General features: G+C 43.1%; 7 protein-coding genes across 11 annotated transcripts in view; 5 read left to right on the forward strand and 2 right to left on the reverse strand.

Moving 5' to 3' along the window:
* Window positions 1-1,831, reverse strand: part of cysltr1 (cysteinyl leukotriene receptor 1) — a 3,442-nt gene extending 1,611 nt beyond the window's left edge. Inside the window, exons 1-2 of the mRNA XM_037076114.1 lie at window positions 1,725-1,831; window positions 1-662 (exon numbers count right to left, since the gene is read on the reverse strand). The exon at window positions 1-662 is cut by the window's left edge and continues 1,611 nt beyond it. Coding sequence (XP_036932009.1) covers window positions 1-632 — 632 coding nt within the window. The 5' untranslated portion in view covers window positions 633-662; window positions 1,725-1,831. The remainder of the gene's footprint in view (window positions 663-1,724) is intronic.
* Window positions 1,832-6,301: 4,470 nt separating this feature from the next.
* Window positions 6,302-8,684, forward strand: LOC119007551. The gene is made up of 2 exons (XM_037077310.1): window positions 6,302-6,535; window positions 7,115-8,684. Exons 1-2 carry the CDS (start codon window positions 6,333-6,335, stop codon window positions 7,899-7,901), a joined length of 990 nt encoding a protein of 329 aa, XP_036933205.1. The 5' UTR covers window positions 6,302-6,332; the 3' UTR covers window positions 7,902-8,684.
* A 6,710-nt stretch (window positions 8,685-15,394) lies between these two features.
* lpar4 (lysophosphatidic acid receptor 4) lies at window positions 15,395-25,339 on the forward strand. Its single transcript, XM_037076763.1, has 3 exons — window positions 15,395-15,719; window positions 22,964-23,746; window positions 24,240-25,339. The coding sequence occupies exons 2-3, from the start codon at window positions 23,171-23,173 to the stop codon at window positions 24,726-24,728; spliced, it is 1,065 nt and encodes a 354-aa protein (XP_036932658.1). The 5' UTR covers window positions 15,395-15,719; window positions 22,964-23,170; the 3' UTR covers window positions 24,729-25,339.
* Window positions 25,340-28,410: 3,071 nt separating this feature from the next.
* Window positions 28,411-34,757, forward strand: p2ry10 (P2Y receptor family member 10). Its single transcript, XM_037076761.1, has 4 exons — window positions 28,411-28,711; window positions 31,230-31,435; window positions 31,516-31,696; window positions 32,426-34,757. Exons 2-4 carry the CDS (start codon window positions 31,257-31,259, stop codon window positions 33,257-33,259), a joined length of 1,194 nt encoding a protein of 397 aa, XP_036932656.1. The 5' UTR covers window positions 28,411-28,711; window positions 31,230-31,256; the 3' UTR covers window positions 33,260-34,757.
* A 903-nt stretch (window positions 34,758-35,660) lies between these two features.
* gpr174 (G protein-coupled receptor 174) lies at window positions 35,661-42,816 on the forward strand. The gene is made up of 3 exons (XM_037076764.1): window positions 35,661-36,051; window positions 39,639-40,073; window positions 41,725-42,816. The coding sequence occupies exons 2-3, from the start codon at window positions 39,870-39,872 to the stop codon at window positions 42,526-42,528; spliced, it is 1,008 nt and encodes a 335-aa protein (XP_036932659.1). The 5' UTR covers window positions 35,661-36,051; window positions 39,639-39,869; the 3' UTR covers window positions 42,529-42,816.
* Window positions 42,817-43,748: 932 nt separating this feature from the next.
* Window positions 43,749-50,661, reverse strand: LOC119007240 (integral membrane protein 2A-like). The gene is made up of 6 exons (XM_037076765.1): window positions 50,298-50,661; window positions 49,771-49,908; window positions 47,914-48,099; window positions 47,721-47,831; window positions 46,149-46,293; window positions 43,749-45,254 (listed from the first exon to the last, which is right to left on the reverse strand). Exons 1-6 carry the CDS (start codon window positions 50,367-50,369, stop codon window positions 45,160-45,162), a joined length of 747 nt encoding a protein of 248 aa, XP_036932660.1. The 5' UTR covers window positions 50,370-50,661; the 3' UTR covers window positions 43,749-45,159.
* Window positions 50,662-66,369: 15,708 nt separating this feature from the next.
* tbx22 (T-box transcription factor 22) overlaps window positions 66,370-70,266 on the forward strand; it is a 10,002-nt gene continuing 6,105 nt past the window's right edge. For 2 of the 5 annotated variants that reach the window (XM_037077255.1, XM_037077256.1), the window contains exons 1-4: window positions 66,695-67,493; window positions 68,199-68,454; window positions 69,654-69,755; window positions 69,848-70,022. In XM_037077255.1, the coding sequence (XP_036933150.1) occupies window positions 67,361-67,493; window positions 68,199-68,454; window positions 69,654-69,755; window positions 69,848-70,022 (666 nt within the window). In that variant the 5' untranslated portion in view covers window positions 66,695-67,360. Of the gene's footprint in view, window positions 66,435-66,694; window positions 67,494-68,198; window positions 68,455-69,653; window positions 69,756-69,847; window positions 70,023-70,266 lie in introns of those variants that run through there. The other 3 variants (XR_005071144.1, XM_037077253.1, XM_037077254.1) reach the window with 2 other exon arrangements.

A 70,266-nucleotide genomic window follows, 5' to 3' on the forward strand; every position in this document is an offset into this window, starting at 1 on the left:
ATACCGGCGTAGCAGATCAGAATGACCAGAAAAGGCAGGATGAAGAAGAGCACCAGAGACACCATGTTTAGCGTGAGGAGTTTCTGAATACGTTTATCACTTGGAGGCTCAAAGCACTTGGTTTTATTTGTGTTGGAGTCAAAATGCTGGCCAGTCATCAGGAAGGGTGAGGAGGAGAGACAGATGAACACCCAGATACCCACACACACCAGGCGAGCGCGTTTCTCCGTCACCAGCCGCATGTTCTGCACAGGGAAGACAATGGCCAAGAAGCGCGTGACGGACATGGCAGCCATGAAGTAAATACTGCAGTAGAGGTTTACATAGAGGGCATAGGAGCTGATGCGGCACAGGAAATCCCCCTGGCGCCACTCGCCCTTTCTGACATAGTAGAGGACTCGCAGTGGCAGTGTCATGACACACAGCAGATCGGACACGGCCAGGTTCAGCATGTAGACATGGAAGGGCGAGCTCTCGCGGTAAGTTTTGATCAACACCATCAGGGCTAAGCCATTCCCAAACAGGCCCAAAACAGTGATGAGGGAGTAGGATGTGGAGTAGACCTGGTTTCGGAAGTCATCGATGGACGGACAGAGAGTAGAGTTGCTCATTACAGCATCCGTCTCGTTCATTTCCTCTATTTGTAGGCACACCTGTAGATGCTGAGAGAGAAAAGACACAAGGACGTGAGCCGGCAGGTCGACCGAAACTCATCTCTTCGAGAAAAACCCCAATGACTGAGATAGTCTTTATTTTCTGCTGCTGCTGCTGCAGAATCAAGAGGAGACTGGCTAAGACAAAGAAGAAGATAAGCTTTTTAGACTTGTATCACGCATGTTTGGTTCTTTTTTGGTAGCGAAAGAACGAGAACAAGGATGTCAATGAGTCATTTCTGCTTCTGCTGTAATTGACTCTGCAAATCCCCTTGTCCTCAAGGAGACCAAAGCATCCTGATGCTGAACTGTTTATTTCATATTTGCACATCAGGCTGTATTTAAAGGGACACCTTGTTGTTTTGGACAGGAAGTTCAAACTCATAATTTTAATATTTACAATATTAATGAGATAATAATAGTCACTCAACTCAGACATATTTATTTTTCAATAACTGAATAAACAAGCTGTTCACAGTGGAAAATAAGATCTCCAGAACAATGTTCAACAACAAAGCTAGAAAGGTGGCAGGGTCCGCCACATAGAAACAAACTGTGTTGTCCTTTAAGATCAGTGTCAAAAAATGCCAAAAAAAGATCTATCTTTTCTGGTGAAAGTGTCCAGCACAGTGCACTCTAAGTTACTTGCATACTTTCTACATTAACAGCTTAAATTGAAAATCCAACCACAATTTATAAAAGCTTTTTCTCCTTCTGATTAATAATATAAAAGACATCTGGTTCAATTCACTTTACAGTAAACTTGTTTATCTGTAGCTCTAATGCGCTCTTTATATATACTGTAGTTTTTGTGCTGAGTAACATAACGGAACTGTTTAAAATAATTTGTTCATTGATTCATTTATTTATTCAAGCAGGATTCTCAAAAGAACGTCTGATGCACAAACTGAGAGCATATACAGTAAAATTCTCTAAGCACCAACATGATGCAATTTGATTTGATCTTAATCTGTCAGTTACTTCCCCTCAAACAAAAATGAAAACATCCCTCGTCTTCATTTAGTAAGCAGCAGCATAGTAAATATTAAGACTTCAAAAAGTTCTCCTTACCACTGAATTCCTGTTTTGGTGCCAGAGGTTTGCAGCCACTAATCCTGTTGATCTTTCTCCACTGAGCTCATGTGCACAACAGTAGCGCAGCTCCAGTGTGAGTTTCCTCCGCCTCTCTGTCTCATCTGCCAGATGTCGCAGCAATGGTGGGAGGACGCTGCAGCAGGTGGCTGCCTCCTCACAACCTCAGCAGGACCGATATCTCTCTGCAAGACATGTTGACATCAGTAACACATTCATGGTAAATGAGGGTAACAAAAAAACAAAAACAAAAAACAAAACAGCTGAATCGTCATAAAAAGCTGTACTCTTGTTATACAGTTGCTGGATTTCATTCATCGTAAAGGTGCAATGTTATATATAATGTGATATATATGAAGCACCTCCACACATGTCAACGCCCTGAAAACACATTCTTCCTCTGCAACTTTTACCCACAGGCAAACATAAGTTGCGAGACAAGCTCCTTCACCTCACTAAGTATCACATTACTGTATGTTTGCACAATGAGCATTGCGAGTCAACACATCGCTGTTGATTCTTTTTTTTTTAATTTGCTTTTTTTGCATGAGTCATCAAACACCTTGTTAAGCCTTGTTAATCTAGCTGTTGAATTTTGTCCCGGTTTTCTGCACAAACAAGTCAAGAAGGAGATCAGATGATGAGAGGCGGTAAGCCACACAGTTTATGGACACGGCCAAACATGGTCTGTCTCGACCTATGATGGAAGACTTTTGTTATTCCACAGCATTTCCTTTGGACGATGCTAATGAGCGTGAGTAAATGGAGTGCGGATACTGAAGTGGAAATGGCCAAACCAATTCTCACAGTTGAAAGGCCCGTGTGGTGGAAGAGCAGAGTAATACAGATGTAACACATTTAGTGGTTAGGCATCAACAAAGACAAACATGCCTCCCCACTTGCGCATCGAAACCACTGACTCTACATGGGCCAAGAATATTCATCTATCCACTTGATAGCGCCTTAAGTGCATTGAGAAAGCAGCTATAAATGCTTTGACCCTTCTGAGAGATAACAAAAGTGCATTTGTAGTTTCTGAGTAATCCCATTATTACTTCTTCAAAGTACCAGCTAAGTCCCTTAATTGTTTATTGATTGCTTCGTGATTGAGCGATACAAACAAGCCAAGGGAACTGCATTTATAAACAGGTTGATCACAAGCAGGTGGCAAAATATAACATAGGTGTGCAGACTGCATATTGAACCAGTCTACCAGTCTGCATCTGAAGGTGGAAGACAATATAATGAGATGAGGTCAGTGTCATCAGCTGGTGTGGCTGCTGTGTGGATCATAATTGTGGTGATCTGCAAAATCCAATAATGTGGGTGGGAAGTCGATGCACTGAGTGCATCCTCCCGTGGTTGAGCCAGTTTTTATTTCTAAGTGGATGAAACAGTAATTCACTAAAATCACTTCATGTTGATTCTTGTCAACAATTTCAAAATATATCATATTTTTTGTGTTCCCAAAGTTACATATCTGTATCAAGTACTGGCTCTGTTCCCCTGACAGAGGGGTTTGTTGGTTGGCTGGTTTGTTCGGTGTTGGTTGGTTCCAGTGTGTGTTTATCATCCGTGTATGTAAACTTGATGTAGACCTGGCAACAGCAGTCAACAATGGATGGGCAGAAATGAGAGATGCTCTCTACGCGTTCCATCACATTGACTTGCTCCACTTGTGGTTTCACCTGCAGCTGCCGTGAGAGAAAAAACAAGACAAAAAACAAGCGAGCAGGCAGGTCGACCAAAGCGAATCTCTTCGAGAAAAAACACAGAGCCCTGCAGTGACTGACGACTGTGGCAGATTGTTTCTGAGATAGTGTTTATTTTCTGCTGCTGTGCAAAACAATCTTTGTTCTTAAAGTTGGAAAAGCAAAATAAGAATAGTGATATGCAAGAAGTTACACAAGAAATACGGTTTATTATTCACCCATGTCGTGCATTCGAAAGGTTTGGCATAGCTTGTCCATCAAAGGGGTTAAAACTGCATTTATATTAGTTTTAAGGCACCGGTGTCAGCAAAAATTCACTGTAAATACCACACTGACATAACCCTTAAATTGATAATGTGACCAGCGGGTAAATATTAACAGGAGATGCTTGAGATCTCCCACTGGACGTTATTTCACTCCAACTTGATGTGGAGGTTTAGATTGGATTTAGATTAGAAAGCACTTAAGACGTTTAGGAGGCGTGTCCTTCCTGCTCTGTCATTTTTCCTATAAACAGTTATAAACTTCTGTTTACTGGACACAGACACCATGCATATTTGACCTGGGCCCAACAGCTCCCCTGCCTTTGCTCCAGCGCCTCTCCTTTCATGGAAACGAGAGCAGCTGTTTCCCTTTGAGCTCACAAACATCAGTTATATCGTTGTGATTCGTTTCATCATATCTGTGGCTTTTACACTGCTGGGAAGCTGCTAGGATCTCCAGTGCATCAGTGAATTTATTTTACACTTGTCATGATTTGATAGACAGATTTATGGAGCTGAATTTATAAAATTCAGGATTATGTTTAATTATAGGCTGGGATTGGCTCCAGCAGCAACACCCCACAACCCCATGGAAAGGGATAAGCGGTTCAGGCAATGACATGACATGACATGTTTAATTATGATTAATGATTCAAAGAGCGTTAACACCTGAAAGGTCTGCTTACACTGAGATCCATTGTAGGTCAAATGGTCCTTTTTGTGGCTCCGACAGAGCTGCTCGTATACCCTGCAGACGAGGCTGTTTATGTAGGTCGCTTTATCTCTGAAATGTATTGTTCATCTCAGCAGTTTAGATGTGTTTTGCAAAGAAGCGCTCAGAGAGACAGAGGAGTCGCAGTCAACATAAGAGGTCCTCTGTGGTTTCCAAGTTGCTGACAGTGTACACGTATGAGTTAAGACTGCAGATATTGTTTTATACGTTCTGGATGCTGCAGCTCAGTGAAAACATCCGAGTCTGACTACTGAGGAACCACATACTGCTTATGTACAAAGTTAATGTTTTATATTTATTATGGCATTTTATCGGTGCAGCATTCTATAAAAATAAAATGATCATTTACTGCTGCACAAGGCCCCAGGTTATGATGCTTCATATTTACATCCAACAATCACATGGCTTAAGGCCTTGTTAAGATAAGGTAAAACAACTCTTCAACAGAAGACACACACACACACACACACACACACACACAGCTGCATCTAATTTGACAATATGAAAAAGGGAGGGAGGTGGAGTTATTTAGAAAAGCACTCGTTCCCTTTTCACTAGAGGTTACGAAAGGGCCAAGGTAGCTTGTTTTTGAGGTAGTTGTCACTGATCCTGGTCGAGATGTGAGTCATCAGAACGTCCTTCCGTCTTTCAACGGCTGCTTGAAATCATCCGTGTCCATTAGTAATTTGAGACATCATGGGCGTAAATGAACAGGCAGATTCACATTCACACCAGGAAATGTATTTCTTCATCTGTAAATATTAGCCTTGATCATATATGATCTGTTTTTGTTAAACATAAACATGTACAAAATGTACTCCTTTCATTGTGTTCAAAGTTTATAAATGTGTGCATTCATCTATTGTATGTTTATCAGGGAAAATCACATTTCCTCCAAAATATCTGAGAAAACAAATGTTTAATATATGAAAATCATTTCTAAGAGGGAGTGGGTTTTTTTAGCCATGGGCGAAAAAAAACCAACTACATTTAACCAAATCTTACATTTTTGATATTGAACATAGGCACATACATTAGAAAAACTAACTTTTTTTTTCTACTAAGAAACTAAGAATATGTCAACATTTCCTGTCAAATGTAACACTTTGTCAATAACATGTTTGATATTTGCTACAAGACAATGGTGGCATTTATTGGTTATTTTAACTTGGATGCAATTCATGGGAAAAAAATACAACAACAAACACATCAGAGTTTATCATGAATGCACTGTGTCACCCCATGCACACACACACATACACACACACACACCTGCCTGTTCACACCTCAGCTCACTCACAAATGTGCACACGCGTGATACACACTTACTCAGATACCTGGCCTGTTAAACGCCATCATGTGTGTTGTGTTTACCAAATTAAACTGAAGCCACATGATTCCAGTCAACCATCAGAGAGGCACAGCAGCTAATGAATTAAGCAATGCAGAGTGAGTCGCTGGATTAGTCAGTATAGACAGTCAAGGCAGATGGCAGTGATAACAAAGGCAGTTATCGTGGCAATCACGCCCTGGTTGTTGAGGAAACGTTATGTTTCACCCCGCCCACCCTACAACAACATTCTGAACCCTGCCAACACATGTGGGTAGTTAACTCTACGCTGAAACCATAAAGTAAATCCCTCAGTAACCGAATCTATACTGACGTGATATTAGTCAGTGATCTTCACCGTTTCTTTCTTGATCTTTGTCAGAATGTATGCACGGCATCCTGGCACCTCACCCCCTGGCACCAGCTCTCCCATACAGAACTCCTTTTTTGGCTCGGTGTTGCATGGAAAATCACATGGACAGGTTTACACTGATGTCAGCAATGCAGGGAAACCCCTCGGGCTAAAATCCTCCACCAGCGTGACTCAGTATGGCTCTCCTCCAGACCAGACATGATGACATTTACAGGCTGAAACCCAGCCGAGCCGAAGCAGTTGATAAAGTGAGGAGAGAGGGGACACACACTCACTCAGCCTCTGTCAGGAGAGGGGCTGATGTGGGAACGAAACAAAAAGCTTTCGGCCCACATCCAAACAGGACAATGACTTTCAATCTCACCCTGCCTACACACAGGTGAGTCCCACACAGGCTACATTCAGTTATTTGTTTAAAGTTAGGTACTAACAGTTAGGTTTAATTTTCTGAATCAGCTGTTGAATTTTGAGACATTAGGAGGAATGACACGGTGGTCAACATGAGGAGATGCTTGAATTTAGAAGTTACTTTAAAAGATAGAGTCAAATTCAACAAAAATAACTTGAGGTTAGTTGGTAAATGTTGATGTTTCCTGATCTAAAATACATTTCCCTGACTTTTTTGATTGTTACCATCCAGAAACTGAATTGACTTTACATTCTTTAAAGACCAGAGTGTCATATTGTGGCATATCCTGATCACGAGGCTTCTTTGTCTTTAAATGAAATACATTCCATGGAAATGCGTTTCAAATTGAACTTGGATGAGGCTCAGCTTCATGTTAAGTAACCGCTGTAAAACTGAAGAATGTATTGGTAGCTTGTTTGCATGCCCGGGCATCTGCCTACTTTCACAACACTGACACAGTCATAATATGGGAGAAAGGCTTCAAGAGAAGTACTTGGAAGAGGTGTGACATCACACTGAGCTAACCGTCATGTGTGCAACTCTCTGCAGATCAAACCAAGTGCTAAAGTCAGTGTGGGAGGTCAGCTCATGGCTCTGGCCTGGTTCGGTCACAGCAGGAGGCCTCTCTGCCTGTAGAGGATGGCTGCGTCGCTTCCTGCTGCTGAAGCTGGTGACGGTGCTCCTGCTCCCCCACAGTGCAGGCCTCCCCCTGCTGGTGGGCTGCATGTTCAGCCTGCGGGCCCTGCTGCTGCTCCGCTCCCCCCGGGTCTCCACCAAGCCCTCCACTGTGCTCCTGGGCCAGCTGGCTCTCACAGACAGTCTGGTGCTGCTGCGCTGGCTGCTCCAGCTGGGAGGGACGCTGACCTGGTGGATGAAGGAGGCAGGCTGGGAGATTAGGATGGGCCCCATGAAGGATTCGGGGTGGTGGAGGGAGGCCACGGACCTGTTCTGTCTGCAGCTGCTTGATGCTCACCACCTGGCCTCTCTGCTCCTGCTGGGGCTGCTGGGACTGGAGGCCATGCTGGTGTCGCGCTGGCCTCAGCAGACGAGGAGATTCAGGACTTCTCGCTGGGCTCAGCTCAGCTGCAGCCTGGTCTGGATGCTTATGCTGCTAGAATTGCTCTTCATGCTCCACTTAAAACAAGAGTCCAGACTTCATATTCCTTATTCCTCAACACTACAAAACTCTCAAACTTCATTCCTGGGCCTGGTGCCTCTTCCCTCGCTCTCAGCTTTCTCCTCCTGCCTGAGGAGGACATTATGGCTGGGGAATTTATGGCTGCATTATGCAGTCCTCTGTAGCAAACTACAGAAGAGAAAGAGCTCCTTTCATTGAAATCTTAGGCTGTAAAATAGCATGAAATCAACCAGTTATTACTGTTATTATTATTATCTATTCTGTGTAATTTCTATTTTATTTAATGTGTGTAGAATTTCTGATTAACTTTATCTTATATGGATCTTACAGATACACCAAGTAAGAGATTTATTTTGAAAGAAATAATTAAATATATCAGATTTACGTTCAGTTAATACATCTATGTGTTGTGCTGAGATATGACGACCATCTCTCCACCGACCGCTAGCTGCACAGCTAACATAAGAGGGCTTTTTATTGTTTTTGCACATGACCTCTCATTTGTGAACGGGGAGTGTGTTATTTCTTCTGTCAAAAGGCTGCATCCTCTCCACTTTAAAGGGGCAATATGTAGGACTTTTAGTTGAAAATATTCAAAAATCAACTAAAACTATCAAAAGAATGTGAATAAGCAGCAGTTTTGACATCATGACGACTGTGTACTGTTTGGCAGAGAGATCTCTACTGAAGTTAGTATGCTAGCTAGCTAGCTAGCTCCTGCCCTCCTGAGTCTAGAGCAGTCAGTCAAAGTTCATATTGAGTTTGACATGTGTGTTTTAAAAATGTGTGGTACGATGAATATTTTTCAGAAGTTGAATAAATATTGTCAAATCTGACTTTGTGGGATTTCTTCAGTTTAAAAAACAATGCAATACGATGCTTAAGAACTAAGCTGATCACATGTTAACAGTGTTCTCATCCTGCAGCCTCTCAGCTGTTTGATCAGCTGTTTGATCTGGCAGACAGCCCAGGAAAGGGTGTCAAAATAAAATACTAAACAAATACGCACTGCAACAGAAGTCCAATTTTATTTCCTGCTACTCTGGAATTTGAATACACATATGTTGCGTTTGCAGATCTCTTGCCTACTGATAGTTCACAAATGTCCGCGTTTACAGTTGAGTAGAAAAGCATTTCTGTGTATATGAGCCAAATGCTGGTTAAACTGATAAGACGGATATCACAGGCACATGGGTTTCAGGCTTGAAAGCGGTGCCCTGGCATGCTGTGGCTTCACCTCAAATATCAGCCACGATGATCATCCTTGCTTTATGCAAATTCGTGCTTGAGGATGTGAAAGATCAGAGATGCACATCCTGTTTGCATTTGTAGCATTTTGAGGAGATCTGTCGCCACAGCACATGACAGAGTGGAAGGTCAAGAGCAGGGAGAAGAACAGCTCCTCAGGTGGCTTAGGGTTAGGCGGCTTCAGGTGCAGGTAAGTGAATCATACAGCTTCACCTTGTAAAATTTGTCAATAATTGAGCAGAATTTTATTGTGGTAGTGGCAGCTATGTCCAGCAGAGGGAAGCACAAAGCAACTGAGTTCACTTCTCCCAAGTTGTCGTCTGGAAGGAACCTTTGGCAGAGTGCAACAGGCTGAGGAGGTTGGAGCCGCTACACTCAGCTAATTAAAATGGCTGCTTCAGCGTTGGTTTGTGTGTCTCTCGGCGTGTGAGTGTGTGCAACTTTAAGTGTTCCTGGAACTAATCAATTGAGGCCGAAAACCGAGGAACAACAGGGTGAAGGAGGAGTGAGGAGCACGGGTGGCAGCTTCCTTCCCATGATGCTCTCTGCTCTGCTTGGCAGTGGTAGGCCTGCACAGCGTACCTTGGCACTGGGGCTGTCAGTCACGAGTAAACAATGTGGGAGGTCAGACTTTTAAAATAACAAGTCAGCAAGTCAAGGTTCATGTATTACCCAAAGAGGAGCATGTGCTGTGGTAATTAGTCACAGACATAAAGAGAGCGGACTTCACCTCTCATGAAATCACCACAGGAAAGTGTCCAAGTTTAAACATTTTTCAAATAAACGACCACATTCATGAGAAACATGTTTGTTCCCAATGATGACGCACTGCGCTGCAGCCCATCCTGCGGCCAGTCTTTAACATACTGAACAGTTTGTCCTCTTGCTTCAACATGCAGCTCTGGCGCCTCCATTTAGAGAATCAGAACAATTGTCTGCCTCTGGATGAAGGTTAATGATAACAAACATTATAGCATCTTCACTTCCTGTCACTTTTACACACACCACATCCTTTCTAACACACACAGCTAGCTATCAGAGTAGGATGAGGAGATAAGTGTTACTCATCACAGTCTAAAACTGTTCAATTCTGGTGTCCAAACACTAAATGACAGCATGAGAGGCAGCACAGGCAGCCAAACAGAATTCAGCCATTATTCACTAAAAAAAAACAACGCATAAAAAACTATGTTAAAATCAACATGTACAGTAATAAAGTGCCTGTGTTCCCAAACAAGCACTAAGCAGGCACATTTAACAAAATAAAGGATCTGTCTCCAGGGTAAAACTGATAGAATTGCTTTTATAGGTAAAGAAAAACACTTAAAAGTTTCAATTCTTTTAGAGCAAGGCTGAAGACGCACTGTTCCAAAACTAGTGTAGCGTGTATGTCAGGTGCAGTGGTCATGACAAGCATCAGAACAAACAAACAAACTTCTTATTAGGGATATGAAGCATGATACATGATACACGATACATGATACAGAAAGCTGCGAATATTTAATCAAATAATAATAAGCACATCATTTCCAAACTATGACACCGTATGTGGCTGTTTGCATCTTTATAGTTGGTTTGGAATCCACCAATAAACACAGAGAGGAAGAAGAGTAGGAACAACTGCCGCATGCAGCTGTTATGCTCATGACATCAAACTGCTGCACCTGGGTAAAGCCACGTGGATCAGACTAGGGCCAAATATGTCGTTGCCAGTCCAGATGTTTGTGAGTTTCAGAGGAAGACAACGTGATCATCACAGCAATAAAAATAAATAAATAAATAGATAAATAAATAAATAAATAAATAAATAATCAATTTTTGCTCCCCACACCCTCACTTTTCTTACCCTCAGGTATGAATCGGTCATGAAATTCTTTCCAAAACGCAAAAATGTGAAATTATTGTTGATCGTATCGGCTGAAAATAATCCATAATGTGCACCCCCCACTTCTTATTTATTGTAGGCAAAAAAGAAAGAATGCTTTTATTCATCATCGTAATCAAACCAAATTTATCAGTGAGGTTCAAAGAACAGCCAGCACTGATAGACTCTCATTGATCTGTGAATAAATCAGCCAGAGTCAGACTCCCTCACTGAAGGTGCTGTGGCCACATATGGAGACACAACAAGGAGAAATATCACAAGATAAAAGATAAAAAATTAACAACAAGACTGGAAACATATAGCAAGAGGCTAAAGAGCTATACCATCCAGATATAATGAATGAAAATAGAAATCTAATTGTTCCATGTTTAAAACTCCCCCACTTGTGAATGTGATATCTCAACTCTTTGGGGGTATTTTCTGAAATTTGGCAAAAATGTCCACTTGGACTCAAGAATGAACTGATTACAGTCAGGATGTCAAAGGTCAAAGATCACTGTGACCTCACAGCACACATTTTCCTTTTTACCAAAACTCAACAATTCATATTATAATTATGACAAATGTTCCAACAAATGTCTAATAGGATAAATGATGAAGTTATGATGTGTGTTATAAAGAAGACTACTTCACTGTGACGTCTGTGACGTCACTGTGATGGTATGTAAAGAGAAGCTCTGTTCTGACCTTTGTTACATACTGAATATTGTTGAGTTGTGTCCTTACATTATTCCAAAAGATAAACACAGAGAAATCTGTCATTTTCGCACAAGGTTTGGTTACGTTGATAGATTTTCATAACTCCCATGATCCCATGCTGCTTGCATCTTCTGTTATGTTTTGATTGAGTGGCCTCTAGTGGCAGAAATGAGATACTGTGTGTTTAAATGTGACTTTTCATTGTGTCTTTTATGTCTGTGCTGTACTTTTCATTCCCTGGTTGTTAGTGCTATACAAATTAAACTTGCCAAGAGGACCATATTTAGAAACAAAGTGATCAAATCTGTGTCAGTTGACTCTTTACTGTATTTATCCCGAGGCACATCAGGTACATCAGACCATTATATCACAGAGACAAACAGCAGGCTCTGTCTGCACAGGCCGGGGTCAGTCTGGTCAGCCTGTCTGCCTCGTCTCTCACTGCTCACCCATGGCTGCTCATGCTGCACCTATCAGTGCTGTGGGGTAAACAGCGCTGCTCGATCTCCGGAGCTGCTGAGTGTCTCCGGTCTCCCTCTGTGGCCTCGGTCACAGTCAGCAGCATTGATCCGGGCTCCGCTCAGCTGTGGATCAGCTGCTCTCTAATCAGGTCAGAGCTAGCTGAGCGCTGGCTCACCGGGGCAAAGGTCACGGATAGCCATGTACACATGCATGCGTAGGACACCCCACTGCGGTTCATGTTAATATCAGTCAATAAAGCTTATAAAGCTCAAGTCTCCTGTGTTGTACTGCCTTGCTGCCTTTGTCCGGCCCTGTTGTCAGGGCAGAAGCATGTATGGCACGACGGGGCTGCCCCTAAACCCTCCTGGAGCCAATGAATGAGAGGATGGACGGTGGCAAGGGGAGGAAGGCAAAGGAAATACACTCATCATCGCATTAAAGGAGAGCAGGACAGAGGGGTCGAGGAAGAGAGGAGATGGAGGGAGGGAGGGAGGGAGGGAGAGCGGGTGGAGGGGGTGCAGTAATGGGGTCTTTGTTCTGGTTGGTGTGACTCACAAAGCTTTCGCCGGGGCAGCACAGCTTAGTTACCGTTACCAAACACAGAGAAAGGAGAGGAAGGGAGGAGTGTGTGTTTGTGTGTAAGGACGGGGAGAAGTTTCTGCAACCCAATCAAACCTTACATGTCCTCTGGTTCACCCAATCATGACGTTTCAACGCGGCTTCTGCTCCTCTTCTTTCGCTTTAATTGGTTTGTTTCTTGGCTCCAGTTGGCTGCCTTGGTGCAGTAGTTGGACTTGGTTATGTGTCAGTTACCAGAGGCCTAACTGATACATAACTCTGTCACTTACTATGTATGTACATGTAAATCCAATCTCAGTGGGCTCATCCAGACAGAAATATCTGGATAACTATCGGATAAATTTCCATCATATTTGCTTCAGACATTCATGTTCCCAAACTGAAGTAACTTTGACCAAGTTTTCAGCAAAATGATCTGGTCAAAATGTTTTTGCCCAAAACCAAATTACTACGAGGAAATAAAAAAATTAGCTAAAAGCTAATAACGTTAGCATTTTGAAGTAAGCATTTAGCTTAAAACACCCCTGGGTCTAAGTGCACAATCCAATGTAGTTGTTTCTGGAACATCATGATTAGGCAAATGTTGAATTATTGCAACTGATCAGTCTTGTTTTTTTGGTCTCTTTTTTGGCTTTGCGACTCGGGGAAAATATTGGAAAAATACAAACATGGGAGAAGTTATTCTTTCTAACACGTGTTTTACAGGGTCTCTTTTATCTGAAACCATGTCTTCCTCAAGCTAAGTGTTTTTATTGCCCAAACCTAACCAATCAGTGACAGAAAACAGTGGCAACACTAGGTTGCATGATGCCCAGGTGGCTGCCACTGTTTTCTGAATATGTTTCAATTAGAAGGCAAAACCTCCGTCTCTGGGGTGAGAGTCCTCTGTTCAACTAATAAAACCACAACAGCTTGCTTCTCGTAATAAGAGAGCATCAACTTGGCAAGATCAAGTAGACGTATCATATACGGTATCATGAAGCCATCATCATGGCTGCGGACAAGACGTGTCTCACTTTTGATTACACAGGAAGTTGTTGTTGGCATGAGGCACCTGAAGTTCAAATCCTCAAGGGATTTTTAAACTGTTTTTGTTACATGTAAGATTTTTGTGAAAACTTGTGAAACTTTTGAACACCACAGGATAGTTTATACGTATTTGCAAAACTGCATCATAACCCAGTCAATCAAATCTGTTGTTACCTTTTACCTCCAGTTAATTCAAATCTCCCCATAATGGTCCAGTGTGCCACTGCTGCTGCACTGGGAAACTCTTGCTTGCTACCTAATGAATCTCATCATATATAAGATGACTTAAGTACAATGTAGGAAGCGTGTTATGAAACGTAATTAAAGAAACATGTTTCTATCACAATATGCGACTCATACACATTCACTTCAACACCAACATTCAGGAGGTTAGAGACATCTGGTGGTGTCTAACGTGTGTGTGTGTGTGTGTGTGTGTGTGTGTGTGTGTGTGTGTGTGTGTGCGTGTGCGTGTATGTGTGTGTGTGTCTGTGTTCAGCCTTTGCAGTAAGCAGGATGTCCTGTCCTCCATGCTGCTATTGTGGAGTGGTCAGCCTGCCAGGCGCAACCCCCAAAAGACCACTTCCCCTCTGTCAAGTGCCTCTCTCTCTATCTCTGTCGCTCACACCCACCCACACACACATGCACACATGCACACAAACACACAGAGCCCCCATGCCAGCCTGAACACAATGGGAATCTGTCCAACACCGCCCTGTCACCTGGCTAAAAATACCTCTTTCGGTGGCCTCAGACATGAAGACTGTATTGTAACAATAGTGTGGCAGCACTCTGATCAGCCAAAATAGCTCTATGATGTGAGACGCTGACGCATCACACAACACGGCGTATTTGACTGGTGTGAGACTCTGAAGATGTCATCCCCATGTTGAACTCTAATTACACTGTCGGCTTCTTTAATTGCACTGCGGTGAAAAGATTATGGTCTTGTTTGGTCTACAGTCTATCATCAAGGGAAGTTCAGTTATTCCATGATGTACACAAGCACTTAAATCTCAATTCACACAATTACAACTCATCAAATAGAGTTTATGAACCCTTCCAGGCCAATATAACTTCATATGTTTACACTGCAAATGAAATGGAATATAGAATATTAAATGCAAGTACAGAATGTGAAGAATTACTCCTAAAATAAGTCAATGCAAACATAAAAGGACTCATCCACAAGTGTATGATAGCTGTTTAATAAACTTATTAGCAATTTATACATCATTTTTTTCCAATAACATTACAAAATGCTTTCAACATATAGACTGAGGCAACAAATTAGAGCTGATTAGACTATGCAATCTGATCTATCGAGGTTGATTCAACTTGATTTGATTTGATTACATTTATTTGAAGTTAGGGGTCTTATTGCAAACAGTAAAATAAAATAATAAAAACATGTTTCTAGTAGGACCGCTGAGCTAACCAGCTAACCGTTGCAGTCAACGAGGCTTGCCCATTAATATGATAACGTGCTGCCCTCTAGCCTGTTCGTTTTCAATGATAATTTCAAGGGAATGTCAGTTTTTACATACTGTACCTTTAAGTACTTGAATAAAGCTTAACAGCAGCAGTGTCTGTTATATTAATATAATGTGTCATGAGGGCTAAATGCAGGCTAATATAGGTGTTTCTGCTCCTGGTACACTGTTGCGCTCCAGCTGATGACACCAGCCAGTGTCCCCTCTCTCCTCCTATTCCTCCCCCTCCCCCTCCTCCTCCTCCTCCCCTCTGCAGGACAGTCGAGGTGCTATTGTCTGGTTTCCTGTGGCCGTGCAAGCAGCTCTCCGCGTGCGTGCGCCCGCGCTGGTGCACGCCCCCGGGTGAGCCTCGCGGTGGACGTGATGCGGTGCTCTCATTTCCAGCGGGCAGGCAGAGCGAGTCCACAGGACCGACTGAGGAACTCGCACCGGCGGGATTTAGTTTGTCCTTAACTCTCAGGCTGCAGTCTGACCCCGGGACAGTTCGAGAGCGGGACCGAGCAGCACCAGAACATCTGAGAGGAAGAATATGGAGCTTTTCTTTTGACAGCTGCGCCGCTGCCACACTGACAAACATCAGTGACCGGGGGAGGTGAGCTGTCACCATCCATTCAGCTGCCAGTAAGTGTCCTCCGCTCCGTCCGCGCACAGTAACATTCATGTGCACAGTCACTAAAACATGTTTTGTCTTCGGCCGGGGAAAACTTTCAGCGGCTGCTTTTCACATGAGAGAGAGAGAGAGAGAGAGAGAGAAGGGACCCTCAGGCTCGTTAATGTTGACCAAGTGCATCCACAGAGATCCAGACAAGTGTTGTGGTTTAAAGGAGCAATATGTAACTTTTAGGGAAGACTAGAGAAAAAAAAAAACCTTCATTAACTGATTTCCATGATGAGAAAAAATTAAGTGTCATCACAGGACAACACAATCTCCAACTTTGTTTATATTTGCAGGACCCCTCTGATGACGGCTTCTTTATCCACCACAACAATATTTCATTATTTCTTAATGTTGTATGTGTAATGTAATGTAAAACTTTCTTTTCCAGAAAACTACATGGCGAACTTCGACAAATAACACCTCTCTGCACAGGCTGATGCATTTTACTGCACAAATAATGTGACCTCATTTAGGTCTTTATTGAATAACAGTGTAATTAGCACCAGTACGCAGTCCCTGCAGATGACAGTAATATCATCATCATATAATTTAGGGTTAAAATTAGGGTCTATCGATGTGGTTTTTTTTTGGGGGGGGGTTCAGAACAGATGTCTATATTTTAAGATTTGCAGGTACAATTTATGGTGTTCCTAAGTACAATTTTGGAGTACTTTACTCTTTTATTTCCATTTTTCTGCTGCTTTATACTCTCTCCACCACATTTATTTGATACATTTACTTACTTGTTACCCAGCAGAGTCACATCGTTCAGTGTTTTACAGGTAATGAATTATAACGTGTTCGCCGATCAGATGTTGTTGTGAGAGGATGATGTGTCACAGTCAGATTTGAATCAGTTTATTTTATCTGCAGTCTGACGGAAAGAGCGCAAGGCTTAAAGGACAAGTTCACCCAAAAATTAAAAGTCAGTCATTGTCTACTCACCGTCACGCCAATAGAAAATCAGGTGAAATTTTGTTCTTCACAAAACATTTCTGGAGCTTCACAGCGAAACAGTGTTGCAGCATTCTCCTGAACAACTGAAGCAGATGAGGACTTGTTCAAACAACTGAAGAAATAAAGACATGAAGTGGCTCCACGTAGCTTTTCCAGTGTGATCCAGATCTCCAGATGCCCCCAAGACCCCAAACTGATTTGAAAGAAGGTCTAACTGATGTCTTGTCAAAGCAGTTTGCTCTTCCTGAGACTTGGATTATAATAGACAAGCTGCATGGAGTCATTTTTAAGTTTTTTTATTTTTTATTTTTTATTTTTTTTTTACATTTCATTACAAGTTCCTACCAGCTTCAGTTGTTTAGGAGAATGCTGCAACGCTGCATTCTCCTGAACAACGCTGTGAATCTGTTTTTAAGGACTGTGAAACTTCACATGACTTTCCATCCACTTTTGGGAGAGAAGATCATGACAAGACTTTCATTCTTTAACAAACATGTTTGGGCACCTTTCCTTAAAGGCCTCAGGAATCTGGTGTTGATTGAATCCAAATCCAGCCAGCACCTTTTGTTTCTCCACAGCTTTATTAAAAATCTGGCTGTGGCTGTTTGATATACACATATGTAATTGATTAATTGATTAATTGTTTGAACTGTACAATATCAAAAAAATGCCCACCATCACACCACCTTTTATTCAAATTTTCTGCTTTAAACTTTTTATTTTGTTTGAGTAAAAGTCCAAACAGTCCAAAACATGTTCAAGTAACTACCATATAATGCTGAGAAAACCTATACATTAAAATGACAGACCAATTAATTGATGGTTTGGTTAATCAACCAACTGTTTGATATTATTTTAACCAAACATTAGGGACTCCTGATGTTGGTGGAGTGTGATAGTAGTTAAAAAACAAACTCTACGGACTGACTTCACAAGCTCTCCCGGCTGTAATCAGTGAAGATGTCTTGTTGTCCACCTTTAGCTCTCTGTGCCTTCTTCCTTCTCCTTACATGTGAGAGAAAGGAACAGCTGGACGCGAGCTGAGCCTGAACCCGATCTGTTCGGATCAGCGGGTCCCAGAGGCCTGTTTCTGTCGCTGCCACGGACGTCTGCGGGGGGAACCCCTTTAACTGTGCAGCTGTCGACGACCTGTACATGAAATCCATACACGCCGACACAGACACAAACACTCAGGCTTCCTAGAAGTTCAAAACATCTTTAAATGTGTCTCTGCTACATGTCTGAGTTTCTTTTAAACATAAACTGTATAGCAGCCAAGTTCAATGTTCTATAGAGTGGACTCCCTGCAGAAACAACATCAGCTGAATATGAAGCCGGCTCTGTCAGAGGTCCTGGGACAGAGCCACAGTACACAGAACCAGAGCGTGTGTGTGTGTGTGTGTGTGTGTGTGTGTGTGTGTGTGTGTGTGTGAGGACTGGCACATATGAGTATTTGCCTGCTTGTGTATGCACGTGTGCAGACTTGTGCATATGCAAGTGTGTGTTTGGTGCAGATGGGTACAGTGAGGGCATTGTGAGGGATGCTGGAGACTTTCTGGGAGGCGTGTGAAAACGCAGTAAAGATGTCACACCGCAGCTGGCACAGGACAGGCCTGATGGACTGCATACACCCACAGCATCGCCTTTGTGTGTGTGTGTGTGGGCGTGTGTGTGTGTGATGAATAGATATTCAGAGAGAATCTTATCCGGAGACACTCAGAATTTTTACAGGCGATGCCAGAGGCCGACCACCTCACTGCTGCTTCAGCTCTGTTGCATAACACAAGATAAGGCCGCTTTAGCTTGTTACATTGGGTGCTGTAGGGATTCAGAGCTGCTCTTACATAAAACTGGAAGACCTAGGATGGAGGTTTTATTAAAGAAAGATAAAAGAATGGTCAGAATCAATAAAGCAGAAGCCAAGATGTCCTGAGCTTTTAGTCCATAATATACAGTATAAACTCTGTGGATCTTACTAAATGCAGCTGGACAGAGTGTTTCAGCCATCTCTCCACCTCAGCTTTAGGATTTCTATTGTATTCTCCAGTTCCAAGGTGAGATAACCCTGATGACATCACATCAAGTTTATTTTGTAAAGCACTGCCTCCAGAGCCTCCTAAGTGTAGTTCTCCTCATGACTACTGTTGACAGAAATTATGAAATGGATGAGATAGTTATTAGTTAAGGCAGCACAATGCAGAAGGATACTTGATTGCTGAGTCTCTTCCCATCTATCCGTCTTTGCATTGTCAGGGGGGGTCTGTAGTCAATCCAAGCTAACATTGGATGAGTGGCGGGGTACGCCAGTCTCATGCCTAGATCACCAAATGCAGCAAATTCAAATGCCAAATCAGATCATGGCCCCGACCCAAAACCATTAACCCAAAGTATATACAATCTGGGACTCAACAATCAACTGTCTTTCCTTAGAATCACCATAACAGTTGCATAGTGTTGCTTTAAGTTCGAAAAATACCTTATCATCTGTTCTGACTGAGAGTCATTTAGATGACACTCAGTCCGGCACTGTATATTTGTTTGGCTCATGACTTTGTGGTTCAGAGTTTGAGCAATATTTATCTGGCAGGGACTGAGAGAGCTTACTGTGAATCACAGTGTGTCAGTGTTTGTGGAGATTTACACAGCAGTGTAGTTGTTTGTGTTTACTTGCTTATTTTTTGACAGAGGGTGCAGGGGAGATGATGGCAGGCTCAAACACTGAAACAGAAGTTTGTTATGCTGCTTGACGCCCATTAAGAACACGTGTAGGATCTCATTCTACTTAGTTCGATTAAATCCAAACCAATGTCTTTGTACACAGCAAGTCTTACGTACACCTTATAAAAGTACAGATGTGATCACTTGAATCGTATGTTGTGTAATATTTGGTCATTACACAACATAATATTTACATCACTGTTCGAAAGCAGTCATTTTATGCAGGGCGATGAGAAAACAGTATAAATGATGTATGGTGTTGAAAAAGTACCCAATCGTCATATTTGAGTGAAGATATTGTGTTAAAATTTTACTTTGGCAGAGGCAAAACTCACCTAGACAAATAGTACTTAAGCAAAAATCTTAAAGTAGCTGAATTAAATGTACTTAAGTATCAAAAGTACAAGTAAATTCTGGCTGTATTTACATGTTTGTCATGTAGGTTTTGCTTTGATGCAGTCTGCAAAATAAGCAGTTGCTCAAGTTATCAAAAAAAGTAAAAGTATAAAACAAGTAAACATTTTCCTCCAAAATGTAGCGGAGTGGAAGTAGAAGAAGCAGAAAATGGAACCAGTCAACTAAAATACAAAAAGTGTGCAGCACTTAAAGGGGCATTCTGTAGTTTTGGAGAAGAAATTCACTCATAATTGTACTATTTACAATATTAATGAGGTAATGATACAAACTGTAATAACAGGCAATAATACAAATTATCAATTTTTTGTACAAGGCACGTGAGAAATCTTTTTTTCCCCTGCAACTGAAACCATTACCATGCTATCACTGCAAATAGCTGCTTTTCAAGATCACTTACCACAGAAAAAGTACCGCCCGCTCACAGGGGACTGTACATGACCGAAGCATCAAAACGGAAGAGTGCACACAACATGTTTACACACAAATCTCCCTTACGAAATCAGTGATTTGATATGGCACAGCTTAAAAAAAAAGGAAAAAAAAGGAAGTGTAGCATGTGATAGGGGAAGCAGATTAGCACTAATATTTTAATTACAACTGCAAATACTGTTAAGTTATCAAAAAAAGTAAAAGTAAAATAAAAAACATTTGCCTCCAAAATGTAGCGGAGTGGAAGTAGAAGAAGCAGAAAATGGAACCAGTCAATTAAAATACAAACAAGTGTGCAGCACTTAAAGGGGCATTCTGTAGTTTTGGAGAAGAAATTCACTCATAATTGTACTATTTACAATATTAATGAGGTAATAATACAAACTGTAATAACAGGCAATAATACAAATTATCAATTTTTTGTACAAGGCACGTGAGAAAACTTTTTTTTCCCCTGCAACTGAAACCATTACCATGCTATCACTGCAAATAGCTGCTTTTCAAGATCACTTACCACAGAAAAAGTACCACCGCTCACAGGGGACTGTACATGACCGAAGCATCAAAACGGAAGAATGCACACAACATGTTTACACACAAATCTCCCTTACGAAATCAATGATTTGATATGGCACAGCTTAAAAAAAAAGGAAAAAAAAGGAAGTGTAGCATGTGATAGGGGAAGCAGATTAGCACTAATATTTTAATTACAACTGCAAATACTGTTAAGTTATCAAAAAAAGTAAAAGTAAAATAAAAAACATTTGCCTCCAAAATGTAGTGGAGTGGAAGTAGAAGAAGCAGAAAATGGAACCAGTCAATTAAAATACAAAAAAGTGTGCAGCACTTAAAGGGGCATTCTGTAGTTTTGGAGAAGAAATTCACTCATAATTGTACTATTTACAATATTAATGAGGTAATAATACAAACTGTAATAACAGGCAATAATACAAATTATCAATTTTTTGTACAAGGCACGTGAGAAAACTTTTTTTTCCCCTGCAACTGAAACCATTACCATGCTATCACTGCAAATAGCTGCTTTTCAAGATCACTTACCACAGAAAAAGTACCACCGCTCACAGGGGACTGTACATGACCGAAGCATCAAAACGGAAGAATGCACACAACATGTTTACACACAAATCTCCCTTACGAAATCAATGATTTGATATGGCACAGCTTAAAAAAAAAGGAAAAAAAAGGAAGTGTAGCATGTGATAGGGGAAGCAGATTAGCACTAATATTTTAATTACAACTGCAAATACTGTTAAGTTATCAAAAAAAGTAAAAGTAAAATAAAAAACATTTGCCTCCAAAATGTAGTGGAGTGGAAGTAGAAGAAGCAGAAAATGGAACCAGTCAACTAAAATGCAAAAAAGTGTGCAGCATTTAAAGGGGCATTCTGTAGAGAAGAAGTTCACTCATAATTGTAATATTCACAGTATTAATGAGGTAATAATATAAACTCAGAAATGTTTTTTTTTTTGTCCATAACTGAATAAACAAGCTGTTGTCAGATGAAAATAAGCTTCCAGAACACTGTTTGAAGCTTGAAAGGTGGCAGGGTCCGCCACATATAAACAAAGTAAAACAATATGAAGTTGTGTTGTTCTTTCAGGTAACTTTGTTTGTAGGATTTTCACTCTCACTTAAGAAAGTTGTTTATTTAGTTTGTTTAGGCATAAAAAAAACAGTCAAAGAAGATCTTTCTCAATTAAAATATCTCTCCGCCAAAACTACAATGTGCACCTTTAAATTACATCAACAACAACATTTTGATCTCACTTTACCTTTTACGTTTTTGGCCATCTCCACACTGTGAATGTTGAACTTGTAGAATATCGAGACTGTTCAAATTACACTGTGATAGAGATGAGATAGTTAGCGCTCTAAAAACTCAACACATTCCCAACAATCTAAGTTCATGTTCTGTTTCACGCACTCAAATATACACAACATTGCTTCAAGTAAAACAAGTAAATACATTGTGCTCCACAGTGTCAAATCATTTGAATTGTTCCTGCTTGACAACAAAACTACTGTGTCTCTCAGCAACCCTGTTCTGTGATGGTGGGAGCAGCTCTGCACTGCTTTTGTACCACGTCAGCATGCCGACTTATATACTTCCTCCAGTTGGAGCTCAGCCTTGGACTGAACACTGGCTGTGAATGAATGTAGCTGAAGTGTGTTTTGCCTCCTGATCTACAAGAACAAGTTTCTGGCAGCGATTTGCATCTCACAGTCCTGATGACAGCCTGATGAAACACTGCCATGTGAACTAAAACCCTGCGGACAGATGAGACGTTATTTATACTGACAGATAACACATGAACTACACGCAAATGATCCTGAATGTTACGGTGATTGCACTGAAAATGGAGCAAAATACAGTCGCACAGTGGATTTTTTGACATTTCTCATATTTTTCCTTCTCCTACCTTGGTCCAAATCAAGAGCTTAATGTTAAATGGATGAAATCGAATTGACTTTTATGCTGGACATTAAACATTCAGATTCTATACACTTTAATACACTAAACATACTAAATGTGTGCATGGTATGATGTTTAAAGGCACACAGGTCGACCATGTGCTTCATCTCATGGGGAGCTGGAATTGTTTGCTTGTTGCTCTGTAACTTTTTTAGTGAGGAAGTGACCGTGTTCTTTTCCTTTTCTCCACAGGATGACTGACCAGCCCTGCAGGCGTGCATCCTGACTGTCTCTGTCTCCGTTTGTGTCTGAACGTCCACGATGACTTGGAGGGGACTCGACTGGTGGATCCCCTGCTGACACCATCGATCCCCAGACATCCGCTGCCGCTCCCCCCTTTCCTGACGCTTTGGTGTACCCATTTTCTCTGGAACCCGCATTCCTTTTTAAGCTTCCATCATGGCCAGCCTGGTGCTCAACGAGACTGGAATGGAGGACTGCGGCATCGACGACTCTTTCAAGTACAACCTGTACTCGGTGGTTTACAGTGTGGTCTTTGTCCTGGGCCTGATCACCAACTGCGCTGCCCTCTTTGTTTTCTGCTTCCGGATGAAGATGCGCAACGAGACCACCATGTTCATGACTAATTTAGCGTTATCCGATTTAGTATTTGTCTTCACGCTGCCGTTCAAGGTCTTCTACAATGTGAACCGCCACTGGCCATTTGGAGACGGGCTGTGCAAGGTATCAGGAACAGCCTTCATCACCAACATCTATGGCAGCATGCTCTTCCTCACCTGCATCAGTGTGGACCGCTTCCTGGCGATAGTCTACCCTTTCCGCTCCCGCTCCATCCGCACCCGCAGGAACGCGGCGCTGGTGTGTGCCGCCGTGTGGCTGACCATCGTAGGCGGCGGGATATCGGTGACCTTCTTCTCCACCATCAACAGCACAAACAGAGCCACCACGTGTTTCGAGGGCTTCTCCAAGAGCACCTGGAGGACTTACCTGTCCAAAATCACCATCTTCATCGAGGTGAGTGATGATTCGTGTGAACATGTACACTACATTCATACCGTGGTTACAATACCATTTTACACACAGATGTTTAATAGGATATAAATGAGGAAGTAATGATGTTTGATATCCAAGGTCGGAGGTTAAATGTACTGTGACATCATGATATTATGCAGAGAATGCTACAGCTCTGGAACACCAGCATGTCGTGAACAAACAGGCATACAACCACGATGTGGTTATTCTGAGAAGAAATTCACTCATAATTGTACTATTTACAATATTAATGAGGTAATAATACGAACTGTAATTAGTCTTTTGTCAGTGTCACTTCTTTTAGCAGTCAAAAAACCTAAATATTCTTAATTTATTGCCATTATTGTCAAAGGAAAGCTGCCAATCCTCACAATTAAGGAGCTGAAACCAGCGAATGTTTGACTCTTTTCCTTAACGAATTACCAAAATGATACTTGATTATCCATAACCAAATTTTAACTTGTGTATTTCACAGATTGTGGGCTTCCTTCTCCCTCTCCTGGCCAACTTGGTATGTTCCTCTCTTGTACTGCGGACGCTGCGGCGCCCGGTGACTGTCGGTCATGGCTGTGACAGTAAGAGACGTGTCCTACGGATGATTCTGGTCCATCTTGGCATCTTCATCATCTGCTTCGTCCCCTATAACTCCATCCTCTTCCTGTACGCCCTGGTGCGGACCCAGGCCCTGGCTAACTGCGCCGTGGAGCGCTTCGCCCGAACTCTCTACCCCATCACTCTCTGCCTGGCCAGCCTCAACTGCTGCCTGGACCCTGTGGTGTACTACTTCACCTCAGAGAGCTTCCAAAAAAGCCTGACCATGGGAGGAAAAGGGTCCGGCTCCCGGCCTGAGAGCATCCCCCGCAGCGACACGGAGACCCAGGACACAGCAAACACACTCCCCAGAGACACACACACCGTGGCCAGCAACGGGAAAGACTCAAAGATGTCTGAGAGTCAGTTCTGACTCAGCAGGGAAGACAGAAGGTGAAGAAGGACACGGTGGGTTTGAGTTAAAAAATAAAGCAATCAGCTGTTTGTTCCTTGAAGTGGCAAACACATAACTCAGCAGATTAGTTTAGTCCTGAGGTAAGTCCTGAGGTATGGCCTGGGCTTTACGGATTAATCCACCACTGGAGAGCAGAGGAATGTATCTGTGTGTGTTTGTTATGAGACACTACAGGGACCAGAGACCCAGCCACACGGGGACTAATGTCCAGAGACACGCCGAGCCTGTAAAAGAGACTCCAACACATCATCACTCAGGCTTAACACACACACACACAAACACTCACGAACGCACTGGATTGTGGAGGAGATGGAGAGATTTCCGTCCGCATTGTTGAAATATGCTGTTTAGTACTTTTGTAATACACTGAGCCCATAAATTGTATTGCTCTAAAGTCCAAGCTTTCACAGTACATTGTATCATTGTAGACATTGATGTTATGACACTATAAAGTTTGGTGAGAGCCATTGTTATGATAACACAGCAGCGCGCTGACCTGCTGAGTTAAATGTGTCTCATGTTGAAGTTTGAGGCCATTAAATGTCTATTTTGAATCTCTTTCGTGGCTGCATTTATTATTTCTGCTCCCCGCCTGGTGTCTGTTGGTTCGCTCAAACACACTCTGAAGTGGCCTTTGTCAGCATGACTGTAGGTTTGAACTCACGGGGGAGTTTTTCTACTCTACTCGCCTCATTTTCATCTGGCAGCCAGTGAAGATATTGTTCTCGGAGCAGAGGGCAGCGCTGATCCATTCGAGGACCTTGGCCTGTGTGCTGTGTCACAGGCCAAATGCTTATTATGGCTGGTGCAATGGTCCATTGTTTGCTTCTGAATGAGGTCTCTCTGTCTTAATCTGGCCTTAGACTACAGATCTGCTCAAAGTCTCTTACGCACAGAAATGTGCACACACGCCAAAGTACGAGGGAACGCTGTTGAATAAAAACTTGAAATCATTCTGTTACACTGCACGGAGCCCAAAAAAAGCAGTGTCAGCAGATCCAGGATTTTGCTGAATTTGCATGCATACATGTGTGGCATGTTTGTTGAATACTTTTATGCAAATGGTCCTAAGTGTGATATCAGTCCAACTTTAATTGTGCACCACTGCAGTGGGAAACCTTGTCATGCCATCATTTTGAAGGGAAAATCATTTGTGACGGGCAAACGTAAATCTGTCTTTAAATCATCTAGTTCAACTTTGGTCAATGCAAATTTGCATTGGTGACTGATGACAAACCATCTCCACTGTGCTATAAAGGTCCAGTGTGTAGAATTTGTAGGCAGAAATGGAATCTAATATTCATACTTATGTTTTCATTAGTGTGTAATCACCTGAAGCTGAGAATCCTTGTGTTTTTGTTCCCTTAGAATCTACAGAAGGAGTGGGTCCACCATGCTCCACCATGTTTCTACTATAACCCAGTTTTTGGATAAACGAAACACTGGCTATAGAGAGGGCCTTAAGTGTTTTTAGTGGCCAGTGTATGAGCAGGGGGAGACAAGGGGTGTTTATTTGGTTCCAAGCTGCAACTGGACCCCAACATGCTACCAAATCCTACACGCTGGGGCTTCAAGGGAATGATGGGCTAGAGTCCAAAACAGGGTAAGATTTGGTAGCATATTAGTTGAGTTAAACCAAACACGTTTATTTAATCTCCCTATATTAGAGTGTAACCTGTGGTACAAATGAGCAGTTGCTTGCATACAGTTATGAGACACGAATCGATGGTACAAATACTTACATTTTCCTGTTAGCAACTGAGCTAAGCGAGGATTGGTATGCTAGCTAGCTTTGAGAGCCAGGTAAAGTTTTGTAGTCCACAAAACATTTCAGGAGCTTCAAAGCAAAATAGTGTTGCAGCATTCTCCTAAACAGCTGAAGAAGATGGGGACTTGTTATATACACAAATAAATAATCATGAAACAACGCTCCAGAAATGTGTTTTGGACTACAAAACTTTCATTTTTTGGTGAACCTATCCTTTAACACCGTATCAAAGTTAACTGTGTACAGAACTATAAATAAAACAGGACTGTACAGAGAGATCAGAAAAAAAGCTCAGAGAGCTATTGTGACCACTTGAGATACGCTTGCTTTAACAGTGACAGCGTTGAGCTGCTGTGAGGACCAGCAGTATTATGTCTCATATATATGTTTCTATATGCATACAGGCGTCAGCTGCAGAGGGGACATCAAACAAGTTGTTGATCCTTTCAGTCATAAAGCCACGCACATTTAGAGATACATGGATTTAGAGATACATGGCCGTACTTGGGAATGTAACAGGCCTCTATACCTGCAGCAGCTGAATGAACAGTGGTGGGAGAGAGAAAAAAAGCTCTAGTAATCCTAGTTGCCCTCTCTGTTAGTGTGACTGATGTGACCATGTGCATCCAGCAGCAGCAGCAGCAATGGAGAGACAACAGTGGATGGACTCAACTGGGGATTTGGGGTCAAGGGTAATGCTAATACACTGGAGTGCACAGAAGTGCTATCGAGCAGGAAATAAGTGGAGTGGGAGTGTTTGAAAAACATGCAAGATATCCCCCCCCCCCCCCCCCCACACACACACTTTTACTGGTTCATGTCAAGGATGTGTGGAAACACTGCAACACGAGACACTCAGTCACTTCATATGTCTCCTTTTAAGGAGCAATCTGCGCTTTTAACTGTAGAAGAAAAAAAGTGTTCTGACATACAGTAAACTGAGTGTATTGGGATGTTCTGACCTCTAGTGGCCATCAGTTGGAACAAACATTTTAGTGAAAACACAAGGATAGACACCGCTGACCATTAACTATCATGTGTCTCTTGCTGATCATCAGGCTGTCCCGGCTCTGTACTTAAGTGTATGCACTGAGGTGAAACTGCGCTGCAACAGCACAGGAAGGCCACAGAAAATGTGGCATTGCCTGAGAACGAATGCAGAAGTCAGTTTCTCAGGCTTTTGACATCATTTGCATCCGGAGGTGTGAAACAGGCTGGGTAAATATCAGTCATGTTTCTAAACTGTGGCTTTGCATGTACAAGGCACGTGAGAAATTTTTTTTTTTCCCCCCTGCAACTGAAACCATTACCATGCTGTCACTGCAAATAGCTGCTTTTCAAGATGAATTACCACAGAAAAAGTACCACCCAGTCACAGGGACAGGACAGGACCGAGGCATCGAAAAGGCAAGAGTGCACATAACATGTTTGAGCACAAATCTACCTTACGAAACCAATGATTTGATATGACACAGCTGTCAAAAAAAAAAGAGAAGGGAAGTGTAGCATCTGATAGGGGAAGCGGATGAGCACTTACATTTTCATTACAACTACAAATACTGCAGGATGTAAATTGAGACATTTACTTGCCCAAGTCGTGCAATATGTTAGTCTACGTGTGACCATAAAAACTGCAAGAAACTGACACACTGCTGCGTTCACGCACCAGATCCCAACATTTCAAATGTAAGAGAGACACTCTGCTATCTGTCTGCCTGATGGTCTTATCTTGGATGAGTGTCATCACCTGTCAGTGCTCTCATTTTGCCTTCCTGACCACAAAAACACCCTTGTGGCCAAGGCTGCCTGCATCACTGACGTAGCTGATGGTAGAAAAACACACACATGCGTGAGGGCAGAGCTTCCCCTTCCCCTCATCCCCATTAGACAGTGAGAGTCAGCCTTAGAACAGCCCACGTCAGACATCATCACCTCATGCAACAACACAAACAGAAACCACATCTTTGGCGGGCAGATGCTGAGTTTTTTCTCTCTGCTGCTTCCAGCGCCACAGGAGGGTTTGCTGTCTGCCGTTAACCTCGTTCAGCTCCAGAAGGAGAGTGTGTCGCTGTTCACAGAGGAGTGTGGAGCCGATGGAGCATGTGGCCACTGGTGGTCACTCCTGGGTCTGACCTCTCCTCCTCCACGCTGATCCTATAGACGGAAACACAAGGTAATCATACGGCTTTCATGAAGAGAAATAATGACCATCAGGGTGGTCAAGCTTCTGTGCTTCGTCTGAACATTTGTGGTTTAAAGTCATGCTTCATGTTTTGCTGATGATAGCAGCTCTCTTGTCATATCCTCTTTCACTGTCGCATCAAAAGCTCATCAGCATGTGTCAGAAAACAGAGGCATTATTAAAGCGGGCAAAGGGGTTTGGATTTTTTTGTCTTTTGCCATGCATGAGAAAGTCGTGAAATGTCATCAGAGATTTGTTCTTCAACACTGACACGTGAGACAAATTGTTCAAATGTGTTTGTTTTTTTCACACAATGTTGAGAGAAAAGCAAAGTGCCACTTTAGCTTATGTTTCATGAAAGCTGACTGTGTCCTAACGCTTGAGTTTGAGGAAGTCACACTGCCAGTGTTGCGCAAACCTTAACTGTACAGGTAACACGAGGGTGTCCGTTGGCTGACTGTGCCCCCAACAGCCAATAGGAGGAAGTCAAATTTACAGTAAAGCAGCAAAAATAATGGCAGTTGCTGGTTCTCGTTTCTCTCTCATGGAGCTGGTAGAGGAAGGGTGTGGTCTCATCTTAATGGCAAAAGGAAGGCCGATGCATCTGTGATAAGCAGTTTTTCTGTCTGTTTCTCGATGACACTTCCCCTACTGCAATCTTTGACTACACAAAGTCAGCTCAGATTTATGTACGCTTTGTCAGCTTTTTAGTTTAGCATCCAGTAAATACATCGCAAAAACACTCCGGTTTCATACAATAATCTGGATGACAGCTGTAAGACTGTGCAAGATCTTTTTTTGTGGCGGGTTGCTGCACATTTCCTGTTGCATTTACAAAATACAGGATTTGATATTTAACGGTATCTCTGTCTAATATTTGGGCACCACTTTATAATCATGCAGGAAGTTACAATCACAGGCTTTGTTATTAATTTATGAGAAGAATTTGTGGGTTGCCAGGTTGTAAACATCTTACAGTTTATCCTGCACCAGTATTCTGGATATCATTCAACCACTTATGAATATTTAATGAGCAGATTGTTGAAAATCCTTATATTAAAGGCAAAGTTGTGCTTGTTTTAACTGTCCGAGTAATAATAATGATAATAATAATAATAATAATGATGATAATGATAATAATAATAATAATAATGATGATAATGATAATAATAATAATAATGATAATAGTAATATATGCAATTTGTATCTAACCGTATCTCTCTGTCAACCTGCTGGCTTACTACAAAATGAGGAACTGCGGAACAACTCATGTCAAGTCTGTGGTTGTACATGCTGACAAAAATAAAACGCAGTCCAAAAGGACATTGGAAGTAATGACAAGCCAAATAAAACAAGCGTTAAAGGAGGAAGAACACCAGCCAAAGATAGATGGGAAACTGAAATTTATACAGTTTCATGAGAGCTGGGCAAACACTAGCTGCTGAGGGAGATTGTGATATATTTACTTTAAAAATGTACTCTATTACAGTTTCTATCTTTCAAAACAATGTAGTCAGTAAAATAATCAGTGTTTCAAAACGTTAATGCAACTGGATTACTTTCCATTACTTCTGGATTACCGCTATGCCAAACATATGCAAATAAAAGTGAGAGAAGAGAAATATCAATAAGTTGACTTTTATTTAATCTTAAGTAAGAAGTGTGCATTCTGTGAGAACTCTTACAGTAATAATGTTACTAATCCCCCTTTTTACTGGATGAATACTCTAGTTACATACTTTTTTCTGCAACTTTACTCACAGTTTTGGTTAGTTTATCTATCCTGATTACATATTCCGCTCTGTCACTCATCCAGACTGTGTATGATCAAAAACCCTTGAAAAGCCCCTCATAGAACTTGAGGAGAGATTAGTTTTCAAACCCCCAGCTAGAAGGAAGAATTGTCTTGCAACATGGCAACGAAATTGCTCTGAACAGTAGTTTATCAGACATTATTAATAAGTAATGTATTAATGTTAATGCATGGAATAAAAGAGACAATATTTCTGGTTCTGCTGTATTGATTTCAATCATTTGTTTGTAAACTGTTCACAATGTTAAAGGAGTGCAACAGTAGACCAGTTAACTGCTTTCTTATAACCTGGTGCCCACATTACCCACAATGCCACTGAGTGACTACATGCAGCTTCCTCTGGAGCCACAAAAGTGTTTATACTACAGTTTCCGCATGGCCAGCAGTACTTCATAAGACCTGTAAACACACTTCAGTGTATACAATTGGAGGAGAAATACATACTTTTATGTATTTCAATAATACAGTAATGAAAAAAATACAAGCTATTAAAGTATTTTGTCATATATTACATCTATTTTTATGCCCTACAAATACTCAAACGTCTTTAATATACATATTTAAAATACAATGCTGCACATCTCTGGTTACAGCTCTTATTAGAGCAGTATAAACAGAACCAATGCAATAGTAATATGTAAATTATTTTAGAAATGCATCACATCAATCATCAGTCAACTCATTGTTCTCTCTCAGGTGTTATGGCAGTGTGAGCACATTCAAATGACTCTGAACACAACTCCAGGCTTTGGGGAGGACCAATCCCTCTCAAACTGTAGCCACAATATGACCAGCTGGGATCAGAGCATGGATACGATGTACTTCTACTTCTACCTGCTGCTCTTCATCCCAGGGCTGCTGCTCAACACCACCGCTCTGTGGTTTCTCTGCAGTCATATCAGGTACACAAACACACACACATGCAAGTTAATCAAAAAACACAATCTGGAGGTGGTTAACTGTTTTGCATGTTGCTCCACAGCAAGAAGACCAAGGCGGTGATCTTCATGATAAACCTTGCATTAGCGGACCTGGCCCACATCCTCTCTCTGCCCCTCAGGATTTATTATTACAGCACACACTCTTGGCCATTTGGAAAAGGCGTCTGTTTGTTCTGCTTCTACCTTAAATATCTCAACATGTACGCCGCCATAGTGTTCCTGGTAAGCAGGCAGTTGACTGGAATATTGTGAAGACAATAAAAATGACAGTAAAGCAATTTCTCATGAATTTGATAAGAGTCAAGTAGACAACTTTGGAAATAACAGGAAGTAATCCCAGTCATGCCTGACTCCCTTTTCCTCAGCACCTTGTTTCAAATGCATTGCCATGTATCTGGTTTATTGTTGAGCACCGTAGAGAGGAATTTTTTTTGGAGGCCAACCTGAAAGTTAGCATCGCCCTGGTTGTCTGGACAAAAAGCCAGCGGGATTTTTCCGTTTAGGACTCTTGCAGAATTTGTGAGCTCTTTGGCAAACACAAGTTTATGACACTTACTCATTTTATTCAGCAAGACAAGCTTCACAAGTAAAAAACACTTTTATGATTTTTGAAGATGCAATCGCCAGAATTTAAAAGCCAACATCAGGCAATAGACAAAGTACAACACTGTCACATGACTTCAACATCACAACCACTAAGATTCCTACTACACTCAGTTTGGACAGTTTGACTGGGAACAGTTTGCAAGTCAGTATTTGATGTTTAAGTCCTTGAAAAACGTGCTGGCAACCAAACTGTAAAAGCTTCAGAGTCTCAAGTGGGTAATTTCATTACATATTTCATATCATGGAGCAAAACTGAAAAATCTCTTAAGTTTGTGTCAACCACAGACCTGATTTCACACATCTGACATCATTCCTCTATTGTCCCCATTTTTTTCCTGTTTCCAGGTGTGTATCAGTGTCCAGAGGTGTGTCTTCCTGCTTGATCCGTTTGCCGCTAGACGTTGGAGGCGGCGCTATGACTTGTTGATCAGTATCATAGTGTGGGTGGTGGTCGGCCTGGGCTGCTCACCTTTCATTCTGATGCGGAGCAGCAGCAGCAGCAGCAGCAGCAGCAGCAGCAGCAGCAGCAACACCACCACCACCACCACCGCCAATGCCAGCACCGGCTGTTTTAAGGACCTGCCCATGCGTCGTCTGCCCGTCTCTCTGGCGGTCACCATGATGGGTCTCGCTGAGCTGTTTGGCTTTGTGATTCCTTTGGCTTGCATCAGTTATAGCTCTATCCGCATCACTCAGTCCCTCAACCAAAAACAGACCCAGGATCGGCAGAACTCAACTGCATTAAACCCCTCGGCACGCAGCCGGCTCCAGTCAGTCACCTCCAACGGTCAGACTGATCACGAAACCTACATGAGCGGTGAGAAGCGGCGCGCCCTGCGGATGGTGCTGAGCTGCTTTGCCCTCTTCTTGTTCTGCTTTGCCCCCTACCACCTCAACTTCCTGCTTTACCTGATGGTGTCGCAGGGCATTGTGTCCCACTGTCCCACAAGTCTGGCTGTGCGGAAGTTCCACCCAGTGTCTCTGTGCCTGGCAAGCTTAAGCTGCTGCCTCAACCCCCTCCTCTATTACTTTCTAACTTCTGATTTCAGACTGCGCCTCAACAAGCGCACCTCCTCCTTCACTGCCTCGCTCCTTTCTTCCCCGATCAGCTCCCCGATCCAGCGTCCTGCACAGCACAGGATGACGAGCATGGAGAGTAGCTGCTCGATTATAGATTAGCATTATCCAGATGTTTTTATTAATTTAGCCTCATGGAGCGACACAGCTTAACGTGACAAACAGATGTGTCTTCATGATGAATTCTGTTGGACTTGATGACAGTGGCGATTCTAGACCGGTCTTAATAGGGGGGCCAGGTTGGGGCCAGCTTTTTTGTTAGGGGGCACATACAACCCGGAAATAAAGACAAATCCCTCATTCAGACAAAACAGTGTTTACAATTTCGACAATTCTTATTGGGGAGTAAACTGCTGAGACACTTTATTTCCGCCTTTCCTCTCTGTGCATAATCATTGTAAGAAATCTGTCATTGTATTATTGATGCAGACTCCCTGTCGGGGGGGCCACAGGGGGGTCCAGACTCAGAGTTACAGGGGCACTGGCCCCTGTTGCCCCCCCAGAACCGCCCCTGCTTGATGAGATGAGATGATTTCACATGTCGCAGCTGCCTGAATACAAACTGACCCAAAGAGCTTTGACCCTGATGTGAGGAACCTCCCAGAGGATACGAGTTCAGAACAAACAGCTCTTCAATCTGCAGCTAAAATGATGTCCGTGTCAGCACCCCATATCAATGTGAATATCATCATAGTTGCAACACAGTACCCAGAATAACTGTTGGCAAAGTTTGTTTCTGCAAACCCACAGATAAATTGAAACTTTTCATTTCTTTATGGTCCAATGTCCTGTGCTTAGGTTAAAGTACAAAAACCCATTAGGGTAAGTGTAAGGAAAAAAAAAAAAAAAAACTGCTCTGGATGCCACAAACATGGCTGGAAATGTCCAGAGGTCTCATAACAAACAGACAGTTGTTGTCACAAAGGCAGCCGGAGATGGCCTGACTTTCTGTGAAAATATTGTTTTATTGTCGCCAACAACATGGCTGCTGACAGGCTTACAGATGCTAAAACACTGTGGCCCCTCCTCAGAAATATCCAGCGTTTCAACACTTACAAATCCAAAACAGCACTCTGCTTACCAGCATTGATGGGATGGGATGGGGTTTTTTTGGTTAGTTTTTTTTTTTTTAACCGAATTACAATTTACTATTTGCACTATTTAACTGGTTTCCACATATACAAACTTTAGCTATATTCTAATACAGCTCTGAACTTTTGTCAAGTTTGGGCAGTTTCAGCTCAGACTGGGCTTCTCTTTATCAGTCCTATCTAGCAACCCTGCTTGCCAGCCTCGTCATCTGTACCTCTTAGCACCCCACCCTCCACTTCACACATTTTGTACAAATGTCACATAGTCCATGACACATACATATGGGTGTATCTGTGGTTTGCTGAAACGTTAAATAAAAGAGCACTATGTAGTTTAGGGAAGGACGTTTTAATCAGAAGAAAAATATCCTTAACAATTTATGTCTATTTTGTTTTTATGACTGAACAAACTGAAAAAACTGACCTTAAAGAACAACACAATTTCATACTGTTTCACTTGTTAATATGTGGCGGACCCTGCCACCTTTCTAGATTCAAACAGTGTTCTGGGGACCTTTTATTCCTCTAAGATCAGCTTGTTTATTCAAAAATGAAAAATAAATAACTCAAAGTTTGTATTATTACCTCAATGATATCATAAATATAAAAATTCTGAGTTTAAATTTCTTCTCCAAAACTACATAGTGCCCTTTTGAAGCAAACTTTTTATCCTGGGGACCGAGCTGACAGTTGCCCTGCGTGTAGTTTAAACTTTAGTAAAAATGCTACAATTTCAAATAAGCTATGTGAAACTGCATGTAAACACATGTGAATGTACTGTAAATAAAAGCAGGTCTGTGCTTTTTTGTCTCACCTGGTGCTATGATGTTTACATTTTGTGTCTGATCTGCCTTCAAAGTGAGGTTTCCTCTGTGCAACAGAAATACGAAAACAGGTGCCATCTCTTTTTCTGCCATACTTCCTCTCACAATGCAAAGTGGTGAAGACAGTTGGCAGCAGTTGCAGCAGCTCTGAAAACCAGTAACTGCCAGGCTCTGAGGTCGGCATTCAAACTGACAGCCACCCCGCTCACCCACCCACCTCCTCCTGCATCTGCTGAACGCCCGAGTCTGAGCCAACTGTGTGGCCGCTCTCGCCACCTGGCAGATGTACGCAGCCCACCTTCACAAGAGCTGACTCACCCGCCAGATATCCATCCACTTCTTTATTCATAACTATTTTTGCTGTAGTGCAGCCTCAGATTTTGCCAGTTTAGCAACTGAAACCATCATATTGTGAATTGTATAAAAGAAAGAAACCAAAAGCTGTTTTGAAAAAAAAAGAAAAAAAAAAAAAAAAGGCCCAAGTGGCGTTTCTGTGTCTGCTTTTAGTACTGACTTTCGCTCTTGAAATGTTTTCATCTGTCACCCAAAGAGCAAACTTTGCACTGATACCTCATCGTCCAGAGGGAAAAAGTAGCCTTAATAGCAGAAGTCAGTCTCAAAATTCTTGTTAAACCACACCCCCCACTTTCACAGGAAGTCCTGGGTCTGCTAAAACTCCCAGCACAACAGAGACACAGAGGAAGAGTGAGTGAGAGACAGAAATGAAAAGACAGGTGGAGACATAAACAGGATATACGAGAGGAAAGAGACAAAAGAATCTGTGGACAAAAAAGTGATAAAAAAAAAAGAGCGAATAATAGAATAAGAGCGAGGGTGGGGCAGAGAACGTGAGTAGAAGTAGAGGGTGGAGGAAGGAGGGGGGAGGAGGCAAGAGGGAGGGTGATGGCATGTGTGTTGGCTGATGCTTCACCGTTCTGCCTTTCGATGCGACGCAGCAGCTTCAAGTCTGAAGACAGAGGTGAGATATCGATTTCCAATTGTTCAGACTCTCTAAACAAACCGGTGAGTTCTGTGTGAGCGGCTGTAACAGCTGGGTGCTTTCTGTGTGGAGTCACAACCTCATGGGGGATTCCGTATGTTTCTCTCCAATGTGAGGAATGTCCGTTATGTGCGAGTGAGTGTCCTTCGGGCCAGCGTCTGGCCATGGCGGTGGACGGTGTGTGTGTGTGTGTGTGAGGATGGGGATCATGACATGTTTTGTGTGATGAAACAGCACACGTGGAGGGACCTGGGTGCTCCCCACCAACACGTCAGGAGCTGATACATGAGGCCAGGTGTCGTGTCTGAGTGGAAAAGCTGTTACACGCCAACAGCCCACAGAGAGATGAATCACTGAGGATGAAATTGTGTGTTTCCATTGGCAAGATCAGGAGGACTGAACGCTGCTGAATGTAGGGGTGCAGCTCTTTTTTTTTGTTTTTTTTGAAACAGAAGCCTCACAAAGCTCTTCTGAATCTCGATAAGTCAACATGATCCAAAGACGTACAGCGCGGCGGCTTGTAGCTACTGGACATCACACATGGGCTGTCCTTGATCGCTCGTCAGCGTTACACATTACTGTAACTACAACCGTTAGCCACAACTAGGAAATGAAAGAAAAGTGAGTGGTCATTGTGAATAAGTCCTCCAAGGCCGTGAAGACGCTTTCCAACGGAGGCATGTTGTACGTGCAAAGTGAGGGCGATGACAGACAAGTCACACTGAAACAGTCGCTCATGGGTCAAAGGTCAGTGAAGCTAAAAGGAAGACTGGAACTGAGGGTCCACTGGGAGATCCGTCTGAGTGCTGTGGGATAAAGTGGGATAAAAGGCAGTCGGAGCAGAGGCCGGGGTGCTGTGGAGGAGTTTATGTCTCTGAAAGCAGATCCCCTTCGTTATTTATTGAAAAATCTTCCGCCAATTAGTGTCGTCTCTGGGAAGCAGTGGTGGAAAGTACGGTACTTTACTGTACAATCATCAGGTGCTTGACCTGAGTATTTGTATTGTTTTTACTACTTTATGCTTCTATCACACCACATTTCACAGGGAAGTGTTGTGATGCTTACTCCACTACATTTACGTGACAGCTTTAGTTACTATTTACTTGAAATGTGTCATTAAAAGACGTTTAAGTTTAGCTGTACAGTTCTGTGGTTCATCAATCACTGGAGTCTCTGTCAACGTGACAAACAGGCAGATCTGCATTATATCTGCTTCTCTCCTCCATGAAACATATTGATCCTGACTGCGCTGCATCATTATTGCACCTTCCTGCTTTATTTACAAAAGCTGCCACAGTGCTCTGAATGTATAATGTATGGTAAATGTATAAAAAGGCCAATGACAGTGTTTCTCAAAGTTTAGAAAGTTGCTCCTAACTCAACAATTCACCAAACAGGGCGATTTATAAGGGAGTCTCTTTTCATCTCGTCAAATACAAATGTTCTCAAATTGTTAATTAAATCCACACAAAACACGTCAATGTTGCAAACTATTTATTGGGATGCCTTTATACACTGACCGCTCAGCACCCTGGTATGTGACTTCCTGCATCCCTGGTAATGTATCTATTTGTGGGTATTCTTTTTTAAAAACTGTTAGGGGACGTTGGTGAAACAAACTAAACTTTGTTGTAGTGCTCTACCGCAGCACGACACTGCAGAGCAGCTACTTTCCTCAGGCTGTGAGGCCTCCAATGATTTCGCAGCACTCTGCCATAGAAAATACTTTTAATGTCATGATTTACCCAGTCTAGATCTCATTCTCTCATGTAGGTCATATGGAAGCATCAGAGCTCAATTTAAACCGTTTGACAACCAGTTAAAAATAGTTAAATTGAAACTCTCGCCAGAAAGCAACCAAGGCTTTATTTGTGAATGTACATGAGTCAAACCTTTGTGCAAATGCTTAATTACGACGAAAGAGGCACTTTCAAGATTTACTGTAGTTTCGTTTTTGGGCAAGCTAATTACGCTCAAAATCGCTATTTTTAAAACACTAAGAAGGCTCAACACAACATGAAACTTTGCTCGTAGTATCACCAGGGTCTCTACACATGAACGCCGTTCACGGCAGACAAAAAGTGTCGATCCCTGAGTGCGACCTAACAGGCAGGAGAGTAATGGTGGACCGCTCCTCAAGCGTGCCTGTTAGGCCTGTTTAGATGTCTCACTGTTCCAAACACTGACTTTTACTTTGAAAGTACTTAATACTGATAATACTTTAAGGTACATTTATTTGTCATTTTACAACCACAGGGTTGTGAAAAAAACAAAGCTGAAGTCCCTCTATCCTTCTCTCAAGAAGCTGCTCTGTAGTCTGGTGGTGCGGTAGCAGACACTTCTGTATCTTTTGCCAGGTGGCGGCAGGGTGAACAGACTGCGGCTGGGTGGGTTTGTCTGCTAGTAACCTTTGGGCTCTGTGCAGACTGCACTTTTACCAATGAAAAGATTTTGAATATGGGACTTTTACCTGTAACAGTTTTTTTTAAAGATATTTTTAGATTGGTGTGCCGGCTCTTTAACTTACGTATAGGATCTGTTCACTAGCTGTACCCCTGCTGAGAAGCTGAGAAAACCTCCCCAAAAACGACAAGGGAAGCAGATGTTAAGCAGCTGCGCATCATTAGGCTTATTTGTCAGATTTTTCCCTGCTGCTTGACAAACTCTGCTAAGTAATGATGTCCTCAATTCTTAAAATGCAACAGTAACTTCTGGGTGATAACCAGAGACTGAGAGACAGTAAATGCCTTTCAGTCTCTGGACATGACAGTCTTCAAGGATCTCGGAAATGTCTCAAAAAGCAGCAACATGTTTCCACTGTTCTATAATCACAGTCAAGTGGAATCAGATAATAAAAGAGACAGTTTACACGAGCTGAAACAATCAGAAAGGAAACATACAGAACCAGTGCACTCCCACTTAAGGTAACAGCAGTGGGTGATTTCACACCTACAGGCTGAAAGTTAAGCTCTCGACATGACTGTGTATTTCCATTAGTGATGTTAACAACAGCTGAAGTTCATTAGGCTTCAAAATAAAAAAAAAGAAAAAAGTTTAAGAATCTCATCGATGTTTCAATTTCAAATGTGTGAAGAATCATAATGAGCTTCGGCACTTTTGTCACAATCGGACTTGTAAACCACACGTTCGGGTCTGACTTTACAGTAACCACGCTAGTTTCACTGGTGCCTCGCTTTGAGCTGTCACACCACCCTGCTGCCGGCTACCCTGCAGGTGGAGATGCTATGTGGGAGACTGTTGCATCGACTTCTCTGTGGGTTTTGCATATTTACTGTAATTGCAGCAGCACTAGCTCCGATTGCACACATTTGATCTATCATATTATGCAATGTTTAAAAACATGTACAACACGCTCGAGTGGTTCACGTGTGTGTGTGTGTGTGTGTGAGTGTTTGCATATATGGCTGAGTGTTGTACAAAGTGAGGTGTGTCTGAGCGAGAAAGCCTGTCTTTCATAACCTGTGTATCTGCCCATCATGCAAATCATGCTGCCACCAGAAGCCAATTTATTGTGGCATAAACACATATCTTCCTGTTTTCTACAGATACCTGCTTTCATCTATCCAAGCATGCACTGGGATCGGGACTGACTGCAGTCTGAAACATCCAACGGGACACAGGCTTTAACTTCACCAAATGAAGCATGAACTCCTCCTCGCCATAACAGACAGCATGGATGCTCAAACACGTCCATCACCAGACTAGAGGCAGCTTTCCTGATACAAGCTTCCTGTTGGCTCACAAGGCAGCTTGTGTTAACGGTAAACAGGCTTAAGATGAGCACTACTAACCACAGCTGTCAAGTCAGCGAAGATCTGCGCATATACCAGCACCAGGTGTACGCTGTGGTGTACAGTGTGATCTTAGCACCAGGGCTGCTGGGTAATGTGTTGGCACTCTGGGTGTTCAGGGCTTATGTGAGAGAAACCAAGAAGGCTGTGGTGTTCATGATGAACCTGGCTGTGGCCGACCTGCTGCAGGTAAAGTAGTTCCCTCCATGTCTTTGATTCTTTATATCTAATTTATTTGTAACTTTCACATCTATTTACCATTTAACTAAAGATAATGTTTTGTCATTGATGTTTCCTGTTTAGGTTGCTATTTGATTGCTGTAGCTAACACTGTCAATGCTAGCTAGCTAATGATGCTAATGCTAGCTAACATTAACGTTTCTAAACTAGCTATCTAACATTAATCTTGCCAATGCTAGCTAAGGTTAACATTGCAAACACTAGCTAGCTGATGTTAGGAAAGTACAGCATGCTGGGCCCATACTACAGAACTTGTTTGTTGTCATATAATCTCATTTTCTGCACGGTGGGACCTTAAATATAAAGACGAAATATGTAAGAAGTGGCCATTTCTCATATTTATACTCCAAAACAACAGCTAACTGCTGCTAACTGTAGCTGCCCTGAGCTCGTTAACTCAGATAGCCAGGTAACTAGAAGTTCAGACTGGGGGCTCAAGGACCAGCGAAGTGTTTTTACACTGTTAGTACAGGAGTTTTGGACCAGGAAGGTCCATGGCTAACTGGTTCGCATGCTAACATAAATAGATGTATCTGCAACACTATACAATGACTTCATAATGACAACAATGTTATTATTCACATTCTGTTGATAATTTTACATAATTTCTTAATGAAGTAAATAAAGTAAGTAAGTATTTCTGTCATTCTAAAGTGAGGTCTTGCTCAGAGCTAATTCACAAGTAGCTGGACACTTATTAACCGCACATGTTAAAGTTGCACTGATACTGTGGGTATGATTGCCAGTTTGCCATCGTGTTTAGTGAATGACATGATTATATACACTTTGAGTCGCGTCATTAAGTCCAGCTGTTCACCATACCAAATCCAACACCTGATGACGCAGACTAGGCAGAAAACTGATCTCGTCGTCTCGTCATCAGATGTGAGATTTAAGGTGCTAAATGGAGCCTGTCACTGAGAAATTGGACAAGTGTCAGTATTTATATCTGTGAAAATCTGTGATACTTTAGACATCAAAAAGCTGTCAGCTCCACATTATACGCACATCCCTTCAGAATGGGAAACAGGTCCTCAGTTATTCTATGTTATGTTGAAAGTTTTTTTGTCATAACTTTAGTTTAACTGAGAGCCAGTGTTCTACTAATGCTAACAGGCAGCCAGCTGATGATGAATATGTGTACCTCAACATAAAGTCTTACCAAAACTTCATTGATAGATCATTAATTAGTAGAAGGTTATAATTTATACTCAACAGTTTAAACTGAAAGGGCTATCTCAAGTCAACTAACAAAATAAGAAAGGCAGCACGTCCTCACATTTGAGAAACTGTATCAACGCATTGCAAAGTTCAGCAGAAGCTAATATGAGGCTTGAGGAGTCTAGTTACTCTACAAAATGTATACAAAATGATCATCAATAAGTCAGACTTGAAATGATGTGGCAAATCCTTTAAACAAAGAATCAATAAACATTTTTACATGTTACATAAACAACATTTTTGACAAACTACTCAACTGCTCAATATGTCTCCACATCACATCATATCATCTAAAGATAAGAGGGTTTTGCTTCTTTTTGGCTCCTGATTGTTTGGTTTTGTGTTCTTCAACCATCTTGGTTTTCTCTGCTCTCCTCAGGTGCTCTCTCTGCCTCTGCGGATCTACTATTACCTGAACGACACCTGGGCCTTTGGTCATTTTCTCTGCATGATATGCTTCTATCTGAAGTATGTCAACATGTACGCCTCCATCTACTTCCTGGTGTGTGTCAGCATGCGTCGCTGTGAGCTTATCATGCGTCCGCTGAGGTGCAACTCTTCCACGCGAAAAAGAGACTTGCTTATCTGTAGCTTTGGTTGGCTGTTGGTCTTCCTGGGCTGTCTGCCCTTCCCTCTGCTGAGGACCAGCAATGACCTGAATTCTGTCTCCGGAGAGAAAAACACCTCAAAGTGTTTCTCAGAGCTGCCCATGAGGACTATCAGTGTTCCAGCAGCCGGGGCCCTCCTGATCACAGCTGAGCTGCTGGGCTTCATAATCCCCCTCATCCTGGTGTTAGCCTGCACCTGTCTGACTGCAGGGAGCCTCCGTGAACATACAGCAGGTCCGATCCCTGACCGAGGGGAGAAGCGGAGGGCGTTAAGGATGGTGTTGAGCTGTGCTGTGGTCTTCCTCGTGTGCTTTGCTCCCTACCATGTCACTATGCCCCTGGACTTCCTGGTTAAAGCCAACGCCCTGAGCAGCTGCACCCTCAGGGACCTGATAAAGCGCTGTCACCCCGTCACACTCTGCCTGGCCAGCCTGAACTGCAGTCTGGACCCACTTATTTACTATTTCACAACTGATGAATTCTGGAGGCGACTGAGCAAGCCCGAAATACCAGAGAGCAGGATTATGGGCAGGCGCCTTTCCTGTATGACTGGTGGCGAGGAGGCCGATGACTAGACAGCAGCGTGTCCAAATATCAACCACTAATAACTGAGATAACGTGTATGCATTCCTAAAAACTAGGCAAACATAACGGACATGCAAATACTATGTAAAAACATGGCAACGAACATCAAAAATGTGAATATTTTTTTCTATTTATGTTCTCAATAAAAGGCATCTGATTTTTTTTAAATTTGTGTGACCCTGGTGAAGAGTGAGTCGTTCCTGTTATGACGGATTAACTTCATCAGTGCCAACATCTCTAATAAGCATCAGGAAACACAGCATACAGGCCCAACCTGTTCCTGATGACAAATTCATGATAAGCCTGTAGAGGATGATAAAGGGGTTTGTGTTGGCTGTCCAAAGTTTTCCCAAAAATTTTAAAATATACTTCAAGGTGCAACATGTAAGAACTGGCCACCTGTCAAATTCATACCCCAATCAAATAAGGGGAAGCATATCTGCTAACTGCTGCTAACTAAAGCTGCCATTACCTAGTATCTACTAGCATCTTGAGGTACAATGTGGATATGAGCTAGATGGTTAGCATGCTAACCTCAACAGATATATCTTTGACATGATGTCAAAACTTTTTTTCACACTTTTTACAGAATTTTAACCATCAACAGAATGTGAGTAAACAGCAGATTTTAAGTTATGATGTCACGTATTGTGTTGCGGATTTACTGAAGTTAGCATGCTAGCCAGCTACCCCTGTGCCAGATCAAAGCTCCTGTGCTAGCATTGTGAACAATACCACTCCACTGGTCCCAGAGTTCCCAGTCTGAATTGCTAGCTGCACAGCTAACTAAGCTTATCAGCTAATTGCAGCTACAGTTAGCAGTTACTTGGTGATCTGCTGCTGCCTGTTTGCTTTGGCAATTCATTTAACAGGTGGTTAATTCTTACATATTGCACCTTTAAGTATAAACAGTACAAGTATTTCATAGATAATTAAATTTTTGTATATTCTTTATAATGTGGGTCAACATGTTAGCCTGGATCATCAATCTAATGTGTTGTTAGCATTTTACTGCTTATCAGAATCGCAGTTGATTTCTTTTTCAATTGCAGATAAATGTAGTCAGTTTAAAAATGCCACTACCTGGGGCTAAAAGTACAACCAAAATTTTGTGTATTTTAAGTATAAAGTAGCAGAAAATGTGCTTGGGTAAATGTACTTACATTCCATCACTAGTTCTTTTATGGTGATATAACAACAGGCAGACAACTTTCAGTAGGTAAAGAAATGTAACTTTATTCAGCAACAAAGTGAAGTTCATTTCAGTAGCTGCACACGACATTGGTTTGTATCTAATCTTCTAGTATTGTTAAAAAGCTGAGACAGAAACACATTTGTACAAGCTCACTTCCTGTCTGATTGTCTCTCTGTGCAGGCATGAAATGGGAAACCATCGGAAAAAGTTATTTGGCAAAAAGCCATTTTATCATACTTTCAAGCTTTTCCATTGGGGGCTTTCAAAATCAAGTGACTTATGAAGATTTGTTTATTTGATTTTTACAAACATTTTGTTTAAAGGGTGCTTTTTGTCATACTAATGTATATCCTTGCTTCTTTAATTCATGTCTGAGCTCCTCCTAGCATGGATGTGGAGGACAGAGGATGAAAGGAAGCACGAGTTAGCATAATGAAAAGCACCCGTAGTGTTCTGCTTAAGCTATTTATTGCAGCTGTCTCAGTTGAGCATCTCAAGTCTACAAATTCATAAATAAGAATTCAAAACAAAAATCGACATAAAGTGTTTCAAATTTGGTGAAATCTCCCTTTAGCTTATTTACTTCTCTAGCTTGTCATCCAGTCTTCAAGTTTATTGTCACAAATGAGGTTTTCTACACAAACACAAACACTGTTCATATAGGGTGCTGGACTGTTCACCATCAGGTATGACACCATCGATTACATAAAAGTCATCATCACACAGCGGGACAGCAGACGGCTCTGGGAGCAGCAGGGCACTCTGGGAAATATCTACAAAAGGTGGCTGAGACCTCTGGGCTGGAGCATCTCTGGTACCGACACGGACGACCATGTTACATATGTACTGTAACTGCACTGTACCATACATCTGCTGAGTGACTTGTGCTATATCACACTACAACATACGGTAGATCTTGTTGAGCTGTTCTAGTGGGAACGAGTAAGCTGACACACAGATAGGCCTGATATGAAAGACTCCTCACTAGGATATTCAGTAGTAGGACTAACGACTCTTGTCTGGAGGCGTTTGGATGTAAAATACAGTAACGACGATAAGTCTGCAGGAAGCTACAGCAACAGAACAAAAACCAACAGAACAAAGGAAACTTAGTATACCCTTAGTAAGCAGGCTGACGCTGGTTATCAGTACAAGACTAACTAGTGAATATTAGAGCAAGAGAGCTATGACTCACACAGGTTCAGGGGAATACAGCAGAAGAGGAGGGTTAGGCTATATAACACTGTAACTTAAATTCACTTATCACGGGGGTTAAAGCAGGGGAGGCAAAAACTGCAGTTAGAGTTTTATACAAAAGAAACTTTCTGCTAAAAGTTGTTCCCTCCTTCGCCAACTCCCTCCCACTCTCTCTCTGTCACTCTGGCTCTCTCTATCTATCACTCTCCCTCTCTCACTCTCCGACCGATCAAGCCTTGCAGATCTTTGTCTCCGTCACAAACTTGTTCTCAAAGTGGCGAATGGTGAAACATTCGTCTGCGGAGCGCTTCTGGATGCCTCCACCTGCAGGACACAAAGACGCACACAAACAGTTAGTTCTAAATACTCTAGTGATGCCACATTTGATGTATTATAGTTACAAGTCAGGCAAAAGTTTGCTGAAATCAGTTTCTATGTTTCTTTCTTTCTTTAAGGTAATTTTGATAACACAGTTATGTAAACAAATCATTTAAAACAATAACACGTTTACAGAGCTTCTAGAAAAGTGCAGAATTAAAGTCTCTGTTCCTTAAAAACATTATGATGATTGTGAATTAATAATTTTATAATGTTTGTCAGGTCCAAAATTATTGTTTTGTTGATCTCTGTGTAAGAATTCTGAGGGCTGGTTCCAGCCAACAAGGTTTGTGAGCCAATCATACAGAGAGCCGAAGCCACGGCCCTTCAGATGGAAAACCACAGGACCTTATTTCGGAAAGACTTTACATGTTAGTGAATGGAGAAAGACAAATAAGGTTGTATCCTGCTTGAATTGTGCCATGAACTACGTTTGTCAACTTGTAAGGTAAATTTTCAAGCTGAGAAGGTCGCACTTTTATAACAGCCTTTGTTGAGCTTATTTTAAATTTGTTGAATTTAGTGTCATCATGTTAATACTGGGTTTCATTTAGATAAACCCGAGCGATGATAGCTCCCAGATGTGAGTCCACAGGAAAGAAAAAGCCGCCCAGAGGATTGAAGCCTCAACACTCAAATATGTCCGAAAATGGTCAGAAAGATTGAGGAGAATTCAAAGTCAGTTTGACAATATACAGAAAATAACGTATTATAACTTTAGAAGTTGAATCCACTGTACAAAAAGGTGAGCCATGATGAAACATAAAATAACAACGCATGCTACTACTTGTAATTGGAGCCTAACAAAATGACAGTTTTAGCTGTACAGTGAATCCACACCTGACAGGCTGGAGCGGCGCTGCATTCTGTACGTTTCCTTTCCATCACACAGCCGGCGGATGTAGAAGCCCAGAGGCTTGATATCATCGATACGCTCCGTCACCACCAGGTCCTCATGCACCAGGTAGCTGCGGTAAGAACCAGACTAGGACAAGAAGAAGGGATCGTGAAGGCGTTATTAAACAAGTTTAAACAACTTTTAGTTTGGTTAAAATACAAAAAGCAGCTCGATGAACACGACGGCAGCATAGTGTTAAAACACAGAGTGGGAGGGACTTTGTCTAATCAATGAATCATCCCCAAACTTCTGTATTTGGTGAAACACTTTCAAAGTGGATAAAGAAATTTGCTGATTGCACCACCGCCTACCACGCGCCCATTGCTGTCAAGAACCTGTCATGGTAGAAAACTGAGTGGAGCCAACTAAACTCTCTCTGCCTACACGCAGCCTTGAAACTGACTGTTCTCAAACTTGGTCTTGCTGGTGGTGATCATGCTCGCTAAAAAAAAGACACTACAGGATCACACAGGAAACAAAATCTAAAGTAGCAGAACATCTCTATAATAAATATACATATTGTGCTGTACGTGATATGTTTCTATTGAAATGTGTGTTAAACAACTCTATATTCCTACAGTCATCACTGTTATAGAGTGTTTGGTCAGCAACTCATGTCTCTCCTCCTGCTCATGCAGTAGAAGACAAAAGACATTTTCTGGTATCCCTGTCCACTTTATCCAATCAGGGCAGAGAACTCCACAAAGAGGCGGCCCTGTCTGCTTGTCAACATGCACTATAGGTGAGGGAGGGGGTTGCTAACTGCGAAAGGTACAGGAAGTTAGCAGAAAGGACGTCAACGCTCACAGCAGCTTTAAGTTAAAATTATTTTACCAGTCAAAACATCACTAGTTGCATTTATCAGTTTGTAGTTTTCTCACTACACTTCTGTAGTTTTATCACTTTAAGCCTTGTCAGCATATTGGCTCTAAGGGATTCATTAATTAATCTGCCGACAGTTCATGACTTAAACTTTGTACAACTAGTGACATTCTTTGTCTTTAGTGTTAGATAGCCAATGTTAGCATGCTAACACACTAAACTAAGTTAGTGAACATGGCAAACATTATACCTCCTAAACACAGCATGTTAGCACAGAGACGTTAGCATTTAGCTTGAAGCATGGCTGTGCTAAAGTCATTCATTTGTTTCCTGCATACCCCTTTTGATATCATACATTCAATGAAAATGAAAGAAAAAGAAAGCACTCTACATTCTGGTGATTACTCAGTCTGAGTCATACTGAGTTACTAATATTCCAGACTGTCTGGGTTGTGTTGGAAATTTTCACTTCACAATAAAACAAAAATGTCAGATTTGCACAGGATTAAGCACAGACAATCTCTGGAATTATTTTAAATCCCTGGATTTCCCAAGGTAATATTTAGTCCACAGTATCAGGGCTTATGCCTGAGCTTGTGCTGTGTCACTCTTTCCTCTATCATCTGAGCTCAGTCTCTCCTGCTGGCAGCTGCATCCTGAGATCCCGAGGAAACAAGCTGATGACTACTCACCATCAGCTGTGAGAAGAGGTCGATGAGGTCCTGAGGGGGGAGCACCACCGAGGTGTTCAGAGGGATCACGAAGCAGGTCCTCAGAGTCAGGTCCAGATATGCCGTCAGCTTCTACTCACAGAGAAAAGTAATCAGGGAGGAATTTAAAACAAATTCACTTGATCATGTGAGGCGCTCAGTGTGTGGGTGTTACCCTGTTGAAGTCATGGAGGATGTAAGCAGGGTCTCCAGGTCTGAAGCGAGGTGGTGGGACGCTGATGACAGCCATGCTGTCAGAGATCTCCACCTCTTCTTCCACTCGTGGCAGGTAGTATGGCTGGCTCTCCCCTCCAGCTCCAGCTGACATGTCACTGAACTGCATCGCGCCGTGATACAGCCTCTGAAGCACACGGGGACAAATAGAGGCAGAAAAATATGAATTCAGCATTTTTAGATTTCCATAGTCTATAATTAACAAATGAGATGTTAATTTGTGAAGAAATGTTTTAATTGACTTCTTTAAGTTAGAGCCCAATGGATACTGGATTTTGGGGCTGATGCCAATACAATTACTAGGCCATAAAAAAACAACTGGTGATAGATCTGCAGTGTCTACCTGTCTGCTCTGCTGCCAAACAGACAAGCTTTGGTCTGAGCAGGAGTGCAAATTAATGTAGTAAAAAATTAATGCCAACCACAAGAGGGCAGAACATACAGCCAATACTCCATTTGACTTTGTACATGATTTGGATATCTGTGGTTTTGTCACTGTGTGTCTTTGTGAGGGTGTTTTATTAAAGAATAAAGTCACACTCGTTTGTCTCCCTCTCACATCTTTATCACCTACGTAGTCGGAAACAACTGCCTAATTTCATCGTCACACCCTGCAAAAACAATTGCAGGATTGAGGATGTAAGAATGAGCCAGAATGTGATTACTGAGTCTTTTCTAGGACAAATCTCCGGAAGAAAGTTGAATTTTGTTTGAACTGAGAGTTATTAATTCATGGTATTAATGGTCTAGTGAGACATTTTAGGCGTAGTTCATTTGCATAATGGAAGAACCCCTGTGGGCTCACAGATACTGTATTGGGTGTGAGACCCTCCCACTGACAACGCAGCAGAATTTAAAAGTGGTGAAGTCAGCGAGAGTCAGCACTCTGGTTTCCCACCAAGGCAGGAGTGTCCCATCGGCAGCAAGAGCAGCCTTAACAATTTGCCTTAAAATCAAATAATACTGACACGACTGTGGTCAGAGAGACAGAATGAAAGCAGAGTATCGGAGATTGTACTTGTTCAAAAGAACATACATTTCCTGTATATATAATATCGTCAGGGACAGCTACTGCAGCATCGTTTACCTAAATCTATATTTGGTACTTTTCTATTTTCATAACTCTTGTATAGTCGTCCTGTGTGTTGCTTTGTTTGCACCTGTTACTTTTCTTTTACCATATTATTTGTTTACGCTGTATACATGGTCTGAATGTTTGCTTCAATCTCACTGAATGTTGCATCATTCATGTTTTTTTTTTCCTTTCTTTTGCACCAAGAAGAGAACAAAAGGCAGTTTCATTCCTCCGTGCTCTGGATACAGATGGCTGACATTATAAGATAATGCAGTTTTAGAGAAGAAATTCAAACTCAGTGTCTTTATTTACAATATCAGTGAGGAGGAAATAATACAAACTCAAAAATATTTCTCTTTTCCACAACTGAATAAACAAACTGCTCTCAGAAGGAAATAAGGTAAAATATGAACAAAGCAAATCAGGATGAAATTGTGTTTTGTTTATTCAGTCATGAAAACAGAGAGTTTGTTTAGGCAAAAATATATATCATTCAATGAGGTTACTTCTCTTGACCTGCTGCAAATATATAAGCGAACAGTGATTTCAAGCATTTTGAAATGTTAACATGGTCAGTTTTCACCACTGTGCCACAGATGAACCATACCCTCCCTGACAGCCTGCTAGATCACACCACATCCCCCCTGGGACAAAGATAGCACATGTCAGTGAACACTAATGGCATCAGTTGTATCAATGTGCAGAGAGACACACGTTCATTACCTTCGGGGTGAAGTATCGATAGAGGCATGCTCCCCCCACGATGAGCCCGCTGAGGATGAAGGCGATGCCCAGCAGGGTGAGCAGGCAGCGACCTGTGGAGCCCTCGTTGCCCGCTGGAGCAGTGGCCAGCTCGGGGTCCTGCACACACACATGCGGGCATTTACTGGAGGACTGTTTCTACAAGTGGAAAAATACGATTACATTTACTCGGCACCAACATTAAACGCTTGGATTGGTTAAATCTACGTAATGATTCCTCGGAGTGTCTGGCCTCTGCAGAACAGCGGTGGAGAAGATGGGCGGTCCCTCTGCGGGCTGCACCAGGTACAGTGTGGCTCTCAATGCATTTCAACGAAAACACTGCAGCTCTCTCGATAAAACAAACGTGCACAATTCCTGACAACACACAGAGACAATAATACGATCCTCGGGTCCAGCAGCTGACTGCCTGCGGCCGGTGCAGGCCTGCCGCCAGGCTGCACACGGACACCGGGCTCAGACGCCGCTCTGAAGCCCCGTTAGCTCACCGTCACAGCGGCTGGCACCTCTTTGCCGAGCGCCTTCTGCGCCAGGGCCGAGTTAAAAGCGATCTTCACCATCCTGGAGAGGTTCAAAAACACGACAGCTCGGGTTTACTTGTGCAAACAGAGGAGGAGGCGGCGGGGGAAGTCTGTCGGTGCTGGACTGCAGCGGCTCCGTTTACTCTCTGCAGCTCCGCGATGTGACGCACTTTGCAACCTCTGCTTTATGTAGCGCTTCCGGTGGCCGGAGGGGATTAAGACGACATCCGAAACGGAAGCTGGAGGAACTCCTTTAACCTGGAGCGTATAAATATATAAAAACAGCTAACACCTGGGAGACTTCAGAGTGCTGTTACTGCTGCTTTGATGGAGACCACTGAAACAATATATTATTTGCCAAATTTATTACCCCAGTCTCCTCTCCGGAGAGTTCATGTCTACAGCTTTGGCCCCATCTAGTGGCTGCAGGTGGAACATACGCAGCTTGTTCCTCTAATGAAGGAGCTCCCCATCAGGACAAATCAGCTCCCATTCATTAGACTGAGCCTAACACCACAAGACTGGAACTATTTACACTTTGAATTAAACTTGTCTCCTGTTACCGAGCATATTCTGCACAGCACATGGCAGAAAAATGACTCAAATTTGTAATGAAAGTGCATAAAGTAGCCTATTCATCTTTGTAGAGTGCCTCTGTAAATACATCCCCTCCTCCGGCTGGGTACTACCTGCCCACTCAGTACACAGCCTTGCCTGCGCTGTGTGGAAACATAGGCCGGTGCCAAGGCCATGCCGTGTGTTTGACACATATCCTCAATCCTCTGGTCTGTGGTGGTCCTCTGCTTCCTCCTGCTTTCACTCTCCTGACTCACTTAAGGTCGAACGTATGAGTAAATAAACACGTACTTCTGCACTGGAGCTCTAATTCCACACAACTCTGTGGCATCTTTCCAGCCCTCCGCACTGCAACTGTACCATATGCACCTCCAAGTCTCACAAACACACACACGGGCGCACACGCACTCTGATATTTCCTCTGTTAAACAGACAGATTGGACCGGTAATCACCACTGAAAGGTACATAAACAGAGCAGCTGATTTCTGTACCTAACCCTCCTCCCCAACACTGACTCTCCCTGAAACCCCTAAGTGGTCCTGAAGGCTTGTTTATGAGCTCGTCTTACGCTGCGTTTGATCTGAGAGGGTTGCCCACACATGCATGCGTGGACACACACACGCAGCAGGGGAGAGGGAGAGCCAGCATTAGCAGGAATAGCTGAGATGATAAACAAAAGACTTTGATTTAATCCCGAGGGCTTCTCAACATCACACACAAGAGAGGAAGAGCAGAAAAGCAAGGCAGTGGGCAAAGGATGATTGTGTGTAAAAGTGTGGGGACAGGTGGGGGTGTAATGGAGTGATTCTGGGGGAGCAAGTCAAGTGATGACTGGGAAGGGAGTTACAGAGAGAGGGAGAGCAATCTGCAGTGTCTGATGCTTGAGTGAGTTTTCCATGGAGCTGATTAACGGCAGATTAAACTCGCCGTCGATCCAGTTTACGTCTCAAACTCAAGCACGCCTGCAAGGTAGGATTTCTGCGCCGCTCAGACTGAAAAAAGCAAAACATACACACACGCACACACACGCCCGTTGTTTTTGTGCATAGGCACACCGAGGCGGCCGGCGTCATTATGGTGGATGGCAGGCGTGGATGATGGAGCCTGCATGCCAGTGTTTTCCCTGTGGTCTGCAGCGAATGTCCAACAAAAACAATACAAAAAATACACACACGCATATGTGTATAGGCAAACACACACTCATTGCCTGCAATGTCAGCAAACTGTGAAGGTCTGCAGGGGCATGGCTGGCTTCGTAAAGTGTGAGAAAAAGACGCTTTCATGCAATGACATCACCCGCGCACAGGCCAACAAATATGAACACACACACGGACACACACCTCATAGATTTGTCATCAATTTCAATACCAGACATGTGAAGCCGCAAGTGACAAATGACTTTGTCCCTTTCACTTCTCCCAAGCCATACATACAGTACACACACACACGCACACACACAGACCCAAAAGTGCTGGCCACAGAGTTGCGTTGAACCAAAAAAGTTAGACACTGCTCAGTGCTTCATAACGTCACTGACATGTCTTCATGTGGACCCACCATAATCACCATGTGCCTCCAGTGGGAGAACATTTAGTGGTCAGAGACAGAGAGGGGGGGGAGGCGGAGCGGGGGGGCAGACAGAGATGGAGGAACACAAGAGTAGAGCTCATGGGTAGACATGTGGCGTAGAGAGCAGTGATGCTGCTTCAAAGCCCCGTTCAGATTCCCCCCCCTCCAAAATCAGCGTGCATCACACTCTTGTGATCCTTGCCCCACCACACACACACTTTTGGCAATCACATGTGGCTCCGAGACAAGGGTGACAAATGAGTCTTTCCTGTGAGTATCAGCTTCTAAAGGCTACCTTCTCTCTCCCATAGCACAGCCTGTCTGCCTGCCTGTCTTCATCCTCTCAGCTTGGCTCACCTCAGGGAAATGTAATAATTTCATGCTGAAGGAACTCTGGTGGGGGAAAGTCTGTGTGTAGAGCCTTAAAGGTAGAGAAGGCGATATCATCCAGTACCGATGTTTTGGGTTAAAATTGCACTTCTTACTTTTATGCTCTTTGTAACTAAACTACTGGCTAGTTTTCAGCTAGCTAGTGTGTGTTGCTCCTTTAAAACCTCGGACATGTCATAGCTACAACAGCCTTAAATACTGTGTGATCGTCAGCTAGGAAGTATTAGCAACACAGTCCAAGAAAAGCAGTCAACAAAACAAGAGAGTCACTTTAGTCTATGGATTCCAAAAATATAGTTTCGTTTAGCAATACTATAATACCTAGGCTATATCTAAATCAACCTATTTGTATGTTATTGTATGTGCACTGTGTTCCATTTGAACTAAGAAGTCGGAATTTCCTAGTTCCACGTCAGCAGTATCCACTCGAAAAGCCTCCTGAAGTCACATTTCCTACTCGGAATGCATCACAGCAGCCCTGAGTTTAAAATCCAAGATGGCTGCTTGCTGCATTAACAGCTGTGAAAGCTGTAGATATCACTTCTGCCTTATATGAGTGTCATTAAGTCAGTCTCACACAGTACTAACTATCTATCTGTGGACATGTTTCCCTGGTGTTTGTATGCACACAATACATTATAATGCACTGTTGTCAATAGGTATCGCTATCAATGGCTGACAATGGTCAACTCAAGCATGAAGTAATTCCCAGCTCTGACTTCTTACTTCAAAGGTAAACAGAATCTGAATTAAGTCTATAACTCCTTATGCCAACCTAGCTGGTGTTTTTTGTTTACGTAGCAAAAACATCAGTTTTTGAAGCTTTTTGAAGTTTGAAGTATGTTAAGTTACTGTTGTGAAATGTTTCTTTATTTTCAGTTTACATTATCAATGTCAGCAAGCATTAGCTTTTCCAATACGCTCAATGAGCTGTGTAACACATCACTGTCCAGCTTCTATCTGTGTACATGTTGCCTGACAGTATACGCAAATGCTGCTCAAACCTGACTAGAATTTTTTGTACGACTTGTTGGACCGGGACACTGTTAACTTGTGTATGAATTCCCAGCTCCAACGTCCGACTTCCGAGGTAAATGGTACACACCATAGGACTACTATCCATTATGCTAACCTAGCTGACGTTTTTTGGTTATTTAGCGAGATGTACTTCTACTTATTGTGCTCTTTTAATTTTTTCCATTATCATTCCACCACAATTATCAAGTGGTGGTTTAGATTTATCAACCATTACTCTAAAACTGATCATGTTACTGTGTGTAAGTGATAACAGCTACTCTCTGCCAGAATTCGTGTGGTGCAACTTTTCAGTTAGTGAGACATAAATCTCCACTTAGTTAACAGTTATGTTATACCTCTGTTAAGTTGGAGAGCTGCTGCAACCAGAGTGTGTCGTGCCCACGTCTTTACAGAGACCTGCTTGGCAGCCATGTTCTGATCTGACAGAGAGCAGGACTACAGTGGGACCAGAAGAGGTGGACTCTATGTTTTTAACATTGATGCTTGGTGCTCACAGGCAGTCTAAGTTGATGGACAGTGTTACCCACATGCCGAAATGAATGTGAAGATGCCGACTATATTATCATCATCGTTTTGTTGTTGTTGTTGTTTACATTCATCCCGATGCAAATTTAAAAAAGGCATTATTTCCAAGTTTACATGTTGATGCACATATGTATACCACCTTGAAAGTAAACCCTGATTAAAATGACTTTCTGATACACATCTTCTTACAAACACATTGAATTTGAACACACTTGTGTTAGGGTTGTTGAAGTCATTAATTGAGGATAAAATAACACATGATGTAACATGGAATATGAGCTTTATATGACTGCATCCAAGAGGAATGGGTGTTTTTCTCTCAATATGTGACCTAATGTTGGTGCCAGTCTGTCTGTCTGAAGTAGCAAAGAGGTGGTGAAAAGACAGAAACAGACAAATACTGAGGAATTAACAGATTTTTTTGAAATGGGGGGAGAGAGAAGACAAAAGGTATGACTTGTGGCAAAGACAAAGGAGTGTGACACGTGTATGTAATGGAGGACAACTCAAGGTAAGTAACTGGCGCAGGCAGAAAAGGGAAAAGTGGACAAATCAAAGACGATGAAGAAGGATGAAAGGGTAGAGAGAAGAATGGAAGGATGGGGATGGATGCATGTCTGTTCTGCTCCCGAGAGTTAAACTCTGGGGAAATTACCTCATCATCATGAGACTGCTCTGGAGTGCTACATGAACACTTCGACCATGTTGACTTTGCGTTGGTGGAGCGTGCACACACGCACGCACGCACACGCACACACTCACACACACGCGCACCCTCCTCTGAATCGTGGCCAATAGCATCATAGCCTGGTCGAATCACTTCCAGATTCAGTGACGTCACCTCTGTCAGGTTCACAGGAGGAGCAGAAAGCACACACACACAGAAACACAGACACAGACACACACACACATACACACACACACACACACCACCTTTCCATTGGAGAACGATACACTCATCTGTATTTTTCTTCTATCATGAGACAGAGGTCATTTGAAGGCTTTTTATTCCAGCTCCTTTATTGAGCTCAGAGAGAAACTACCCTCACATCATGCAGCGGGTACAACAGAGAACTGACAGACTGAAACTCTGATGGCTGAGAGCCATGAGGCTACAGTCCCAGCTGGACTCTAAAAGGCCCCTAATAAGGTTTTAGTAGCCTGCAGAGGGTAAGGAGGCGGCGTTTGTGAGGCTGTTGGTTCATGTCCCAGTCTGGGATAGGATAGGAAAACTGACTCCCTTTTCCTTCAGCAACTTCTGTTGAAGTGCCACTGAGCAAAAACGCTTTTGAACCAACTGCTCCGCCACAAGTTGAAAACTGTGAGTGTAATGAAAAGTTCTCAGGTGTGTATACAGGTGAAGTAGTGGTACACAGCAAAAACAGCCACTAGTCAGTGGATTCAAGTTAAAACTACAGAAGGAAGATGGAGAGTGAACCAGGACTGTTTCTAGGATTTCAGACTTCCTCCCCTTCCTTGATAAATTAAGCTTGTGTTATTCCTCCTCTGTTTTAATATCATGGTTTAATTTCCTGTTTTTGTAGTTATATCCTCTTGTCTCGTCTTGTTGTCACTTCCTACTTCCCGCTCACCTGTGTTACCAGTGTTGTCCCCCTCCTGTTTTCCTCCCCAGTCTGATTTTCCCACTGCACCTGTCTCACATTATCTGTTAGCACTGCCCTGTTCCATGTGTCTCTCTGCCCGCTTAGTTTACTTTGTGTTTAAGCCAGTGTTGTTACTTTACACTTTGTCGTCATCCTCATGTCAGTCCTGTTTAGTCCATCTGTCACCTGTGCTCCTCTGCCCTTTTTCCAGGTCCTTGTGTGTTCCCTGTGTTCCTGATTTGTTCCTAGTAGTTTTCTGGTTTGTCCTCACTTTTCGTATTACTTTGGTGTTTTCCTCTGCCCGCCTTTTGTCGTCAGTTTTTTGTCACCTGCCATTTTATTGTTCGCAAATTTGGTGATACAAATGTGAATTGTGACATTTACTGAGCACGTATTGGTGGACAACTGGTTTCATCCTTTACACTATTTTCTATTTCTGAAGAGGTAAAATATTCTTGTTACAGTCATACTGTCAAATTTCACAGTCCCTGTAACTTGATACAAGTGATGAACTCCCCAGACACATATAAACATTGTGGAGTTTTGAGTTGTTGAGCAGGTGACAGTTAACACTAAACTTAGTGAAACGCTGTCTGAAACAGTTTCTTAATCACTGGTCCCATATTGTAAACCTAACAAATGTAATGAGTTATAGCTTAAAGGCTAATGTTACCCTGTTTGGTGGTTGGATTGGTCTTAAAATCTGCCTCAGCTGTTGTCTCTCTGTAGGACTACCACATCTTATCATATTTGTGTAATTTTGAACTCATGCAAACATAAATTAAAAGCGTCACTATTATTTGTATTATTACTCACAAACAAAATAACCTGCGGTCCATCCAGAACAAAGTTGTGGATTATCACATTTGTGCAACTCTGTGTTTGGTCTCTATGCTGCGTTCGTGGCCTCCACAGGGCAGGATAATGATTTCATATGACCCATAACACCTGAAAGCATCATTTTGTATTGGTATAGTAACTGTGCGTGTGTGTGTGTGCTTGACTGAGGGGGAGGGCTGGAGGAAATAGGAGTAAGCTGCTAAAATTGATGACATCCCCAACACTACCCCCATTTCTCACCATGTCAAAGTTCACCATGCCAGAGAGAAGACAAATGTGATGTGATCTACTGTGGATGAAAGTGATAGCCTGTGTGTGTGTGTGAGTGTGTGCGTGTGTTTGCCTGAGTGTGTTTGTCTGGAAGGACTTTCCTGCGCTTCCAAAGTCTAAGCCCTGGTCAGGATGTAGTTATGGAGCGCTAATTTGAGAGCCGTCTGATTGCGGCCTTTCTGTGGGCCCCTACCAAACACACACACACACACACAGGGACACACACACACACACAGACACACACACACACTCTTTATCAGTCATTAATCTATCAGGTGTCATTAACGGGGGAGGATGGGCTGATTGGAACCAGAGGGAGACAGAATGATGTCACACAAACACTCTTGACTGCCAGAGCGCTCATGTGTCTCCACGTCTATGTTTCATCCTCATCATCACACACACATGCGCACACACAGCCGTACAAGTGAGTGACATGTAGACAGATAAAAGCACAAAAGAGGGAAACACTTATTCATGCTACTTCGCCCTCGTCCAATATCTGAACCACAGCAAATGAGGAGTGGTCACTGCCAACACCAGCTTCTATAAAGTCGGATCAGTGGTGAGCCTGAAAAGCTTTGACGGGAAAACTTTGACACAATAACAGGAAAGTAATTTTGTGCAAAGATAAATGTGTTTCTTTAAAGAAATAAGATTGTTTTAAGAAAGACAGGGATTGTTTCTCTTCGAGGCATACGTACGTACACTTTTACACACTGCTCAGAACACACGCCACAAAGCTGTGTTTGGAGGACCGGCTATTGTTCAGCAGTGACAGTAATCCCTTAAAGAGGTGCCGTGTTTCCAGGCTGAGAATGGATCTCTTTATTAACACTGACGGAGGCTCATTATCTATAAATACAGGCGGGAGCCACTAATAAATCATTTCTCATGGCCCTGATAGAGCACTAACCACAAGGCATTAAGGCATCGTGAATGCAAACCACACGTTGGCAGCCGAGCTCTCAGCGTGTGTGTGTTTGTGTGTGAGTTACACCACGCTTTGGCAGGCAGGATGATGGGCCTCGAACTGGGCTTTTGATTGAAATAGCATGTTGACTTTTGAGTTCCCATTTTCGGCAGAGTTTAAATTATAGTGTCTCCACGGAGCTGCAGAGAGTTTCTCAGTGTGGGAATAAAGTCAGAAAAGTGAAAATTATTCTCTACATATGTGAGGACAATCTGAATGTGATGTTGATGTAGAATGTTTCTGATATTTCAGCGGTGCCAGAGCAGGATTAATTAGTTTCTCCAGCTTACAAATGGGTGTCAAAACCACTAACATGTATGTGGATTTTCATGTCTGCAGGTGTTGGGTCAGAGTGCGTCACTGGTGCTGACATTGGTTTCACCACCAGGAACCAATAACAGCTGCTAGCTAGCTGCCATCAGCTAGTTGGCTAAGCTAGCCGTGTCACAAGCATGTTGTGTATTATTGGACTCAAAAAAGTGGCTCACATTCTTGCTAGGCTTGAACCGTAGTGTACATTAGCATTAACAAACTCACAATATGTCAGGAGATAAAGTACCCTTGGATTTATTTCCTTTGCTAAACAGAAAACACAGCCATACACACTCTGAATTAAAGTTTCTCTCTTTTACCGAACTAAGTCATCTTAATTTCCTCTCTCATTATCTCGCTTCTTTCAAACTGGACAAAAACTATATAGAACTCACCAACACAGTCTTGGTTTGTCTATCCACAGTCACATTTTCAGACATGTGAAAATAACCCAGCTCTACTCACAGCTCTGTTTTTACCTGCTGCTGATGTCCAACTCTCTGTGGCCTCTCTCCTGCTGTACAACTCTCCCGGCCGCCAAGCTGACCTCCACTGGTGTTAGAGGCTGTGTCCAGCCATGTTAACTCTCACCTCAGGTGGCCATAACCAGTTGAGCTGGGCCCGGTCGCCTGTGGTGACTTCCCCCCCCCGCTTCGTTATCTGAGCTCCCGGTCCAAACTCAAGGCCTGCTGGCTTCTCGGCTAACTGAGCTGTGAGCTAATTAGCTAATGTTTGCTAGTTACTGCCATGGACAGCTAGCAAATATTCCTGGTGATATGCTGCCCCATATGTTTTTTGGAGCTCCCTTTCGAATTGTGGCTATATGTTACACTTTAAAACCCATGCTACAAATGACCGCTACTCACAATAGTTTAATTAGCTCAATTTGAATTTGAATTTGAATGGTGCAACCTGCCCAAATCTGGAGTAGATCACACAGTCATGAAGAGCCATTTCAAGCAAAATCAACCGTCAATCAATCAATCCAAAATATTCCTCGTGGACACAGTTTCTTTACCTCGACCGACGATTCTCCAGCCGTCACGGACATTTTCATCTCTGTCGCTGTTTTCAAGCTTCAGCTCAGATGCTGAATTCTTGCTACATTAACACTGTTTCCTCTATTCTCATTCTTTGCACTGTTCATCATCCTGTCAACCCCAGCGAGAGTCTAACTCGAGCCAGGACGGACTGGCTAAGGTTTGACAGTTTAACCTTCCATCAGAGGTCACTCGGATCCCCACAGCAGCCAGTCCAGCACAGCCTCCCTCTTCGGTTCAGGCCAGCCCTGTATAACCAATCATACCCCTATCCAGGCTCATTTTGCAGAGATGAGGGATGAAAGGTCCGATTAGGGCCTGCTGGAAGTATTCAGCGCGCAGCCCCCGCCCCGCCCGGCCCATCACCCTAGTCGGCGGCCCCTTCTAACCAGCCCCTCTCCCTTCAACCCTGCACTGCTCCGGGGCCGTGATTGACATGTGAATTACAGTGTGTGGTGATGATAATAAGAGTGCTACCCGGGGCCAGGCCTGCGCCTTCTAGCCAGCAGCCAATCCCAGCTGGCACTGCCTGAAAGACAACCGCTGCCACCATCTGAAGAGGCAAATAAAAATGACAAGCTAACTGTTAAAGAACTGCACATTTTTCACATGTTGTCTTAAAAGCTTTTGTGGTTCTGCCAGCATTTCTTTTTTTTCAACTCTTTCTCCTTTTTTTTTCCTCTCCGACATTTTCACTCTTCTTCCCCCCTCGACCACATCCAGATATATGAAACCCCTCATTTATCAGGGCAATCTAAAAATAATCCTCCTCCACTGTGGCGTGGCTTTGATAAAAAAAAAAAAAAAGAAAAAGAAAAAAAATATCTGTGTTCAGAGTGATTGCGCTCAGTGGGACAAAAACAGATAAAGACGTGTGTGACTGTGAGGTCTCTCAACAACCTCCAACCACATACACGCACAAAGCCGTGGTTATCCCCTGAATAATTACTGCTTCCCCCTCGCCATGCATGTTTACAACACCGAGAGGAGCCTTCAACACATTTCAAACTCAAGCTGAAGGAGTCAAACGATGTGAAAGTGTGTTTTTGTTTGAGCGCTGGCATTGTTCGCGTTTATGCAGCATTTCATCCAAACGTAATGTGCTAGTTACACTTCATGGCATTTGGAAATTACACTCTATGGCACCCCGTGGATGGGTTTTCCATCCCTCGACATCCATCCTGGTAAGAGTCCTGCTTGGCAGAGCTGTCACTCGGAGGAGCTGGTGAGACGGAGGGGACAGAAAAAAAGGGCGATCCTCACATGCAGAGTCTGACTCTCATTATCAATTACGGCTGTTTTTGTTTCTTTTTACCGCAACCATTAACCACAGAGTTTCTGGCAGACGGGGAGAGCGAGAATCGAAGATGGAGGGAGAGAGAGAGAGAGAGAGAGAGAGAGAGAGAGAGAGAGAGAGAGAGAGAGAGAGAGGCAATTTTCATCAAAAAGAATTAGCTATCCAAACAAGTGAGATGAATTGTGCTGCGGAGCTGGATTCACAGCAGGCCTCATGAAAGCGTTGTGGACAGATGAAGATCTATACGTGTTTAATGGGAAGAGGGTGAGTAGAGAAGGGATAACTAAAGGCTTAGGGAGAGAAAGACAGAGAGAAGATAATTCACAACACACTTGTGGCGAGAGGAGGAGGAGGAGTCCTGGCAGAGATGGGAGTCTTCTCTCCTCTTTTCCTCCTGCCCGGATCCCCCCTTTACCCACCCGGCCTGGCGGAGGCAGAGGGAGCCAGTAAGGGCTGGATGCCGTGGCACATGAGCCATTAAATCTTCCTACACTGTGGGCAGGGGGGAGGTGGGAGTGCCAGGCCTCATGCCCAGGATCCTCAATTGATACCAGGCCCAGAGAGCAGAGGTGCTGCAGAGACGGGAAGGAAAGGTGCTGGATAGCAGCACAGAATGAGTAAGGACATATTTATTATTGTATTATTACAGCGTGGATCAAGTCATAAAATGGCTGCAATTAATTCAGAAATGTGTTGCCTGAGTGCTGACAAGGACCAACCAGTTTACATTGGACCGGCCCTCCTCAGGATCCGAGAGCTGATCCGAACAGCTGAATATTATTCTCAATCCATAAAGTCGCAAATCCCAAAAAAGAACCAAAACCAACAGAGACTTAGTCTCTCCAGCTCTTCCCAAGCCTGTCTGTGCCGCTCAGCTCCAAGTCCAATGATTGCAACCAAATATGTAAATGTTTTTTTAAGCCTTTTTAAAAGGAGTAAATAGTGCTTTTGTTGGGGACAACTTCCAGCTGCTAGTTCGGTGCTCTGGCATTTCTAGCAGCTGTGTGTGTGGGATTAAATTAAAGTAAACATGCCCATTGTGTGAGGAGCCCGTCAGCCAGTGATCGACGTGTTTCCAAAAGTTTGACAAGGAACAAGATATATCACAGAAACAGAAAATATATCTGAGTAAGCTAAATCTAATGTTGGTTTTGGTAATTTCATAATGTTTGTGTAAAATAGAATCTCACCAGCGTTAATATTTAATGTGGGTTTAAACACACTGTATGTAATTCCTGAAGCAATAAATAAATAACAGCCATTCCAAATGAAAATCTACAACAATGGCTATGAATCAACAGTATAAATAGTACACAATAGAGTTGTGGGCTAGTTAGCTATCATATGCTGCAGGGATGATGTACTTGTGGAAGCTAACCAGTTAGCATCAACATGGTGCCCTCCACAATGTTTTTTTAAACTGGATTACTGGATTATATACACACATTTATGATGCTTTAATGATGTTTAAGTGTAAATAGAATCTCCAGAATTGAAAAGTTAATGTTGTGCCACGAACGAACCACACCGCAGTCGCATGACTTCGTCACCGCCGCTACACGTTTTCTATAAATTGATCCGTCTACAAGTTGTAAAGTTAGAGTGGCTTGCAGCGAAAGTTGGCCTGTGAAGGTGTAAACTGAGTTTTTAGCCGTTATAATGTCTCCTACAAGGGGGTTTTACTGGCATGTTTTATGTCGCAGGACAAAACTTGCGCTTTTGTTAACCACAGAACTTATTTCAGGCACCTAACCAAAAACTCCACTCAGAAAACCACTGACCATGAGACGAGGTAAACGTTTCCGAGTTTTAGGTTTCACTCCCGCGGCGCCGTGTAGTTCGCCGACCTCCTCCCTCGTCTTGTATCTTCTGGTGTCTCCCTGGAAAGCTATGGTGAGTTCAGCAGGTAAAGGGGCAATTTTTAATAAAATTACAGGTTTCTCATGGGTTTGAATTTGTTGGAAACATGTGGGGTAATAGACATAACTAAAGAAAACATCTAGGCCTAACAAAGGTCCAGTCACTTTAAGATATTTTAATGGGGAAATGTTATATAACATACCCGTAAACCCCACCTTAAATAAATATTTAGGGCTCTTTTATAGTCTAAAAGATCTTATTTTTGTTGTTATAATTTCAGTCATCTGTGAAACACTGTCAGCCCTGCTAGATGCTGTATGACAGATCCTGTCCAATCAGTTATATTGACTGTTTCAAAGAGGAGGGCGGTGATGAAGCAGCACATGTTGGTGAAACAGATCATAGCATGAGAACCCTGCGGCAGCCAGCTGAAACTCCTCTCTCATGAGGTCCTCAGGGTGAGATTTTCCTCTCTGTCATCGGCAGCCAAATCAGATTAAACATACATAAACACACGTTTCTCTCAGAAACAGCTGATTGGAAGGGAGAAGTTGGAGGCTTCTCAACGGCAAATCAAGGGGCAAAATGAAAACACGAGGCAGAGAGGGATGTGATCAGCGACACGCTGGCTCTTCCATTAGAGCTGCTGGAGAAGCCATGAGCAGACGCGCAGAGAGGCTCCCTGCAGGGACCCGACAGGCTGAGAGACACTCTGAACCTCAGACAGCTGTACCCCCGAGAGAGGGACAAGAAAAGGGTTATGAGGAGCAGATGTGACACTACGCAAACACACATCCACACACGCGGTACGGAGCTGATGACATGTCAGGGTCGCAGGAATTTGTCACTCTGTAATGGGCCGTGTTGTAAAAAGCTCTGACTGGTTGACTTTGTTCTGTTTCTGCTCTCGTCTTCTCCTTTGTCTCAGCAGCTATGGATGTTTGGGAGCAGTTCACTGAGAGCAGAAAATGGCAGAAAGTAAGAACACGTGCGGATAACAAACGGCCCATGCACTACTAGGATTTCTCACTGAAGACGAGGTTTTCCAGATCTAATTTCTTCAACTAGCATTGGAAACAATTAGCACATGACGGGTGAGGCTTCATTCAGGTCCAGCTCAGAGGACTCACATCCCATTAGTGCCATGACACACTAAGTGTGTACAGCGTTCCATATTCAAACACTCCACATATGTCACGGCCGACGGCTGGTGGAAGTTTGACTTCTGGCAGTGTGTGGGCATCCGCTGCAGCAGCCCATGCCCAGAATAACCCTCTCTCTCTCTCTCTTGCTCTCTCTTTCTCTCTCTCACACAGACACACACACACCGACACACACACACACTGCTCAGCATCAGGAACCAACTCAAAACAAACCATCAGGGGGCCCTGTCACATCCACTCAGCACTGAGCAACAGACAGACAGGCCTGTTTATAAACACACACACACACACACACACACACACACACACACACACACACACACACACACACACACACACACACACACACATTAATTTGTAAGCATGTGCACATATACTGTACAGAGTACAGACAGACGCTCAGCAGAGTGTGAGGTTGGTCATGGTTACTTTTTGGGCACCAAGCCGCCAACTACACACACACACACACACACACACACACACGCAATATGTAAAAATTGGCCACCTGTTGAATTCACGCAAACAAAAAAGAGGCAGCACATCACCAAAATAACTGCTTAATGCCGCTAACTGTAGCTGCCATTAGCTGGTTAGCTCAGTCACAGCTAGCAAGCAAATTAGCTTAGTCGGCCCTTACTGGAAGTTCAGAGCATCGAGGGAGTGTTGATGTTTGTTTACTATCATACTATCACCTCTTGAAGTGATAGATGGGGTCTTTGGATGTGGGGCTGTATGAGGTACTTATCGCTAGTCAGTTACCTGCAGTAGGCGACCGTCGGATCAGGAGGATTTTACTGGTAAACGGCACCGACAGCAGGATGTATTTTATCCACCTAAAAGAAGGCGCGCCTAAATAAATAAATATAGACTATATATATCCAATTAAGTGTGTCTTATATTTTCGATGTTTTTGCCACTTGACATTGCCATTATGTGCCCTTTCCTTGGATACTACATTTCCTCAACCTCACAACATCCGTATTCCTACACAATGCCACACACTGTGTTACTGCGCAACTCAGCTATTCGGTTCACACTTGCAGCAGCTGTCTGTAAAGCACCAAACACCAAACTTGGTAACACACTAGGGAGAACTCACTCATACGTTGGCTCATCAGAAGACACAAACTATCACTTTAACAGGGCTAGCTGGTTAGCATGCTCACTTCAGTACATATGTCAGTTAAACATTAGCTACATAATGCCAAAACTGTTTTTTCCTGTTCTGTTTACCATTTTGGTTCTTTTTCAAATGTTTTTATTAACTCAAATTCTTACATATAGCGCCTTTAAGTGTCAGTCTGTGAAACACAAAGCAAAAAAAAAGACACTCTAATCACCTTAAATCCCTTAAAGCCTCTGAAGTTAAAGTTACCTTCATGATTAATGTGCTGTGTTATAATAAGGCTTTCCACTCACTCAAACCAATTATTCACCAATGAGTATTAATCAGGCCGCGGACAAGCAAATCAACACCATGCGGGCGGCCGGAGGCCTGACTGCAGCTGCTGATCAAACTTCCGCATTAACGGAAACCCGAGGCCCGCGCCAAATTGGATTTGAGTCTCTTGTTTCCGCCGGGCGCGCGCGCCTTGCGTTTAATAAGAGGAAACACGTGTGCCAAACATCCCCCGAACGGGACGAACGCAGATTGGCGCTGGATTAAGAATCAAGCGGCGAAGAAGCAGCTTCCTGTTTCCATAGCAGCTCTTCGCCCGCACGCCCGTCATCACTCGGCTGACGTCCCGTAATCCCGTGACGAAGATTTATGAGCTGACTGCTGAAGACAACACGGAAAAATAATCTCTCAGATTTGACTGGGGGGGGAATCTTGCGCGGGGCCGTCCGGAGCTTGTGCGCGCCCGGGAGCAGACAGGCCTCGGGCTCGTTGCTCGGGACGCACTTCTGTTACTGCGTTGAATGAAAGAAAAAGGACAAGTAGGGAAAGAGTAAACATAAATCCAAGCCGCAGGCCTGAAACAGGTTATGATGACAGAGAGCATGTGATTCCGGTTGGTCATAGTTCTCCATTTCCCGGCTGTTGTCAGAGATTTCCATCAGCAAGCAAACCAACCGTGCCGTAAACACAGCCCTCATTTGTTTTCTCCTCACTGCAATTATATCATGTGATTAAAAAACATTTTAAATAGAGCCTTCGCTGACTTTTATTTGTGTAAAGCGGATCTATTTCATGTCGAGCCGTAATGTAATAATCCCGAGCTGTCATTACGGCCCAGTTTCCCCCCCTTGTGCGCCGAACTCCATCTGATCTCCGCATTTATGAGAACCAGACTGGCGCACACTATCACCGGGCACGGCAAAGACGAGAAGAAAAAAAAAAAAGAAAAATCCCACTTCTACACCGGAGGGACGGGAGACAAGAGAGCGCTTTGAGGAAAGCCTGCAAATGAATATAGGAAATGTTAGCTTCAGCAGACACGCAGGGAGCTTCGTGGAGATTTTTCAGCTCCCAGATGGTCCGAATTAAAAGACTTAAATATTTGTTCCTATACGCTCCGCCTCCACTGCTCCAAAATGTTCATTTTATTTATCTATCGGATGTCCAACCTGGAGGAAAACACGAAGGTCAATTAAAAAGTTTTCTTGGGCTCAGAAATGAGAGGCTGCATGCATCACAAATATGAGGTAAATCACAGTGGTGACGGTGCTTCATGTCATTCTCTTTATTATTATCATTTTGAATGATACATTTAAGTCCGCCGAACAAAAAAAAACAAACAAAAAAAACAATGTGTCACTGCGCGTAAAGATGCTGCTGCCGGGTGTCCTGGGTGCTCAAAGGCCTCAGTGAACACTGCAAAAAATGTCTGCTACTCACTGTGCGTTATTAGTTTTCTTCAATTTATAGAAAAATGACGATTAATCGAATAATCCAACTTTTTCCTTGCATATATATTTTATGTAGGCACTCTCTTTAGTCTGACTACACCTGTTGGATCCTATGATGCAATCTGCCTCATTTTGATTCAAAGTGGTTCCTAAATGAAAGATTAAAAAAGGATTGGCTTAGATTTAAAATAAGAAAATAAAAATAGGTTTTAATTTCACTTTTGCAGCAGCCTCTATTTCTCATTTGTCTCAGGGAGTTCAGATGTGAGTCCGGCGTGAATGCGAGCATGGACATTTTTTGCAGCGCAGGTCCATGTGGAGGAATACACGCCGCGCTCTTCCCTCCCTCCCTCTCTCTCCCTGTGACGCGCGGAGTGGAACCAAAAGCGCAAGCCCACTGTGGGACCGAAAGCAAAAGGGGAGACACAGAAAAAAAAAGGTGGGAGAGAGGGGGAGATATTGTAGTGAGGAGGAGAGGCGTGCCAATAATCAAGGATTTTGGATGAGGACGCGCATCTCGGAGAACACATGGGAGCGCACTGGATCAATTACGCAGCGTCAAGGAGCCGCCGTGAGAGAAGAGGGGCTCCCTGAGGTGCTGCCGCCGCCGCTGCTGCTGCTGCTGCTGCTGCTTCTGCGCTGAATGAGCTCGGACACTGACTCTTGAGCGGGACAAAGTCAAAGTTCAGTCGGAGCGCAGGAAGTCGGGATCTTTAGCAACGATGCAGGGTCTGAGTTCTCGGGCTCACGCGTTTTCGGTGGAGGCGCTGGTCGGGAAACCCTGTAAGAGGATGAAGGTGTCTGAGGAGTCAAGTTCAGCTGCGGACACCGACAGCGACACGAGCATCTTCACCGGTGAGGCAAATGGATGGATGGATTTTGGAGAACATCTTATTGTTTATACGCGCCTTTTATGCACGAATGGCACAAAGTAACCCGTCACGCAGTCCGCAGTTTGCGAGATATTTTGCTTCATTAGACCCATATTTCATCAATTTATTACACTTTCATATTTTATTTTTTCTTTATTTGCCATTAGTTTAAAAATTAAAATGATTTTCTGGGGAAAACGTTTTGCAAATATTCTTTACTTTAATAGAAAACTTTCTGCGTCTTCCTTTTTACTTTGACTGGGGTGCGCCAAACTTTTTCCTTTGGAGGGACAAAACTAAAACTTCACGGTGGAAAAAAATTAAACATCTATGATGTTGAATTGTTAAGATGCAACATAGTACCAGGATCCCAAGGGCCCTTAGACGACTGACTTCCTGCGTTAAGTGTCTCTTACGCCCAAACCAAAAATTATTTATTAGAAATCCTTTATATTTAAAGACCATCGCAAAAATAAAAGACAATATTTAAATGATTAGTATTGTTTTTAAAAGAAGCGTCTGGCGGGCCAGATCGAACCTCGAGAGGCCAACTTCAGCTCGCAGGCCCCACGTAGGGCAGCCCCGATCTGCAGCACAGCTCCTTCAAAACAAGTTAAAGTTGCAGCTAACAAAATACTGTTGCAAACACTACATGCTTCTCCCCTCCCTGTCTTTACTCCCTTCGTAGGCCTAAGCGAGCATCCAGTCAGCCGGACGAAGAAAGTAGGTCCAGCGCGGAGGAGGACGGAGGACACTTCCTGCGAGCCGGACAGACAGTCGGTCGGATCAGGGGGAGAAGAGGCGAAGCCCAGCGGGGAGGAGGACAAGCCGAAGGAGAGGGACTGCCGGCCGGACAGAGAGGTCCGTGTCGAGCTGCAGGGCTCCGAGCTGTGGAAGAGGTTCTACGAGATCGGCACCGAGATGATCATCACTAAAGCTGGCAGGTACGAGAAGAGTTCAGACAGGTGTGCAAAAAAAAACCAAACAAACTTGTTATTATACTTATATTACTGCGTCTGTTCATGATCATATAAACCGTCTGTATGCTCTGAAGTCAAGTTTAAAAAACCCAAAGTAAATAAAAAAAAATAAAAGTCCTGTAGAGATTTAAGACCGGATCCTCTCTTCTTTTTTTTTTTCTCTCTCGATAATTTCTCTTAGTAATATTCAGTTTATTACACAGAGATAAACGCAGTAAACGCAGAACCCCGCAGCCCCGGGCCTCACTGTGGAAACCAAACGAGGAAGACCTTCAAAATAAATCGTCCGAGCAGAGTCTCTTTCGTTTCCTGACCAGCAACAATTACTCGCTCGTTTCCGCGTCGAAGTGTCTGATATGAATGTAAAACGAGGCGGAGTGGTCACTGTCAGGGACGTGACATTTACATGAACCGTTGTGCGGTCACAGGTGCGCGTTATCAGGTGTAAAACGGTCACTTTCGCATGCGATAAACAAATGAGGCGAACGTTAATATGATGACAGACTACTAGAAACTGTGTTGTTTGCGTGTTATGTTTGTTTAACGCTCAGGTATGTCATTTTTGATTTCACGGTCTGTGCGGTTTTTTTTTTTTTGGTTTTTTTTGTTAATATAATAAACAATGATAATAAAATAATGCGCCGATTTATAGGTTTGAGTCAAATTTAGGAAGTAATTAAATGTTGTCCAACTGAATCACATTATTTTTATATGATCCGGGACGATCGCTTACAGAACTAAACGTTGCGACCCGGAGACGTTCACGGTCCATTAAACGAGCCTTGCATTTGTTTCGGAGGAGTTTCGCAGGTATCCGTGCGCGTCTTCTTCTTCTTCTCTTTCCCTCTCCTTCCCCAGAAATGAGTTATTGGGACATAACCACTTGCTGAAATCTAAGTTCCGTTTATTCAATTACGGGGAACACGCGCTATAAATCTCGGCTGTGAAGATGCCCTCGTGGCCCCTCGGGGTCCCTGAACTTTCCTCTGAACTTGGCCGCCGCAGGAGGAAAAGTTTCCGCCTCGTGTTGTTGCTGCGGCTCTCTGTCTGCGCGGGTGCTGGGATGTGAAATCCATCTCGGCTGAACACGGTCTTGCCTGACCCGAGAAAAGACTGAAGATTAACGTTTAATTTCAGAAGTGACTCTCCTCTCGTCCCTTCAGGAGGATGTTTCCATCCGTGCGCGTCAAAGTGCGCAACCTGGACCCGTGCCAGCAGTACTACGTTGCCATGGATGTCATGCCGGTGGACTCCAAACGCTACAGGTGTGTGTGTGTGTGTGTGTGTGTGTGTGACATGGATCAAAGTCATTATTCACCTATTGGTTTATTTACGTCTGCGCGCACGCTCCCTGCAGGTACGTGTACCACAGCTCTCAGTGGATGGTGGCGGGGAACACGGACCACTCGTGCATCTCGCCGCGCCTCTACGTGCACCCGGACTCTCCGTGCGCGGGGGAGACGTGGATGCGTCAGGTCATCAGCTTTGACCGGGTCAAGCTCACCAACAACGAGATGGACGACAAGGGACATGTAGGTAAACCCACCCGAGCATGCGCGCAGCTCCCTCCAGCTAAAGCCGGAAGTGTTTCTGTATTTCTCTAAAGTGCGGCTGTAAAGTGTTTAACTGGCAGCTCCGGCCCTGCTCTGATTTCTGTCACACGCACGTTGAACCACGCGCAACATTTAGGAACCGTGCGCGTCTTTGACGGGATGGAGGAAGTGGAAATCCCTCTCAGCGCCATAACTTCCTGTAAAGGTTCGGTGATGTGCAGAT

This window comes from Acanthopagrus latus, chromosome 18 (genome assembly GCF_904848185.1).
Source record: "Acanthopagrus latus isolate v.2019 chromosome 18, fAcaLat1.1, whole genome shotgun sequence".
Taxonomy (NCBI): domain Eukaryota; kingdom Metazoa; phylum Chordata; class Actinopteri; order Spariformes; family Sparidae; genus Acanthopagrus; species Acanthopagrus latus.

What these genes read in the sequence shown, in the direction of transcription:
- LOC119007551 (XM_037077310.1), top strand. Translation starts at nt 6,333, where the DNA reads ATGGCTCTCCTCCAGACCAGACATGATGACATTTACAGGCTGAAACCC. An exon ending in CTCACCCTGCCTACACACAG is followed by an intron (nt 6,536 to 7,114) that starts GTGAGTCCCACA and finishes AACTCTCTGCAG; the next exon opens with ATCAAACCAAGTGCTAAAGT.
- lpar4 (XM_037076763.1), top strand. Translation starts at nt 23,171, where the DNA reads ATGGCCAGCCTGGTGCTCAACGAGACTGGAATGGAGGACTGCGGCATC. An exon ending in AAATCACCATCTTCATCGAG is followed by an intron (nt 23,747 to 24,239) that starts GTGAGTGATGAT and finishes TGTATTTCACAG; the next exon opens with ATTGTGGGCTTCCTTCTCCC.
- LOC119007240 (XM_037076765.1), bottom strand. Translation starts at nt 50,369, where the DNA reads ATGGTGAAGATCGCTTTTAACTCGGCCCTGGCGCAGAAGGCGCTCGGC. An exon ending in ATCGATACTTCACCCCGAAG is followed by an intron (nt 48,100 to 49,770) that starts GTAATGAACGTG and finishes CGTGTGCTTCAG; the next exon opens with AGGCTGTATCACGGCGCGAT. An exon ending in GCGCCGCTCCAGCCTGTCAG is followed by an intron (nt 45,255 to 46,148) that starts GTGTGGATTCAC and finishes TGTGTCCTGCAG; the next exon opens with GTGGAGGCATCCAGAAGCGC.
- gpr174 (XM_037076764.1), top strand. Translation starts at nt 39,870, where the DNA reads ATGAGCACTACTAACCACAGCTGTCAAGTCAGCGAAGATCTGCGCATA. An exon ending in CTGTGGCCGACCTGCTGCAG is followed by an intron (nt 40,074 to 41,724) that starts GTAAAGTAGTTC and finishes TGCTCTCCTCAG; the next exon opens with GTGCTCTCTCTGCCTCTGCG.
- p2ry10 (XM_037076761.1), top strand. Translation starts at nt 31,257, where the DNA reads ATGACTCTGAACACAACTCCAGGCTTTGGGGAGGACCAATCCCTCTCA. An exon ending in TTTCTCTGCAGTCATATCAG is followed by an intron (nt 31,436 to 31,515) that starts GTACACAAACAC and finishes GTTGCTCCACAG; the next exon opens with CAAGAAGACCAAGGCGGTGA. An exon ending in ACGCCGCCATAGTGTTCCTG is followed by an intron (nt 31,697 to 32,425) that starts GTAAGCAGGCAG and finishes TCCTGTTTCCAG; the next exon opens with GTGTGTATCAGTGTCCAGAG.